This window comes from Pagrus pagrus (assembly GCF_965226575.1).
Source record: "Pagrus pagrus genome assembly, chromosome: 4".
Lineage (NCBI taxonomy): Eukaryota > Metazoa > Chordata > Actinopteri > Spariformes > Sparidae > Pagrus > Pagrus pagrus.
Window position 1 is genome coordinate 1,379,750 of NC_140188.1, and position 72,089 is coordinate 1,451,838.

Here is a 72,089-nt window from a genome sequence, read left to right on the forward strand (position 1 = left end):
ATAAAATTCTGCTTTGGGGTGTTTCAGAGTTGAAGGCAGAGATCTGAGTGTGGTCCGGATTACAGGTGTTAAAAGATCAGCTGCTGGTGGTGAAGAAGCAGTGTTGATGATCTGATGGACTGCAGGTGAGCAGCTTGGACCAGGTGTGTCTGATGAAGAGCTGTCAGAGGACCGACAGACATGCAGACCGAAGCTTTGTTCAGATTCACAGGTGATCAGATCAGGAAGAATAGTTTACATGGTTAGATGTTGGATGACAGGATGAAATCACTGATCTCAGAATATAATATTATCAGCACCTCGCAGACGAGACAGAAATAAACCCACCAGAGCCAAAGATAGAGAGAATGGAAAGATGGAGGACGAGTGATGGAGAGATGAGAGGAGGTCTGCAGTGTTTTCTATAAAGAGCCTGAGAAATATTAAACTGCTGAGATGGAAAATACTTCAGACTGTGTGTGTGTGTGTGTGTGTGTGTGTGGTGAGTACCAGTCGTCTGACCTCTGCCCGTCTGACTAAACCACAGAGAAAACAACAGTCACATATCTGATGTTCAGTCCGAGCCGACCAATGAGAAACAGGAAGTGGGTCGAGCTGCAGAGTGAGTGAAGTGGGAGGAGTCACTCACCTGGATGACGTGACGCAGGTGAGCTCTGAGGAGAAGAAGTAGAAGAAGAAGAAGGAAGAGAAGAAGAAGAAAGAGAAGAAGAAAAAGAAGTAGACTTGATTGTTTCTTCTTCTGTGAGGTTTATTGTTGGTGATCTGGTTTTGTTTGCAGGTGGCGACCTCTACTTTTTATAATCTGTCTTTACTTATAACTGGATGGTGTTTTATGGAGACAGACTCTGATGTCCTCCAGCTGCTCGGCCTCTGCTCTGGACAGGTAGCTTCACTTGTTGCTAAAGTCACCGCTAACTGCTGCTAAATGTAGCAGCTATCTGCTGAAACCTGGAGAGAAACCCCCTCGGTACTGAACCCTGAGGCCTCAGAGGACTGTTGTTCACCAGACTCAGTAAATATATACAGTTAGTGTGAATTATGACAACACAGCACGCTGCTGTCTGCTGTTAGCTTTGTGATCATACAACATGACAGACACACACACACACACACACACACACACACACACAGTCACGTCACCTGCTCTGTAATCTGTCATATGTGATTAGAAGCTGCGGGACGAAACGTTTAACCCGTCTGATCCTCTCAGCCAATCAGCTCTCGGTTCACCTGGCTGTCAGGGCGACGACTGGCCCTGTCATTACTGTCTCAGCGGTCGCCATAGTAACCAGGTACCTGTCTGTTTTATAAGGTGTTAACTGGAGACACACACACACACACACACACACACACACACACAGAGAAAGGCTTCATGAAGACCTCCCAGGTCGTGATGTCAGCGCTGGCGGTTCCTCGTCACATTTAATGGATCAGGAAGTTCTTCAAGATGGCGGAAGAACGAAAGTGGAAAAAGTCACCAGACTCCCTTAAAAAAACGCTCAATTTTGAGACTTGTTGCATGAAGAGACGCTGTATAGACTCTGTAAGATGCTGTAAACAACATCTCCTTCAGTGTTTAGGTCTTCTCGTTCATTCGGCAAATGTTACTCATGAAGATATTTCTTTCTTTATGTATAAATATTTGCATGTACAGCCGGGGGGTGAGATGCAGTCAGACACTGCTGGTGATGATGCTGATGATGAAGATGACTCCTCTGAGACAGACTGATGAAACGATGAAGCTGGTGAATTAAAAACTAAACACAAACACAAAGAAAACTGTTTGAACACACAAACATTTTCACCAAACAACGTTTAGAAATGTGTTTTATTTCCTGTGTTTTTCCTGTTTTGGTCCATTTCTTTGTATTCTGACAGAATTTATTCACACGATCATTTTTCAAAATGTTGAAAAAGCTCAGACGTCTGAATAAATGCTGAAGCTTTGAGTCCTTCAGCTTCCCACAGTCACAACGAGTCTCCATCGTGTTGAATCACTTGTGGTTACAGATGACTGGCACTGCTGCAGGGGTCAGACTGTGTGTGTGTGTGTGTGTGTGATGGCTGCACAATGTGTGGGCGTATTAACGTGTGTGTGTGTGTGTGTTAATGTGTGTGTTGCCTCGAGGCTGAAACAGTAGACATGAATAAAGACAAGGTGAACACACACACACACACACACACTGGATGATCATAAAATCTGTCTGTGTGACTGTCTTTGACTTTTTCTCAGACACACACACACACACACACAAACACACACACACACCTCACAAGGGGCTGACTCAACAAAAAGGACTTAATCCATGGAGTCAGTTTTCCTCATCAAACACACACACACGCACAGTTAACATGTGTGTGTTATAAGATCGCTGCCAGGAAGCTGAAGTCGTGCTGACATGTCTGTAAGGAATGTGAGCTCACACACACACACACACACACACACACACACACACACACACACACACACACACATATTGATCTATTAGCAGGTAATTACAGGATTATCTCAGGTGAGTGCTTCATGAGCTCATGATGGTTTAGTTCAGTCTGTTTATCAGACATGTAAACTGATGTCAGCTGCATCATCACTGAGTCACAGCTCCTCACAGCTCAGAGGGTCTGACTGCAACAACACGTGATGACCTGCAGCCACGTGTGTGACACGCTGGCTGCAGGACGTGTGTGACACGCCACGCTGCAGGACGTGTGTGACACGCTGGCTGCAGGACGTGTGTGACACGCCACGCTGCAGGACGTGTGTGACACGCCACGCTGCAGGACGTGTGTGACACGCCACGCTGCAGGACGTGTGTGACACGCCACGCTGCAGGACGTGTGTGACACGCTGGCTGCAGGACGTGTGTGACACGCCACGCTGCAGGACGTGTGTGACACGCCACGCTGCAGGACGTGTGTGACACGCCACGCTGCAGGACGTGTGTGACACGCTGGCTGCAGGACGTGTGTGACACGCCACGCTGCAGGACGTGTGTGACACGCTGGCTGCAGGACGTGTGTGACACGCCACGCTGCAGGACGTGTGTGACACGCCACGCTGCAGGACGTGTGTGACACGCTGGCTGCAGGACGTGTGTGACACGCCACGCTGCAGGACGAGTGTTACAGCCCAAACACAAGAGACAACAGGATGTTACGTAGGATGAAGCAGGTGAATCTGAGTAAAGACACTCAGCATCGATTGTACAAGGTGAGAAAGGACGTGCAGGCCAGAGACAGCTGAGGCCTCGTTTATGAACCTGTATAGATACTAAATAAGACCAGTTATGATTGTGTGATCAGCTGTTCCTTTAAAGTGGTCCTGAGCTGTGACTTGAATCTCCTCCTGACCTCTCAGTGTGTCAGACGCCTTTAATGTAAAGTTAGGATTCAAATACAAAACACAAAGCGTTGCATTTATATGACTGTTGATTCAGTTTGATTCATTTCAAGTTCAGACATTTTTACAAACGAATGAGCAGAATGACACAAAATGAAGCACATCAGAGAACACAGATTCCTGTGAAATACAGAATATAACTGCAGAGCGTGTCTTCGCCTCTGACAGCTCTGTTCTCTCTTAGTGTCTCATGTTAACAGTTGTTATTGTGATGAAGTCGGTCTTACTGTAAAACCAGAGTTGTTTTGACACTTTAAAGGAAGCTGACAGCGTCACGTCTCTCAGCCTCGCGGGTCAGGGTCACTTCCTGTCGTCTTCCTGGTCATCGACACATCAGAGCGGAGGTCGGAGGTCAGGGGTAGACGCCCTGAGTGCCGAGAACCAAGATGGAGGAAAGACGGGATGAAGAAGAGAGACAGAAGGACGAGTGACGAGAAGAAGGAGGCATTCACAAAATGTCTGTGCTAATAAAGTGCTGGCTGATCAGTTTGTCTTTAATTCTACTAATAAAAGTTTAGTTATTTAGTTTATAGTTCAGTATAATGAGTCCGACACTCACTGCCAGAAACCACACTGATCATCTTTCTCATATTTTGTTTCTTCTCCTCCAAACCGTCCTCCTTCTCTCCATCTTCATTTTCTTTTGTCCAACAACACAAATATATAAAAGAGGCTTCGTGTGGAGGACAGAGAGACGAAGAGGACCGACTGTTCACATTCACTGTCAACTGTGAATCATCGGAAAAACGTATATCGACCCAGAAAGTTCACGAGCAACAACTCAGAAAGTCAGATGAGACTTTGGTGCTTGTGACGTCATGACGCTGAAACACGATGTTGATGGTAACATGGCTGACACGATCGTTTCCTTCGCTCCTCCTCGTCACTCAAATACCACAAACAGTCGACTACACGTTGGACAAAGAGCTTCGTTCTGGCGTCCATGTTGCTCTCAACGAAATCAGAAGAATGAATCAGAACCATCCGAGGAGCACCTGAACGCAGCATGACAGATATAAGCTCGTCTGCCCTCCTGTGCTGCTCTACAGGTGGTGGGCAGGTCGTCAAGGTAACTGGCTGCACCTGAGAGGTGGGAGGAGCCAAACGGATACTTCTCTCCCGGCCCTCATTAGCCTCGCAGCTAGTTAACGCTCCATGCACATATAAAACAGAGAAAATGAGCTTCTCAACATAACGGACACGAAACATTTGCCCAGGAACACACCTGACATCTGAGCAGGTGGAGGCGGCGCAGTGCGCAGGAGAGTCTGCTTTACATTAAAGTCTTCACGTGTCTCCTTTAAAGTGCTGGTTTTAAATCAGCTGCTGTAGTTTAAAGTTCGGAGACCTGCCAGACAAACATCAGTTTGCTGCGGGGGTCCATGTTGCGTCCCTGCGCTGCCGCTGACCCGGCGGACCGGACTCAGAAACATCAGCACCCGAAAGCAACAGATTCCAGCATGAAGCCTCGAGCGTCTCTGACCACACCCACATCTTCCCTGTGGTGTCGAAGCTCGATGGTCCTGCCGAGGTCCAGAGACCACACCGCAACCAACATCTAGGTCACACACACACACACACACACACACACACACACACACACACACACACACACACACACACAACATACCACAGCTGTAAGTGCTTCTTGGCAAAGATGTATATAGAGATTAGAACAAACTGGATCAGCCAAACCCGCACACACACACACACACACACACACACACACACACTCTCTCTCACACACACTCTCTCTCACACACACACACACACACACACACACACACACACACACACACACACACACACACACACACTCTCACACACACACACTCTCTCACACTGAGTCTGTAATCAGCAGCAGGGTTGGAAAGCCTCTCGTCTCTTCTGCTAATTAAAGGCCATAAAACGATCTGAGCAGAATTCAGATTTAATGAACAAAATCTGCTGAGAGGAGACGAGAACCTGGAGTTCATCAGAGGCTGCAGGGAGAAACATCTGGCTGTCGACGATCCGACATCTGCAGCGAGCGACAGGTGAGCTCGATCTGCAGCAGGTGGTGATGAGTTAAACTATCAACTCTCACCTGAACCTTCTCCTCACACGTCTTCTCCAAGGAGCTTCTTCTCTATGCAAACAGACATGTTAGCGTAGCCGACGCAAAAGCTGCTTTATTTTCATTTGAACCTCAACGTTCACACCAACAAGACGTATTTCATTTGAGAGAAAAGGACGAAAAACATCCTCAGCAGGACTCAGGACCAGATGGAGGCCGCTCAGTGGTGTTGTGGTTCACAACAAGCACAGATCTTCATCCAAAGATCTGCACGGAAATGTCTTAAAACTGATTTCATGGGTCCGTATTAACATGCACACAGATGTCAGTGGTTCGACCAGTGAAATCCTTTGTTTCAGCTGATGTCCAGCTCAAACCTGCAGCTGACTGCTGTGACTTCTACAGGCGCCTCAACGGTTTTATAACAAGTGATTGAAAAGATGAACGAAGCTGGAATCCACCGAACTACTGACCAAATCCAGAAGAAGTTTGAAGGCGGCGTGCAAACAGATGGTTCTGACCCAGACAGGCTGTTGATCAGAAGTGAGAGCGACTGATCAGCGAACATGACCTGCCACAGTGTGGACGAGGGTTTAACAGTGACTCGTCTGAGGCTCCTGCTTCTACTCAAGAGGATCATTACTGGTACATTCAATCTGAGCAATATTATATAATAATTATCTTTATTTTTTATAGCACCTTTAAAAACAGAGTTTACAAAGCGCTTCGACAATCAAGCAAAAAGCAGGAAACTCAGAAGGAGACAGTACTTACAGAGTAAACAGTGAACAGTCGAGACAAACACGAGGACGTCTGGTCTGAAGTTACAACAAGAAGGACAGAAAATCATAAAAGTCCAAATGAGTTATTACAAGTACAAAGAATAAAAGTGATAAAACAGGCAAGATCACAGAAAAGGAAGAGAGAAGAAAGAAAAGTTAAAGATATTAAATAAAAATAGATGATTCATTTGAAATAGTAAATGCAAAAATAGAAATAAAACAATAAAACAATAAAGGACGATGAGATGACGACATCACATCAGAGGAGTGAAGAACAGATAAACAGATTATGAGCAGTAAAAGGAATAAAGGACAATAAACAGACGAGGAGAAGAAAATAAAAGCAGGAAAGGACTTTAAGAAGACGAAGATATCACAAGAGCAGGAAAAGAAAATGGAAAGAGGAAAATTCAGCTAAAAAAGGACGACTTCACATAAAAGAAAGTCTGTAAAAGTGGGTTTTAAACTGATGCCAATGTCAGATTATCCAACATTAGCTCAATAAACATGAACAGTGTCCTGACAGACGCCACAAATTAATGAATGAACTGAACGTTCTGAACGCAGCCGGAAAAAAAACAGTTTCTTCTGTGATATTTCCTACAGATGAGAAGCTTCACAGCGGGCTGAAACAGAGATATATAGTGATTCAATGCTCGGCGGATGTAAACACGTCTTCATCACATTACAGTGTCTTACCCCTAAATTCCACCCGGTCCGTGTTCGGTCCGTCTCTGATCCACCCGGCAGCTTTACGTTGCGTATTTACTCCGGTGCAGATCATTTCTTACAAACACAATATAAACTGTTGATGTGAAAAACTTCTCCTCACACCAGCTGTACGGACCTGAGCGTCACGATTATACTTCAGTCAGACGTTTGTGTCTTCAGAGGATCTAATGACGCTCACCTGGTTTCACTTTGACTGATTAAACAGACTGTTTGGACGGGAAAATAAAAAGCAGGCCCACAGTTACTGACTCATCACAGACTCAACCTGAGCTGACTGTGTGTGTTTCTATAAAATAACTTGTGAAACGTTCATGTTTAAAATCAGAGTCGCTCAGATATAACTGCTCTTCAGAGTATTTACTGTACTCGTCACGTCTGCCTTTTAAAAGCCACCTGCAGCCTTTAACACTTTGTCTTCTTCCTGCTTTAAAACACACATGTTCCTCCAGCTGATGACCTCTGACCTCCCACAATGTGTCTGTGCACACATGCACACTAACACACACACACACACACACACACTGACACACACACACACACAGGTCTGGAGGTTTGGGCGCGTCGTGCCGCCTCGCCGCCGTCAGTTTCTCAGATAGCCTGTAATGAGACGGCAGACAGAGCCAAGATGGCGGCCGCTGTGTCATTAGCAGTGGAAATGTGGTGGGTTATTAGAGATGGAATATCAGCCGGAGCTGCGGTGACTTCATGGAGCTGCGAGCTGATCCAGCACTCAGGAAGCAGCCGAGACGTGAAACCCAGAGACGGTTCACTCTGAACACAGAGGAAAAAGTCCTGACGGGGTGAAGCTGATGTTGAAGTCAGCACCGCTACCAGCTGTTTGTACTGATGTGGACGCTGCAGGCGAACGCTGTCCCGGTCGCCTGATATCACGTCTCTGGTTCAGATCAAGCGTCTCGTCCTCGTCTGTCTCTGTTTACAGCTCGTTGACACAGAGGAGCAGCTGTGAGTCTGCATCATCTAAAGTCAGAGACTCTGACACTTTAAGACTAAGTGATGCTGCATTCACGTGCTCCTCAGATGGTCCGTGTTTACATTTTGGTCGCCATGTTTCAGCGTCATCATGCTGACAACTCGTGTACCAACTTTTTCTCCAACTTTCCGATTTGTTGGTCCGATTCGAGAGGGCGTTCATGATCAGAACCATGTTCCTCACTGTATTTACAACCCGGACAGCAACCATGTTTGAAGGCTTATGTTTCAGTGGGTTTACATCAGGGTTGGGTTTCATTCACATCTACACCGGTACCTGTCAGGTTATCAGGTCTGTTCAACTCCAGCCCAACTTGAAAATGGCTCGGTACTGAAAGGACACACAGGACAAGTCAATCCAAATTCTTTCTGTTTGTCAGCAGTTTATCATCAGGTTGAAAACCTTCAAAGAGTAAAGAGGTGGAGCATCATGGGAACTGTAGTTTGTTTTCAGTTTCCTCTGTTTGTTCACCTCAACAGTCGACGACTAACACCAGACTGTACTGTGTAGTTTGTTTCAGGACAACACGAGACTTTTTCAGGACATTCTGCTGTTTCTGCACGACTGGAAAACTGCTCAACTGTTTTCCAGGTTTTCCAGGACGCATGGGAAGCCTGCACTTTTGTCATTATTGATCGTACAGAGGGCAAATTGATCGTACAAATACGATAATTATGTGTCATTGCTGATGGATACGTACGTCTCTTCAAAGCTACAAAACAACGAGTGAATAAAACATCGCGCTGCGTCCTCCCTCCGGTCACACTGAAGCCATTTTTGGGGGATTTTTTCCCTCGACTGTTTTTCTGTTAAATGGTGACAGAAAGTTTTAAGCTTATTGTTTGAGTCCTGACACACACACACACACACACACACACACACACACTCAGAGTTCGGAGGGTAATTGTCGAGAGGAAAGTGAGTTGAGGAATGTCTGAGTTTGGAATAACTCTGTCAGGACCAGAGCCAGCTCACCACCACTGTTTACCCTCCGTGTGTGTGCGTGTGTGTGTGTGTGTGTGTGTGTGTGTGTCTATATTTTTTAGTGTTCACACTTGCTTACATCTGCTTCTGTTTGTGTATGCATTCCTTCACTGTGTGTGTGTGTGTGTGTGTGTGTGTGTGTTTACCTCACGTTGTGTTTGTCCAGTTTAAAGCTCTGCCTGGTCCAGACTGGTAAACTGGTTGCTCGGAAGGAACAGATGTGGTCAAGAATGTGTGTGTGTGTGTGTGTGTGTGTGTGTGTGTGTGTGTGTGTGTGTGTAAATACACGAGGTTGTGTTTGATCACTTTAAAATGATTTGAGTGTAAAATTGTGTTGTATTAAAACTTTAACGTTACTCACTGAAGACACACCTGAGCATCCTGGATGTTCCCGGCTGCTCCCGGCTGCTCCTGGATGTTCCCGGCTGCTCCTGGATGTTCCCGGCTGCTCCCCGGCTGCTCCCGGCTGCTCCCGGCTGCTCCTGGATGTTCCCGGCTGCTCCCGGCTGCTCCCGGCTGCTCTGTGTACGAAGCCGTGTCCTTTGAGTCCGACCTGTGGCGGTTTGCTCCAGGTCACCTCCTCCTCCCTCTCATCCTGTTTCCCGTCTCTCTGCAGCTACACTCTCTAATAAAGTCATGAAAAGTAGTTTTAACGAGTCCCGACTGCAACATTTCATTCTGTTAACAGTGGTGGGAAAAGTATCCAGACGTCGTACTCGAGTAAAGTAAAGATATGGTGTTAAAATATTACTTTGGTTAAGGTGAAAGTCTCCCGTATGAAGAGTACTCGAGTACAAGTTTAATATTAAATGTACTCAAAAGCATCGATGGAATGTAACTAAGTACATTTACTCAAGTGCTGTACATAATTACAATATCGAGGTAAATATTCTACTTTTTACTCCAACAACTTTAGTTACTAGTTACTTTACAGATTACATGCTGCATCAGAGCCAAGAAGCACATTTTTACAGTTTATACAAACATGTAAATATATGTATAATGTACTTCTACTTGTACTTTTGGTACTTAAGTACATTTATTTCCAGAAAAGTACTTTAATCAGTGCTGTAAAAAGTCGTACTCGAGTAAAAGAGTTAAATATCATTAATATTTAATGAGACTGTTGTTGTGCTCCCGCGTCATTCAGGATCTTAATGAAACTGAAGCTGAATCGAGGTGAGCTGCCTGGAAATTTCTACCTGCGGTTGCCATGACGACCGCGTGTGTTGTTGTGTGTGCGTGTCATCCAGCAGCAGGTGTGTAGTGACCGTCTGCTGACACGTCCGTCAGTCACACATGAACACACAACAAGACACACGTCAGATCAGCAGGAACATTTAGAGCCCTGCTGACTGTATTAACACACTGAGAGTCGCTGATCTCATCAGTTACAGCACAAAGAAGACAAAGAAGAAAAAAACCAGGACGATGAAAATGTGTTGCACAATTCAGAAATTCACAAGACCGTTTAAAAATAATGGGATGTCGGGTCAGTCCGTGTACGTGACGGATCCCTTGTTGGCTGATATGACGCAGTGAGACCACGCAGCAGTTTGCATCTGTAGCGAGTGTGTCGACTGTAAACGCCAAGAAATCATTTGCCTACAACTCTGACTTTAATGGTGCGTTCAGACCAAACGCGAAGATAATATGCGCCTGGCGTTTCTCCACCCGGCTGGGCGAGTTTCAGCGTCTGGATGACGGCAGCCTCCAGCTCTACCTGAGGCCGACCGGTGTCCAGGTCTCAGCTGCAGAGCGTCTGTCCATCTGTCTCCGCTGAGGCAGCTTCTTACCAGGTGCGTTAAAATCAATGACCAGTAACTGTGACCAGCAGGTAGACGTGACCGAATGAATCGGTCCTGAAGCCAAAACAAAGAGATTTCTCTGTGATCTGAACTCATGTTTCATCAGGTGTGTCGGCCAGACGACAAGCTAACAACTTTTAAAATGTTTGTTCCCTGAATGGAGTTCGGATCGATCGGAGCTGTGCTGAGACATATTTCCATGACTTACCAGGTAGTCCGACTTCCTCACTCACTTTCCTTCACGCCAGCTCTTTTTTGTCTTACAGGTGGACGTGTTATCCTACATTGTTGATCGTGAATGTCCAGACATCAGCGTCGTTAACGAGGCTTTAACGACTCAGCTTCACGCGACATTTTCAACTCGCACGACTGGCGCAAGTTTTCGCGTGTTCACGTCATAAATGAGAATTTGCATCTATTCATTAACTTTCCTTCTTCTTTAATTACACCAGGTAAATGTAAAGCCTCACACTTTCAGGTTTTTCTTTTATGTTGAGTCAATGTGAATTAATCAAATAACTCGGGGACAAACAAAATGTATTGTATATCCTCCGTGTTGTGCGGCCCGTAGAGCATGAGCACTACAGACTTCCTCTGACCGAGCCGGCTAACTTCCTGTTTAGCGCCCGGCTAACTTGAATGAGGATAAAATAAATGTAATCGTGCGACTCTTTAATCTGCGACTTTCCAAATGTCACTGAGCCCGATGGCTCCAGTTATGACAGTTAAACGAGTCATGTCTCGGGGGTCATTTTTGTGGCCGCAGTGCATCATGGGACGATGTAGTTACACAGTTCGGCCACTATGAAAACTGGCTTCACACCCCGACCCACTTCCTGGGTCATTCCTCACAGGTTGCACCTTTAAATCACAGTGTCCATCAGATCTCACCTGTGCTCCTCCTGCGGACAGGTGTGTCCACTCGTTCAGCACCTCCAGGACTTTCTATCTGCAGGATTACAGGAAACATTCCTGTAGTTCTGACCCGTTCTTAGAAAGTGTTTGTTCTCTGTCAACAGCTGGACGGCTGACAGGAGTCTCAGTGTGTCTCTGCCTCTGATGGGTTGGACCTCCCTCTCCCCCTCCTCTCTCCTCCTCCCCCTCTCTCCCCCCTCCTCTCTCCTCCTCCCCCCTCCTCCCCCTCTCCCCTCTCTCCTCCTCCCCCTCTCTCCTCCCCTCCTCCCCCTCCCTCTCTCTCCCCCCTCCTCCCCTCCTCCCCCTCTCTCCTTCCCTCTCCCCTCTCTCCTCCTCCCCCTCTCTCCCCCCTCCTCCCCCCCCTCCTCCCCCTCTCTCCCTCTCCCCCACCTCCTCCCCTCCTCCCCCTCTCTCCTCCCTCCTCCTGCAGCAGCAGACGGGTCGCTGACTCTCCGCCGCTCGGAGCTCATCTCCAACCCGCCGGATCAGATCATCTCTCAGCGGCTGCTCGGCTCTCGGAACACCGTGTGAAACTTCTGCTCTTCTGTTCTGGACTTGTGGGTTCGTCTGGACGCGGATGCAGAGATTACGTGAAGGTTTCAGCGGACAGATGTTGGATGGATTCTCTCTCTTTTTCTTTTGCTTTTTGCTTTTTGGTGCGTAAAACTTTGCCGGAGTGAAGTTTCTGGAAAGAAAGTGAAAAGTTGTGAATCCAATGCGTCCGGAGCGGCCGGTCACAGAGCAGCGACACCGGGGAGAGGACACGATCACCGGCTGCTGGACGTACATGTCTCCGCTCCCCACCGGCACCGAGGTACGGACACTTTTCACTCATTTTAACCGGCTGACCTCCTTCAGTCTGGAGGACCGTCTCTTCTTCTTCTTCTTCTTCTTCTTCTTCTTCTTCTTTTCTTTTTACATTTCTACAAACAGCTCGAGGGCGGATATCACACATGCCCCTCCAAATTAAGACAGAAATGATTTTAAAGACATTAAAAACATAAAAATACCATAAATTCAATCAGAGCTGTCATACAAAGAGAAAAACACACGAAGAAGAAAAATAATTCTTTTCACAATAAAAGCCCCAGTGTCAGTGTTAAAAGATTTTCTCTCATTAAAGTTTTATTTTTTTAAAGCCATGCAGCTGCGTGCGCGTGCACGCGTCCTGTCCAAGTTTAGAGACACAGTGCGCGTGTACGTCCTGCTCCTGGAAGTGTGTAAATGAGTGTGTGTGTGTGTGTGTGTGTGCGAGCGCATCCTCACACATTTTTCATCATCACCATCATTTTGTCACTTGATGATTCTTCTGATTGTATTAATGACGTCATTAACAGCTGATGACGTCAGCGTGTCAGTCTGTGCCAACATCAAAAATAAATACATGAGATTAAAATCATTTTTTTATCATTTTTGGTAGAATTTTGATTCATTTATGTTTTATTCCTGCGGTGTCGGTCCTCCGTCCTGTCCGACCTCCTGACCTCCTCAGTTTAAACATGTCAGAATGTAAAGTGCATCACATGTGCTGGTCCGGTCCTGCTCCTCAGAGGGTGAACCCTTGATTTGATCAGACATGTTGAGTCTCGTCACTTCTGGCGGCTGCAGTGGACATTGCAGCCTGTAGGGGGCAGCAGCAGGAGTCTGAAACTGTTGTAACTGTGTTCACAGACTGTTAGTACGGTCCGTCCTGTCTCAGTCTGTCATGTTACATGTTGTTATTGTCAGAGTAAGTTGAATCATCACTGTGCGTCTGCAGCTGCTCTCTGAAGGCAGATCAACACTGATCTTCCTCTGCAGAGGGAGATAACATGAACCTGATCCTCTCGTCCTGTTTGCTCTGTGTCACTTTCTCTCTCTCCGTCTCATCTTTCAGCTGCTTTTAAAAACAAACTGACCGCACAGAAAAATGTGGAATGTCATGAAGGCACAGTGAGGAAGTGATTACAACAGAGTCAGTGAAGGCACCACCAGAGGCCCTGTTCAGACCTGGTACCAACATCTGTCCAGAGCGATCCGATAACCTGCTGATGTTAGCAGCAGATGTTTTGAACCAGTCACAACATCACCAGACTCCCTTAACAAATGTGGTGATTTAAGAGTTGTTGAGTTAAAACAAACTCTCTAACGTAGTGAAACTCTGTCTCTGACAGACTCTGAATCATTGTCTCCTTGTTGTAAATTCAGCATTAAATGAAAACAGTGAGTTGTGTGTTTCCTTGTACAAAGTGTCAGTTTGTGGCAGCATGGCTGTACCAGCCTGTCTGCTTCTGTGTCTAAAGTGCTAAAGTCTCACCTGCCAACATTTAGCAGCTGTTTGAACACACTGTTTACACTGATTTCACCATTTACACTCAATTTATGAAAGAAGAAACATTTTATTGATCTAAACATGTCACATTTTACAAACACACTAACCAGTAACCAGTATAGGCGACTTCTTTGTCCCCAGACTCCCTTAACAAATGTGTCAGTTTAGTGAGTTGTTGAGTTGGAGACACTTTATAAACTGTGTGAAACTCTGTCTCTGACTGATTCTGACTGATTTGTTCCTTCTTGTTAATTCAGCAAATGTTCTACATGAACTTCTTTCTGTCTTTGAGCAGAAACATGGAGTCTGTTTGTCTCGGTGATGGACGGGTTTATTTAGTCACTTGAACACAGCAGCTGTTCATACATTATTAAAAATGTGGCGGTGTGTTCAGGTTCTTTGGGAAGACTGGGACGTTTCTGTTTTCTGCAGAAAGTCCGGAGTCTTGAGAGAAAATCTTTTCTCATTGGCCGGTTCCCAGACATGCAGTGACTAATCACACGCCACTTCACTGGAGGGTGTGTGTGTGTGTGAGTCTTGGCATCAAGTGTGAGTGTGTGTGTGTGTGTGTGAGTGTGTGTGAAGGTTGACTCATTGGGAATTGCATCTCTGCGTGTCAGCCAATAAGACCCTTCGATTACTGCCTCAGAAAAACACTAATGGAATTATAATTGCGTGTGTGTGTATGTATGTGTGTGTGTGTGTGTGTGTGTGTGTGTGTGTTGGCAGGCAGATGACAGCTGAGTCCTTCTGAGCATCGATCTCACTAATAACACACTTCGTCGAGAGCAAACACACACGTCACTGTATAAACTGGGTCAAACTGGCTTCTGATTGATGCTGTGTGTGTGTGTGTGTGTGTGTGTGTGTGTGGTTGTAACTGGCCCTGTGCTGCCTTCAGGCGTCTGCAGATCGACAGGATCATTTTTTCGTTGTTTGTAAGAGAATAAGTCGATGATGATGTCATATCGAGTCAGCTTTTCTTTTGCCCAAATTTGGAGGAAACAGCTGTCGTGTCCCATAATCCTTTGCTAGCTGTAGCAACAGTGTGTGTGTGTGTGTGTGTGTGTGTGATCATCCTGGCATTCGTGGAATTTGAGCCTGTGATGTGTGGAAAGATGTTTCAGCATATTTCTGATGTTTCCGCTCCGACATGAAACGATTCATCTTTAATCTGACGCTGGTGTCGTCTTCACTCGTGAGATGAAGCTTCACAGCTTCTTCCTCTCCGCCATCGCGCCGCGTCTCCAGCCGCTCGGTTGAGTTGACGTCATTGTTTTGCGGATGTGCAACTGTCAGAAAACTGTTGATAAAATGCTCGGAGGGGAGCTCCAGTAGCTCTGTCCTGGCTGCAGAGGCCCAGAGTTCAGGCTGACCTGCGGCCCCTCGCTCACATCCACATTTCTGTAAGCCGTCCTGTAAGTAAAGGACAAAACATGCATTCAAAATAAAATGCTTAGAGAAAAGGAAATGGTGAGCTACATCTGTGCTTTCTGTGGCAAACAGTTTGCATCTTTTTTTGTGGCATGTTTATTTGTTTGTTGGAACCAAAACTGGGATGAAACCACAGAACGACCCAGTAAGTGGGGATGTCTCTTATTCTCTGTGGCCCGGCGGAGGGATTTAATGGAAGCAGAAGAATCTTTGGATCGTGGAGACGAATCAAAAGCAGAGTCGAGAAACTTTATACAGCACCGCTTTGTTTGAAACAGAGATGAAGTGCAGAAGAAGAAGAAGAAGAAGAAGAGCGCTGAGCTCAGACTGCAGAGGGTCGAACTGGACTGAGAGGAGAGGAAGGAGGGATGAAGGAGGGATGAAGGACTCAGAGAAAGTTTGTCAGAATAATAAACAAGCAGCAGGATTTTCAACATGGCCTCAGTTTGTTTGGAGACATGAAGCCTCCTCCTCCTCCTCCTCTTCTTCTTCTTCTTCTTTCTGTGTCATCCCTCCTTCTCCTTCACACCTCCTCTCCTCCGTCAGTCCACACAAACTCTCCTTTAACGTCTTCAAAACACTTTTATTCCTGTTCCTGCTGTTCCCTCCTCGTCTCTGTTATAAACTCCAGCGTGGTGACTGAAGTGATTCAGTGTTGAGGCGACGCAGCAGTTTAAACAGCACCGCTCAGAACCTGTGAGACGAGTCTGAGGTCAACAGAACCCTTCATGACACCAGCTGACCCATGAGGCTCTGTGGCGCAATGGATAGCGCATTGGACTTCTAGTCAAACACTGGAGGAGTGATTCAAAGGTTGTGGGTTCGAGTCCCACCAGAGTTGACCTTTATACCTCCATGTTTCCTCTGCTGTCTCACACAGGAAAGTAGTTCCTCTCAAGTTGTTTTCTGAAGTCAGTCCCTGAACATTTTGCACAGTTTCATCCTGTTTGGGCCAAATTCTACATAATGCTGCTTTAATTAATGTCTTCATGCTTTTCGGCCCCGTTGTGACTTCAGGAAGTGAAGCACACGAGTGTTCAATGATCCAGATCAGGATCTTCTGATGTGTTCACAGAGCCTCTGTGGTGCAATGAACGGCGCATTGGGCTTCTAGTCAAACACAGGAGAAGTGATTCAAAGGTTGTGGGTTCAAGTCCCAGCAGAGTTGATATTTAGAAATAGTCCACATTGATGTAAAAACGCTTTAAACTGCAGAGGAGAAATCAGCCACATCAATAAATACAGAACTACGGACGTTGGTTTAAATCCCCCATGAAGCTGAACTCTGTCCTGATAGAGTATAAAGTCTGACTGATGACAGAGTGTCTCTGTGATGCAGGAAACTTGTGAAGAAGGATTTGAAAGGTTGTGGGTTCAAGTCCCAGCAGAGTCAACCTTCAGATAAAGAGCAAAGGAAGCAGTCACACTGCTTAAATTAATTAATCTGCTCTTGTGCACTTTTAATGTCTGTTAACATGTTTTCGAGCATGAAATACAATACATATTTATTGAAAATAAATAAATGTATGACTGTAAGAAGCCACGTGTACTAATGTCAAACGATCCAGACAAGAATCCAGTAGGATTTTATGGTGCAACAGGCAGAAATGTGAAGGTTGCTGGTTTAAATCCCCTACAAGTTCAGCTTTAGATACTACATAGGTCCAAGTCTGATGGACACTAGCAGTGTGAGGCTCTGTGGCGCAATGGACAGCGCGTTGGACTTCTAGGTGAACATAGAAGAAGGTATTCAAAGGTTGTGGGTTCAAGTCCCACCAGAGTCGACCACTTGGAAATGCACTTATTAATACAAGGCAGCAAATGCTCATCTCTGTCATAGTTCAGTTGATGAGTGTTAATTTTGTGGAGTGGCGCATAGGTGATTCAGAGGTTGTGAGTTTGAGTCCCACCAATTAAAGACGATGAGCCTTCAGAGAAGCAGCCTCGGCCCTCTCAGTTCAGTATACACGTTTTCTTTGCATAGTTGTCTCTTTTATTTATTAGTCTTCAGGAAGTGACGTAGACAAATAATGTCATTAGAGGGAAAATCAGAGGCTCTGTGGCGCAATGGACAGCGCGTTGGACTTCTAGAAAAGCAAAGGAGAAGTGATTCAAAGGTTGTGGGTTCGAGTCCCACCAGAGTCAAGTTGAGAGTTTAAGTTGTAACACAACGTAAATGACTGAAGACGACAGAAAATGTTCCCTCAATGCTAAAATATCAAATTACAAGCGCTTCTGTGGCGCAATTCTAGGCAGTTAGAGGTGGAGGTTGTGTGTTCGAGTCCCACTGCAGTCAAACATAACCATTAACTTAAACTGAAGCTGCTGATGTGGTGACTGTGTGCTGGACTTCTAGTTTTATACACTTACTTTATACACACTTCTACTGTTCAGGTTTGCTGTCATTTCTATGCTACGTTAGCCAAACAGAGCTAATGACAGCTGAGTTAAATGTTAAGTAAAACTGGCTCTGTGGCACAATGGACAGCGTGTTTGTCTCCTAGGTAACCACAGGAGGAGGTATTCAAAGGTTGTGGGTTCGAGTCCCACCAGCGTTGTGCTTTAGAGAAAGTCGTGTTTGATGGAGGCATCAGTGACGCTCTGCCCGGCCTCGGTCACGTCCTTCCTCCGCACCAACATACAGAGTGTTTGTTGAACGAACACAAGCAGCCATTGATTTCACAGGAGGCAGAAATCAAACGCACCCCAACCATCTCCAGTATGTGGAGCAGTTTTAATATCCAGCCAACGCAGTGTAATTATGGGATGTGGCAGGATGGTTTCCCCGGCGACCACTGTTTGTCGTTTATAATAATTAGTCCGACAATTTAGTGAAGTCTGAGGTCGGACAGAGGCTTCACTGTGAGGTGCAGTGTGTGTGTGTGTGTGTGTGTGTGTGTGTGTGTGTGTGTGTGTGTGTGTGTGTGTGTGTGTCTGGCGACAGATGTATACCGCAGTGTTTCTAACCTCAGAGCAACGCAGTAAACAACATAAACAACACACACACACACACAAATACATACAGTAAATATATATGATTATTACACACACACACACACACACACACACACACACACACACACACACGACTGACAGTGAGATTCAGTGTGTGTGTTCCTGCAGACATGCGGCTCTGTGGCGCAATGGATAGCGCGTTGGACTTCTAGTATGATGCAGTAGGAGGTATTCAAAGGTTGTGGGTTCGAGTCCCACCAGAGTCGAGCTTTAAACGCAGTGACTGAAGGTTTCAGATCTGAACTTGCATGATGGGACTCATAAACTCTTGTTCTCAGATTTTACAAGTTTAATTTCAGGTTCCTCTGGAGGTTTGATGGAAACCTGCTGAACTGTGACACTCGGATGAGGCTCTCATGTTCTGAGGAGGAGGAGAGCGTGGAGCCGCTGGTGTTCAGGGAAAAGAAACATGGAGCTAGCAGTAGTTAGCTAAACAAGCTCGCTTTGCTTTTTTAGTCCAATAAATGCATAAATAAACAACTCTGTTAAATCCACAATCATGAGCGTGCCACAGCGATCCGTACTGCTGCAGGTGTGTGCTCTGTGCTAACGTTAGCTGCTGAACGACCAGAGACTGGGAACTGTGTCCAACTCCCTCACATATGAGAAAACACCTCAGATTATCATAATGAACATAAACAACGAACGTGGCTATTGTAAGTACTTACCGCTGTCGAGCTAGCATGTTAGCATTGGGGCACTGTGGCTGCACTTTCTCTGCCATTCTTGGGTGACTAGCTCGCTAACAGCTTTAGCAAAACATCCGCCGAGTTACAGGCTGGCGACTGCTGCAGGGACCTCGTTCCTTTCCTGTCAGAGATATTGATCGCTGTCGGGACTTTAAAAGATTTACTGCAAATATAACCAAGCTTTAGCTTTAACTGAACATGGAGAAAGGTTGTGTTCTCACCGTCTTTATTGAAATAAACAGTTATAATTAAAAACAATAAGTCTTGATCTTTACAGACTTTGGATTTATAGACAGAAGGCTGGAGTAGATGTACAGTTTGATCTCCTGTGAACACCATGAAGTTTGTTTATGAATGAATATGAAACTTGATCCCTCTGTACCTGATGAAGCTCTGATATCATGTTGAGAAGTCTGTTTTTCTAAATGTGATAAAATATGAATTTAACAGGAGTCTTCGTTCCTCCTGAGGAATCAGAAACAGTCAGCTGTTCGCCCTCTATTGTAACATGGACCTCCTGATTTCTGGGCCCGGCGGTCGGTACTCGAGTCTCCGACCGAGCTCTGGGACCTGAAGGATCATAGTGTTGAAGTATTTACAGTAAACTCAGTTGCAGTCTGAGTTTATGTTAATATTTGAGTCAGGAGTAGATTCCTGGTCAGAAGCAGCGGCTTCAGTGTCGACATCAGTAGAAACACGACTGTGATGTGTTCAATGTGTTTATGGTTTAAACCAGGTGTGTGCAGCCGGAGTGACTGTAGGTGTGTGTGTGTGTGAGTGTGTGTGTGTGTGTGTGTGTGTGTGTGTGCGCTGTACATTCCCATCATGAATCACTGCCCCCCCGTCCTCTCTATCATTCCAGTCTTCCCATAAAAACTCTGGTCGTCTGTCATTTTGTTTCTTTCCACTAATTTAAAACACACACACACACACACACACACACACACACACACACACACACACACACACACACACTTTGCTGAGTGCTATTAGTGTTATAACCATAAATACATAAAGAGGGAATTTCCACACAGTCACAGCAGCTGATGACACATTTAAAGTCTTCATCTGTCCGCTGAGAGGACTCCACTTCCCACAATACAACACAGGACAATAGAGCAGAAAATAGAGTCAAAGGCTCCGTCTGTATTGAGCCTTCCCTCTGAAGACCTGTGTAAAGGTGTGTCTGAGTCGTTCTCTGGTGTTTTAGTTCAGAAGTTGAGTTTTGAGCCGCGTCAGCTGCTCAGCTGTGAGGACCATAATGTCGTACAGTACAGAAATAAACTTGTGTTAGCAACAGATCTTTCACTGGTTCTGTCGCCACACAGCTGGAAACGTCCCAACATCTTTTCAGGAAATATTCTGTTTCGTGCATGAAAAACGAAAATCTCATCAGAAAAATCTGGTTTTTCGAGCGAGAAAACGTCAGAAATGGCTGAAAACATCCTGATGTCCTGTCTGGTTTTGTTGCCACCAACATCACGCCAAATACATCCAGTTTTGACACAGCAAACATCGCTAACGTGTTTGAAAATATTCAACTCAGTTGGCACAAAGAGGGCTGGAAACGTCCCGAAGTGTTGTCAAGATGTTTGGGTTTGTCCCACATCGTGTCAAAAATATTTAGTTTTGCAGAACAAACATAAAAATGTCCTGAAATCTGGTTGGACATAATTGGTTTTGGCGGCACGAACACAGCTGGACGTCCCAACTTCTCATCAGAGATGTTCAGTTTTAATGCAACAAACACGGTTTTAAATGTCCTGATGTCTCATCAGTCATATCTGGTTGATTTGCTACGACGGTTGAAAGTTTCTTTCCAAAAACGTTCTCCTTGTAAAAAACGATCTTTGTCCTGTTTTCACCTCTGGACCAGAACCGAGGAGGAACAAACTGTAATGAAAACAGAACCAGAGGAGAGGCGTCGGTGTGAGCGAACAGACTCAGACTTCATGTTTCCCTGCGGACCAGTTTCACAACAAACACTATTTTTACATCATTCTTCTTCTCTTACATAAACTCTGATCGTATCTGCCGTCCTCAGAGTCTGACCTGTTTCATCCGGTGCTGCTCGATCGGACCTTCAGTCTCGTTATTCGTCTGATGAGTAAAAAAACAAAAGCTGACAGCTTCGAGTTCAACTCTCGACTCTGACATCGAGATTTAAAGTTATTAAACCTTAAATAACTTTAAATGAACTAACGTGGACGTATGTATCTGTGTGTGTGTGTGTGTGTGTGTGTGTGCGTGTGTGTGTGTGTGTGTGTGTGTGTGTGTGTGTGAAGCTGCTCGACGCCATGAGCACAATGGAAGCAGCAGGACGACAGAGGGGAGCTATTGTGTGTGTGTGTGTGTGTTTGAAAACACACACACACACACACACACACACAAACACACACACACACACACACACACACACACACACACACAGTGAGACCACACACAGTGTAACTGTCCTACATACTGAATTATAGGAAGAATTTATGACTCTGTAATCTCTAATCTGAACACACACACACACACTGGGAGCTTCTCCCTGATCCACCGGTACCGGTGTCGGTACCAGAACAGGAGGATCCGGCTCTCTGTGTTCTCCGAGCGACAGGAACTCTTTATGGAGTTTCAGTACATCGTACCTGTGAGCAGCAGGTGGACTGAGTGAATCTGTCTCACCATGTCTGTATGAACCCAAACAAAGGTTTCTCTGAGATCTGACGGCGATGAATGGATCAGAAGACGCTGAAACAACTTGTAAAGACCCTGACTTTTAAAACTTTAAAAACTTTTAAAAGTTAAATTTTGACTGAAAGTGACGACTAAAACTATGAAAGATAAAATAACTAAGACTGATGAACATTTACATTTAAAGACTGAGACTCAGCTGCTACTGAACACTGTCAGATACGGAGATATTTAACACTGACAGCAGCTTTAATAGTAAAATGCTTTCATTTATTAAACAACTGTTGATGTTAAAGTTACAACTGATGTTGATCATTCTGGGCCTGAGAGACAATCACTAAATTAAACCAGCCAATGAGCTCACAGCTGACTGTGTCCTCCTCTGGACCAGAGTCTGTCCAGGTTTCTCTAGTTCACAGCAAAGCCGGAGAAGATTTTATCTGTCGCTGAGACAGTTGAGTTGATGTTTGTCACAGGTTTATGAATACAGACGGTTGTTTGGAAGATTAACAGCAACTATAAGAGTCGACTCTGGTGGGACTCGAACCCACAACCTTTGAATCACTTCTCCTGTGCCATACTAGAAGTCCAATGCGCTATCCATTGCGCCACAGAGCCTCTGAGCCTGGCTTTATGAATACGAAATCAGATCTGAGCCTGTTAATCTTTAATCTGTGATTAAACTGCTAATCTTTGTTTTAAATGAGTTTAAATAGCAAACGTTGTGTTTCCTCTTTGGACTGAAGGACAAAAAGTTAAAGTCACACAAACACAGAACCAGATGTCTTTATTGTATTTCTGTAAATAATCTGTGTTTAATCTCACTGCGTCACTTTAAAGACCTTAAAGACACATGTTGGTGTCAGACTGATGACTGAAGCACGATGTGTGATCAGGGAGGTTTGTTGTGAGGCGGCGCCGACGGTCCAAACAAAGGAGGCTTCTGTCAGCGACCCAGTGATGTCATGTCAACATGAACCCATCACACACAGGCACACACACACACACAGACACAGACACACACACACACACACACACACACACAAAGTGTACCGTGGTGTCTGGCTCATTAAAGGAGCAGTGTGACTAATAATTTTGCTCAATAAAATGTATAATTAGTGTCATTAATCTGTTTAATCTGTCTCACTGTGATGACCTCACTGGTTTCACTGATGTCAGGGTGCGTTGGTGTTTTCTGGTCCTTTAACATCACATGGAGCAACACTGAGTCGATGTAGGAACAACACCTGCTGCTGCTTTAAATCTTTACTCACTGAACTGTTATAGTTTCATTATCCCGTCAGTAATTATGCTGCGTTCACTTGCAATCAGAAGTTTGTATTTCCGAGTCTCTAATTCCTGACTTGCACTCTAAAAGTGTCCCAGTGCGTCTGCTCAGTACAACATCTGTGAAGTTTCTCTTTATTTTTTAAGATCGTTCAGTCGTCTTCTTCATTTAAGAAGTCCAGGAACAACATGGCCGCTCGCTGCAGACACAGGTTTAAAGGGCAAGTCTGCAAAATTCACAAGCAACAATTTAACTGCAGCTTTTCTGTGTCGGAGGTTGTTCTTCTCCGAGGTCTCAGGCACTTCTGATGTCTGTGTTGTGTTCATGCAGGTGCGCTTGTGACGTGCTACAAGTTTTGACTGTGGTGGGACTCGAACCCACAACCTTTGCATAATGTCTTTAAGGGTTAAGGAGGGTTAGTTCAGCAGGCTTTCGTCACACCTTCAGACCGTCGTTTGATTCATGTTGTAGAGTGAGAAGAAGAGTTTTTGGGTCACATCTTGCACAAGACTCAAGAAACGTCTAAGCTACAATCTGAAACCCAGAAAGCTTCACTCGCTGTCATTAAAGCTCAACTCTGGTGGGACTCGAACCCACAACCTTTGTATCACTTCCCCTGTCTTGTTCTAACGTGCTATCCATTGCACCACAGAGCCTCACATTTGCTCTATTTATGCTGAGAAATCACAGAAGAAAGATGTTTTTGTCTCACTGCAGAACTCCCCTGAGAAACATCATGTTTTTACGTTCCCTTCAGTATCACAGTGGTCCAGTGGCAGCTGTCTGTACGTCAATGAGCTCACTGCAAACAGGAAGTGCTGACAGATCGTTCGGCTCACGTTTAATGGAGACTGTTTGAATAAACGTTCACAGATACCGGCTCAGAAAAGTTGTGTCACAGCTGACACACAGACTCTTTGTACTTCCTGTTTACGTCCCCTAAATTGGGGCTATAGGAGAGAGTTGGTGTTCAGCTGTAGAACCAGAACAAACAGGACCAGAGGCTGTGACCTCTGACCTCTGACCTCTGACCCTCCCACTGTGATGTTTGTCCTCTGACTGGACGTGAATCTGTCGGGTCAGAAGGGTTCAAGTGAGTCCGACGTCGCTGTTCAGATTAACAAAGCCAATGTCTGTCTGCAGGCCGCCCGGTCGCCGTGGCAACGAGATAGGCTATCAACAACACAGACACACACACACACACCGACGCCACTGTTGTGATGTAAGTGAGAGTGTTGGTCGGCTGCCACCGTCCGACACAGAGGTGTGTGTGTGTGTGTGTGTGTGTGTGTGTGAAGCGGATGCACCTGGAAATGGTGTGTGTGCAATCAGTAGGTGATGATGAGGCTGGCCAAGTCACACACACACACACACACACACACACACACACACACAGACACACGTGTGTGTGTGTGTGTGTGTGTGTGTGTGTCTTCACTCTCGCTGTTCTTCTTCTGCTTCCTCCAACAAGAACAGAATAAAACTCTGGAGCTGCGTGTCATTGGCCGATCTAACGCTGCGTTCACTTGCTCCTCGGATGGGAAGTGTTTTCCGGCGTCGGTGTGTTGTTGTCGGGGAACAACATGGACGCCCTAAAGAAGCCGTGTTCCTCCTCGTTTGATCACTCAGAGTGTTTGAACAACACGTCGACGGCTGTTTCTGGTATTTTAGAAACAAGGAAGCACGAAGGAAACGATGATTACACGACTTTGGTAAAAGTTTCTCAACATGAAGTCAACGTTTACTGTCGTTTAAGTTTTTCCTAACTTCACTCTAATCAAGGGTCTGAGGACAGAGGACAGACTGTGAAGCCCACTGAGGAGATGTCACCACCAGTCAGCCATGAGATTAAAACCTCTGACAGGTGGAGTGAATAACACGGATGATGTCGTCACTGTGCCACCTGTGACAGGTGGGAAACATAAGCAGCTGGTGAACAGTCAGGTCTTCATGTTGATGTCAGTGGATGCAGGAAGGAGGTAAAAACACCTTTGCCGGTCCCGTCGGGTCCGATTAGCTCCAGCTCTTTACATGCACACAATATCCTGCCGGGGTCCAGACTGCGGTGCTGCTGCTCCTGTAGCCTCGTTTCATCGGCCGGTCTGAGAACAGGAAGAGGCCGAGGCTTGTGTTTCCAGGCAGCGCTCCAGAAACCAGCACAACACGGTCGTCTGCGTCACAATCTGAAAATCATTACTACATGAGCATTCAAACGCAGCCAACGAGCTCCAGGTTTGTTGCTTCTTTGAGACAGTTGCGAGTTAAAGTCTGACTCTGGTGGGACTCGAACCCACAACCTTTGAATCACTCCTCTTCTCAGCTAGAAGTCCAATGCGCTGTCCATTGCGCCACAGAGCCACACGAGGGTCCTGACAGGTTGTGTTTCATCAGCTCTCTGACTTCCTGTCCGGCTCAATCCGCTCTGTGGCGTCAGACTCTCTTCTTCTGTGACGCTGCAGAAACGTGCCGTGGTGCGGCCCGTGGAGAAGAACCGCCACGATCAGCGCCGGCGACTGTGACGTGGCCGAGACCAGTTTTCAAGGTCAATCTGTTCTTCTCTGGGTCTGTTTGGACTTTCAGCTTGTTTCATGAGATGATCAACAGATTCCTTCCTTCACATGCAAAACCAGAACCGGATCCCCTTTTCTGAGTACAGCCAGTGAAGCTGGTTCTGATTCTGAAAAACACACAGAATGTTCCTTTAAAGCTGTAAAACCACTAATGGAGGAGAATCTGCAGGTGTTTCCACAAACGGGTCCGGGACTTCAACCTGCAACCTGCAACCTGCAACCTCCAGACCTCCGGACCTCCAGACCTCCAGACCTTCTGGCTTGTTTTACAGACACCCCAGACCCCCATACACCCCCTCCTCACCCCCTCCTCACCCTCTCCTCCCCCTCTCCTCCCCTCTCCTCCCCCTCCTCCCCCCTCCTCACCCCTCCTCCCCCTCCCCCCCCCTCCACATCTCTCTGACGTTCAGCAGCTGCAGAAACACTCCGAACGTACAAAAGACTAAATGGGTCAAACTGTGCGACTGTATCAATGAGTTTGTAGGAGGCCGTTGTCCACACACACACACACACACACACACACACACACACTCACACACACACACACACACACACACACACACACACACACACACACACACACACACACACACACAGTTAAGAGGCCACATTCTTGTCTCTCAGCCAAACATTACACATGTCCTCACTCTTTAACACCAGAAAAGAAAGAATTCTTTACTTGGACCTCCTCCTCCTCCTGCTCCTGCTCCTGCTCCTCCTCCTCCTCCTCCTGCTCCTGCTCCTCCACCTCCTCCTCCTCCTCCTCCTCATCCTCCTCCTCCCCCTCCTCCTCCTCCTGCTCCTCGTCCTCCTCCTCCTCCTGCTCCTCGTCCTCGTCCTCCTGCTCCTGCTCCTCCTTTTTCTTCTGTTAAACAAGTTTAAAGGTTTCTACCTCCTGCCATTGTGTGTGTGTGTGTGTGTGTGTGTGTGCCACTGCTGAGCCTTTATGTTGTGACTCTGAGAAAGAAAGAGGAGAAGAAGGAGGAGAAGGAGGAGAAGGAGAGGGAGAGGGAGAAGGATAGGGAGAGGGAGAAGGAGAAGAAGGAGAAGAAGGAGGAGGAGGAGGAGAGGGAGAGGGAGAAGGAGAAGAAGGAGAAGGAGGAGGAGAAGGAGAAGAAGGAGAAGGAGAAGGAGAAGGAGAGGGAGAGGGAGAAGGAGGAGAAGGAGAAGGAGAAGAAGGAGAAGCAGAGGGAGAGGGAGAAGGAGAAGAAGGAGAAGCAGAGGGAGAGGGAGAAGGAGAGGGAGAAGGAGAGCGAGAAGGAGAAGGAGGAGGAGAAGGAGAGGGAGAAGGAGAGGGAGAAGGAGAGGGAGAAGGAGAGCGAGAAGGAGAAGGAGGAGGAGAAGGAGAGGGAGAAGGAGAGGGAGAAGGAGAGCGAGAAGGAGAAGGAGAAGAAGGAGAAGCAGAGGGAGAGGGAGAAGGAGAGGGAGAAGGAGAGCGAGAAGGAGGAGGAGAGGGAGGAGGTGAGGGAGGAGGAGAGAGGCAGCTCTGGGATGTTGAAGGTTGAAGCTAACAATCATCGTTTTCTTCTTCAGGTTTCTACTTCCTGTGACATCATCGCACCATGCCTGAGGGGTCACGGCGCGGCAGCCAGAGATCGCCTAGCAACACAGGTAAGGGGCGGGGCTCTTTAAACTGTTTTCAGTGACGTCTGTGTGACGTTCAGCAGCCGTCTGATCAGATTTGAGCTCCTTTGTTATCTGGAGAGTCTCCAGATGTTTCTCTGTTCATGTGGCTCCGTGTTGAAACACAGACGTACAGAATTATTGTCACTATTCCTTTTCATACTCTGTGGTGCAATGGATCGAGCATTGGACTTCTAGTTAAATACCGGAGGGGTGATTCAAAGGTTGTGGGTTCGAGTCCCACCAGAGTCGAGCTTTGTACCGCGACGTGTCCTCTGCTGCGTGTTCTCTTCAGCGAGCTAAAAGCGTTTGGCAAGATGTCATCCTGTTTGAGATGAACCTGCAGGGGGCGCCAAAATGCCAAATTCTACATAATGCTGCTTTAATTAATCTCTTCATGCTTTGTGACTTCAGGCAGTGAAGCACACAGATGTTACATGATCCAGATCAGGATCCTAGTTCAACATCAACATCCTACTTTTCAAACTTTTGAATTTGTTAGCATGCTAACCAGCTAGCGAGTAAACATCAACACTCCCAAGGTAGCTCCACAGCTAACTGAGCTAACGAGCTAACAGAAGCTACAGTCATGGATGTATAAACAGAACGCAGTTAGCAGCAGCCCGTTTGCTGAATTTATCACGTACTGCACCTTTTAATTAGAGCAGCTTTGAATAATTAATGATTAATACTTAATAATTAATGAGCCTCAGTTTGAGTCAGAGAAGAAACTTCTTGTTTGTTCTTGTTCCTGGTGAAGCTGCAGCTCGCTGAGAGTCGCTGCAACCAGATTTATCTCAGGGCTCAACTTTCTCTGAGCTGTGACTTCCTGTCCCACACACACACACACACACACACACACACACACACACACACACACACACACACAGAGGCTCAGTAATGATGTGTAATTACACACGGCCACCATGCTGTTTAGTTGCTCGGCTGTTATATTGGCTTCCATAGTTAGCATTCACACACGCACACACAGACACAGACACACACACACACACACACACTCCTACAAAATCTGTGCACGCAGCTCTGATTGTTGTATTCATGCAGACTTGGCGTGTAAGTGGACACACACACACACACACACACACAAACACCAATATACTCTGTGTGCAGGAAGTTGTATGGTTTGTGGCGATAAAGTGCAGCACTGAACAATGTTTCTGACACACACACACACACAGACACACAGACACACACACACACACACACACACACACACACACACACACACAGACACACACACACACACACACACACACATGCAATAAAATGCCACAGCAGATCTGTTGATTATAACCATAGAAAAGAACGAGGCAGAAAATAGAGAGAACGCCCAAGATAAGACTGCAAGAAGATGAAGGATAGAATAGAAACAGAGGAAGAGGAGGTGGAGGAGGAAGAGGAGGTGGAGGAGGAAGAGGAGGAGGAGGAGGTGGAGGAGGAAGAGGAGGAGGAGGAGGAGGAGGAGGTGGAGGAGGAAGAGGAGGAGGAGGAGGAAGAGGAGGAGGAGGAGGAGGAGGTGGAGGAGGAAGAGGAGGAGGAGGAGGTGAAGGAGGAAGAGGAGGAGGAGGTGGATGAAGAGGAGGAGGAGGAGGATGAAGGAGGAGGAGGTGGAGGAGGAAGAGGAGGAGGAGGTGGATGAAGAGGAGGAGGAGGAGGATGAAGGAGGTGTAGCGTGTGATGAGCAGACGGAGTACAGAACGAGAAACGAGGATTATTTTGAGCTCTGGTCGTGTTCTCGTCTGTGATTGGCTGGTTGGTGAAGCCTCCCCGCTGTCACGACCATGATAACGAACATATACAACATAACGACATAATGAGGAACAGGCAGCAGACCAGCCGGGGCGGTTTGGGTTTTTGAGCAGAGGGAACAAACTGGAAAATTGAATCAGCAGTTTGCAGGTTCAGATCTTCAGACCATTTAAATCTGAGGATCTCTGAACGGTCACGTGAGTCGATCACGACACGAGTCAGACTATTAATCACCTGTCAGCTGAGGCTGGACGGAGGTTTGATGTGAAGGATGAAGGTGTGTCCAGTTTCTCCTCATAGTATCATTATCGTTATCACGTGTTTGTCACATGCAGATACACTTTATTCAACAACATTTAAGATTTATGACTGAATCGATACAACAAGAAGCAATCAGATAACTTCAGAACTTCACCAGACTTCTACTTTAAAAACACTCACTTTAGTTTCAGTGTAATCAGTGAGTGGTTTGTAGATGATCAGCAGGAAGAAGTGAGATGTAAAATTAGCAGATTGTTTAAGGGAGTTCACTGTGAGAGGACGAGCGAGTGTAAGCATGAGGAAACTGTGTGTGTGTGTGTGTGTGTGTGTGTGTGTTGGCACAGGGCTGTGAAGAGGTCAAAGGTCAAACGGGCGGGTCGTAACATCAGTCGTCTGATGGTGTCGGACAACTCAACTTCCTGTCTCTGTCTCCAACAACATGTCACCTTATCTCACACACACACACATGCACGCACGCACGCACGCACACACACACACACACACACACACACACACACACACACACAGATCAGTTTTATTTCTGTGTCTGATTTCAGCTGATTTGGTCGGTCGTGCGTTACATTTTAAGGGAAATTGAATTATTCTGATTTTGTGATAAGATGAGATGAAGTTTTCTCTCCGAGCTCCATCAGAACATGTTGAGCCTCAGGGTTCTGAGGAGCTGACCCGACCTCTCCGGTCCAACAGGACGGGGTCGTCCTCGACTGTCGAGTCTCTAATGAAGACAGAAAATCACCAAAATGTGGACGTGTGCTCTCCAGGAGGTCTCTCTCTCTGTGGCGGCGTCTCCTCAGGACGTCCTCGTGTTCGACAGGCTGTGATTTGTTCTTTTCTAAGAAACGTTGGTGCCGACGCTCCGACATGTTGCATCACTGTGAACACATAATGACAGCGGGGAGCCGCTCTCTTATTACTGTAATCACACGCTGGAATCCCACAAACCTCATAGTTTCACAGCATGTGTTTACAGCAGACGTCCACCTGAACGACGCCGTCACGGCTGACGACCTTCAGACAGGAGGAGCAAAGAGACACATTCAGATTAATGTGCTTTAATATTCTGTAATCAGAGACTTTAATCGTCTTTACTGTAAATAAAGATAAATAAGATAAACGATATATCACAGACAGTCGGAGGTCAGACTGTTTAAACACTTTCAGTCCTTTAAAACTAAAAGGCAGAAATAAAACACATCCTCAGTGTTGCAGGAGCTGGAGGTGACTGAACGACCTGTTACCTTCACATCCTTTAAACCTCTGTGTGTGACCTGAGCTCTGTGTGGATTGTGTTGTTGGATTGTGTTGTTGAGGTGGATGTCAGAGCGTCAGCCTCACAAACAGTTACATAACAGAGACAAACACGATGTGCAGTTAAAGGTTCACGTCACATTTTACGACCACTGGAACATGAAAATGAGGCGGCGGCGTCGTGTTTGAAGAGACGACACGTGTCAGAGGACGGACGGAGGAGGACGACACGAGGACACCTGAAGCTGACCAAAGCTCACAGCAGGGTGACACAATCACAAATTACCCAGAATGCTTTGTATTCAAACAGACGCATTTCTTTTTTCGTACTCAACAGGAGCAGAAACGATCCTGTAATCTTCTCTTGACGGTCGTGAGGTCGACAGTAGAAACACGGTTACACAATGATGTACCAGGAACATGCGCTCGCTCGTGTTTGATTGGCCGACGCTGCGGCTCGTCAGAACACGAGTCTGATTCAAGTCTGGTGCCGGATGACCGAGCGAGAGAGAGAGAGCGAGAGAGAGAGAGAGAGAGAGAGAGGGAACCAGAATGAAACGTGCCAAACCACATCCTGTATATTAACACACACACACACACACACACACACACACACACACACACACACACACACACACACACACACAGAAACCAGACGAGCTGTAAGTACGTGTACGTCCGTCTCTGATCAGTCTGGTTTAGCTTGATTTCATGTTCTTGTTGATTCTGCAGGAGGATTTAAAAACGTAACGTGAGACTGAATCTGTTCATGATTTCAGAAACAGTTTCTTTAAAGATGTTTTTTTTCTGCAGTCAGATTTCTGTTGTCTGCAGGAAGTGATGTCGTTCATCATATTTACATCAAACTTCTGCCGTCTGTACGATCAGCTGATATAGAGATGCATCAGCGTGAAGACTTCTGTGATGTTGCACATTAACGCCTGTTTGTTCTCTCGTTTATCATCATTTTCTCCATAAAATGATGATTTTAAGCGTCAGTGACAACAGTTTCCATTCAGCAGCTCATGAACCGTTCAGACGTGTGACAGTGTCAGATTCAGCCCCGAGCGCTGAGGCCGGCTGACTTATGTTTGTTCACAGACGTAGAAATACGTTAAATAAGACTTTAAACATAAGAAAGTGTTGAAGGAGGCAGGTTGAAGGTTACAGCTTCATTTGAAAATGTTGCATCAGACTTTCAGTTTGCTTCCTGTCTGACTTCAACCTCTTACAGTTTAATGGTCGAGTCTTTATGAACACTCAGTACGTTTACATGATGTGAGTCCGACTGAAACTGGACTTTTAAAGTCCATGTAAACATGTAAGTCTGATTTCTCACAGTCGGACAAACACACCCAGATAATGTGGCTGGAAGTGGATTTGCTCTTTCATGTAATCGTCTCAGTCGGACCTGAACCGGCCTCTGTGTTCTGCACATGCACCACACTCCCCGCGCCGGGCGCTGACCCGGAGGTCATCCATGCCATAAATCTGTAGCAGGAAGACGACGAAGGCATCAACATGGCGAGTGCTCGAGCAAGAAGTACTCATTGTTGGACGACGAGGAGACGGTTCTGTCTCCTCAGCTGAAGGATGAAACATCGATGGAAGGAAAACACGTAACGGCGATAAACTTGTTTGGTTTGTGACGGAGAAGGTCGACCGGATGAAGGTCCAGTAGCAACTAGCTGAAACTGTGCATATCTACCGCGGCGGAGTCGGACACGCTGCCGTCAGTAGCTGGACTCTCCCCTGGTGCTTGTGTTCTGGGACGACAGTGTGCAAGGACCCGCGTTTCTGTCTCAGCTGATGATTATAATGATTCACTTCTTTTTAAAAACCTGCTATAAAGTGAATACAACACGCTGAAGGCAGCGAAAGCAGAACACACATCAGAGAGTCAAACACAAGAATGAAGCAGATTCATCTCCACCTTTGGACCAACAAGAAAAGAGAGAAGAAGGAACACAGAGCAGTAAAAGTTCTGTTGAACAGCTTGGATCCAGGCCTCTCAGGGTTCTGGAGGTAATCAATAAACTCTTAAAGTCGGTGCTGAAAGACGTCTGGACCGCTGTGATGTGGCAGCAGAGTTTGAGATGAGCTGGAGGCAGGAGAGGGATTTTTTACTGATGTCATGACGATGATGAGGTGATGAGGTCAGCAGTGTTAATACCACGAGGATGATGTCAGGCTGGGTTTTTGTCTCGGATCAGAGCCGGACTGATAAGAGGAGAAGAAGAAGCAGGAGGCTCGAGGACGGATCCTGCAGCTCGTTACGTAAACGCTTCAGCATGTTGGTCTCAGAGTGTCGTCCTCATATGATCGTTCTGCTGACTCGGGTCTGTGGTTCTGATCCACGTGTTCTGGGACAGTCTGGTTGAAAACAGACGTGTTTCAAGTGGAGCTGAGTTCATGTTTCCTGTTTCTGAAGTCGTCCACGTCTCTCCTGAACATCAGCTCAGATTTCTGTAGAGAGAGAGAGAGAGAGAGAGACAGGATGTATGAATGAACACACGCACACACACACACACACACACACACACACACACACACACACACATCCGACTGACTCACCCATTTTCTGTCGACTGAGCTGAAGCATGTGTGTGAATGCCATGGCTAAATAAGGCTGTAACTGCTGCTGCTCAGTGTGTGTGTGTGTGTGTGTGTGTGTGTGTGTTATGCTGGTTTATACACACACACACACACACACATACACACCACACACACACTAGAACATGGAGACCAGACCCAAAACTGTCAGGACCTGGGTTCAGGTCGGGTTCGGGCAGGAGTGTAACTGTGGATCTAAAATGTTTTGTTTATTATATTTATTTTATGTGTGTGTGTGTGTTGAACGAGCTGTAACCATGGTAACAGCCGCCCGAGTCGGGTTTGGATGTAAAGAATGGAGGTCAGGTCTGGTCGGGCTTGGTTGGGACCGTGGCCACATGTCAGCCAAGAGTGAACCGAATAAACCAGAACCTGCCTGAATCTGGGCCACACGTCATTTTGTTCTGGTGGGCTGGATCTGGCCTAGATCTGGGTTTTGTTTTCAGTTCATGTGGCCGTGCTGGGGCCGCCCAGGTGCCATCGCTCAGCACCGTATGTGGGCCGGATGAACGCGTCTGGTACAGTTCTGCTACAGTTTGAACAGAAGCAGAAATGTGAAAGTGCTGGACGTGATGTTAGTCGTCAGGTTGTTACGTTGGTGAAGAGATTCTCCATCCACATGTGTCAGTGTATCTGAGGTCCAAACAGACCAGCACCGTCCACAGCTGCCTCCACCTCCACCTCCACCTCCGAACAGGTCCATGTCACGACCTGCTCCACGTCCTCCATATCTGGCATCATCGTCGTGTTAAGACTGGAAACAATATTTGCACCGATCAGCGTTTGTTCAGAGATCCAGTTCACACTAAATAAAATAAGCGTCACAGGTTCTGAGTTCTGATCCGACACGTTTCACCAGATATGTTGGTGGTTTTCTAAACCCAACGTCGCCTCTTCATGTGGAACAAAGAACAACAGGTCTGTAAACCACACGCTGCCTGTGAACGCACCACGTGCACTTTACAGCTGCTGGACCGATTCCTGCAGCTGAAACATCAGCGACAGGAGGAGGAACCGGCCTCACGGCTGCTTTTAGGAAAATGTTCTCATTTACACTCGGCTCGGAAACATTCCTGCTGCCGGGCCGTCTGGGGCCCGAACACTGATGAAGCTTAAAGAGCCAGACGCAGGTGTGCTGCTGTCTGCAGACTGAAACCATCTGATCACGTTTTTAAATATGAGTCAAAGAAAATATGAACCAACCCAGGAAACGCTCAATAAAACTCTTATTATGGGCTGTGAAGAGGTTGCCAGGTTTGGTACCTTCATGCCTGAGTAGAGAAGAAAACTCAGCGGTGTGTGTTCGTCGTTGTGTTGACTTGTTGTTTGACTGTTTGAATGAAAAAAGGAAGAGGTGTGTGTGTGTGTGTCTGTGTGGTGATCTGATGCTTCACTCCGCTGCACACACACTTCCTGTTGACTCTGATAAAGACAGCTGCAGGTCGTTGCGCCTTTAATTTGATTCAACGATTAGAAGATCATTTGACAGACCGGGCCGGGCCGGCACATGTTCTGGTGTCAGACACGGAGCTGATCGGCAGGTAGGAGTCCCGTCGAGCTGGTTTAGAGGTTCTTGAGTTTGTGAGTTTGTGTTAGCCGGCAGAAACAGTTTAACGGCGCAGGTGTCTGGATGGAAACACACTTTCACACATGTTGTGTGTGTGTGTGTGTGTGTGTGTGTGTGTGTGAGCCAGCTGTGTAAACTTGTTGTGAGTCTGTCTCCATCTGTCTTTTATTTAAAGGTGCAACACAATGAAGCTGGATGAGTAAACATGTTGAAGCAGCCTGCAGCAGCTGTCAGGAGCAGCTCTGTCAGACAGGCTTCAGTTAGCATGTTAGCATGTTAGCATGTTAGCCAGAAGACAGGATGACAGTCACTTCTTGTTTCTGTCCTCTTGTGGTCTCAGTTCAGCTGCTTCACCTCTGGATGACAACAGAAGCATTATTTCATTGTGACTTCGGGTCAGAACTTCCTCTTTTTGTTTCCTAATTGTGTTTCTGTGACGAGAAGCTCTTCAGACAGCAGAGCGTCTCTCCTCTCCTCACGTTTCTCTGTGTTTGTGCCTTGTAGCACGCAGGAACAGATAAATGCAGTATGAGCTGTGCGGCCTCACCACGCTGCGCTGGCCAAAGCTCCCAGTTTTCTCAGCAGATCCACGTTTTGTCGCTGCTCTCTCTTGATCTCCTCCCTGAGGTTTCACAGGTTCTTACAGTACGTACAGTGTAATGAGCCCACAGCTCTGACAGTCTGCTGTTTCCTGACATTCATGCTCGTCCTCAGAGTGACAGCAGGAGTGAGACATCAGGACGAGACACAGATATTACATTTGAGACGTCCTGGACAGAAGAAGTTCTGTTAAAGGACATTTGGATCATCGTCACGATCCCTGAAGAGAAACAGAGATTATTGTTGCAGGTTATTATTTATGCTATTGTCCAGAGTTCAGGAACCGAAGTCTCTGAAACTCAGCTCTGGTTTTGAAATCGCTCCGTCTGAGGCCATGTAAAGACCTGACATGATGATAAATGCTAACATTGTTGTATTTTGGTGACTAAAATTGGAATATTTTAGGTTTTAAGAACCAGAACCAGTATTTTTATGCTTGTGTTGTACCGATGTGTTTAGTTATATCAACTTTAATTACATGTGCATGTCTGACCGTCTGTAATCTGTTAGCAGCTCAGTGTTTGTTGTTGTCAGCATGATTCAGAGCAGGTTTCACCATGAAGCACCTCGTTTGTTTCATTTTGTTTATTTCATATTTTGTGTTTGTGTCTGAGTTTCATGTTGGACTGAATCCGTCTCCAGCTGCAGATTCATGTGTTCATTCAGAGGTCAATAAGTAGATGAGTCCAGTTTGTTAAGAACCAGAGCGACACCTTCAGTTCTCCGTGTGTTTAGTGATGAACGCCGCGTTAATTTAACCTCTGATGCGTCCCGTCCTGATTGTTTTCTCTCTGCTAGATTAAAGCGGAACGATGCGACGGATGTTTTTTCTTTTCCTTTAAGTTTTCTTAAATGAATTTCTTTGTTGTCTTTAAAGGATGAAAACAGCTGATGAACTAAATCATTTCCTGTCTGTGTCTCTGCAGCCGCCAAGCGTCCCTCCTCAGTGTCGTCTCTGAGTGGGATTGTGGGTAGGATGATGTCGTCTGGCGAGCGAGGAGCCTCGTCCTCCTCCTGCACCTCCGTCAACACCGTCTGCTCGGATGGCGAGCGTCCCGCCTCCCTCTCCCTCTCCTCCTCCGCCTCCTCCGTCTCCCTGCAGGACACTTCCCACTCCTCCTCCTCCTCTTCCTCCTCCTCCTCTTCCTCTCTGCCGTACGGCGCCGTGCCGACGTACAACGCCTGTTCATCATCGTCATCGTCCTCCACGCCCAAGAGGAACGGCTCGGACATCAGCCTGGACCTCACTCCCCTCGTCACGCCAGGAGGAAGAGGAGGAGGCGGAGTCTGTGTTACCAGAGTGGCAGGTGGAGGTTTACCCACTAATGGACATGCAGCCAATCAGGCGGCGGCAGCAGTGGCCACGCCCAGACAGCTGTCACGGCTGGAGCGAGTCATGCTGGAGATCGTGGAGACGGAGCAGGCGTACGTCAGAGATCTGAAGAGCATCGTGGAGGTAAGACACTTAGCTTCAGCAGGCTAACATCAGTGTTAGCTTCAACAACAGGCTAACATCTGGTGGGTGCTGGTGGCTGATTGGTTGCCACGGTAACCAAACCATGGCTTTATATACTGAGGTGACGTGCCCTCGTTAAACAAACCTCTCAGCCAATCAGAATGCTGCTGCGGTTCTGATGTACAAATAAATAGAAACAGGAAGGAGAGGCCGCAGTACAGTACACAGCTGTGAGTGTGTGTGTGTGTGTGTGTGTGTGTGTGTGTGTGTGTGTGTGTGGAGGCCAGCTGCAGGTAAACTGGCCCAGAGGCATTCACACCTGGCCAGTAAATCTGGGCTACAGCAGACTCCTCCCTAACACACACACACACGCACACACACACACACACACACACACACACCTCCGCCCACAGTTGAACCACAGATGAGACGTTCAGGTTTCAGAGAGTTTGCACTGGTTTCTTTACTTTGCTTTAACAACTGTAAACGACTGAAACACTAAACTGAGACGTTGAAGGTGGTAAATGTTAGCGTGTTAGCGTGTTAGCCTCACAGAGCTGCTAGCATGTCTGCACACTCTTATGCTTGCTGATATAAGACTTACAGTTGGATGATGACGTGTATGTATTGATTTATTAATAAAGTGCAGCTGAGCTCTGTGAGGAGCTGCTGGAGACGACGTGTAGAAAACACGTAATGAATCATTAATAACCGACAGTTTCACCGACTGCACCGTCGTCAGTATTTCACTTTTATTCGAGGAATGTGTCGGACACACTTTTTGATGCAAGTTTAAAGTGGGTGAAAAATGATCTTTTTCAAAGGGAGTTCTGAATGAGAAAATAGTTCAGTAAGAATCTGCTGACTTGGTTGTTTGATTGTGTGTGTGTGTGTGTGTGTGTGTGGTTCATCCATCATTGGTCCAGGTGCACCAAGAGTCAGCCTGGCTGTGTGTGTGTGTGTGTGTGTGTGTGTGTGTGTGTGTGTGTGTGTGTGTGTGTGTGTGTGTGTGTGTGTGTGTGTGTGCCTGTGCCTCCATCTGTCTGACTGGAGTGTGAAACATCCTTTTGAAGTAAAAGAGAGAATTTACTGCTGCTTTCATCCTCTGCCATGACACACACACACACACACACACACACACACACACACACACACACACACACACACACACACACACACACACACACACACACACACACTGGCTGTCATCAGGTCTATCAGCTGTCTGTCAGTTTCTTCTCTCTGACCTTCACGGAGGACGACCCTCCACCTCTCCGTCTCTCTCTGTCATCACCACGTGTTTCTTCTTCGTTGGTGTCGCTTAATCCCTCCTGACTCTCGGCTCTGTTTCCAGCAGCACTCAGAGGTCACGGACAAACTACCCGACTCAGAATCGCCCTGCCGTCGTCGCTAAAAAGGTTCATTAGTGAATTATTTAAAAAAATCAGTTTTAATTTAAAAAAAACCTTCAGTGAACACGGTGAACTCTCAGCTACAATCCCAGAATTCCTCTCTCCTGATGAGGTCTGATAGATTGTGTGTGTGTGTGTGTGTGTGTGTGTGTGTGTGTGTGTGTGTGTGTGTGTGTGTGTGTGTGTGTGTGTGTGTGTGTGTAATGTAAGCCTCGGTTCCTGCTGCTCTCTGTATTTGAGGTTTTGCTGCAGTCTGGTTTTGATTGAGGCTACATGATGTCACGCTCACTGGGAATCTGAACCGACGACCATAATAGGCCTGCGTGTGTGTGTGTGTGTGCGTGTGTGTGTGTCTGTGTGTGTGTGTGTGTGCGTGTGTGTGTGTCTGTGTCTGTGTGTGTGTGTGTGTGTGAAAACAATAACAACTCACACACACAGAAAGAGGAGTGAAACCAGCTCCTCTCCAACACTTTTATAAACTCATTTATTAAGAATAACTTCTCGTAAAGTGCCGACAGTTTCTTTTCTTTTCTTTTCTTTTCTTGTCTTTTCTTTTCTTTTCTTTTCTTGTCTTTTCTTTTCTGTTCTGCTGAAGCTGCAGACTTCAGGCGCTCTGAGTCAGATAAAGTGCCATCATTCGCTCTGGTCGTGAGATCTGGTTGCAGTTTTGTGAGCGAGTGTTGGAGCTGAACATGAGACGTTGGTGCAGCGGAGATCCTGATGTTGACCTGCAGCCAAGTGGGACAGGAAACTGAGGGGGAGGAGGAGGGGGGAGAAACAGATGACGGGGGGGAGAAGAGAAAACCCGAGCAGAGGAGAAGAAGAGGAGGAGGAGGAGGAGGTGGAGGAGCAGGAGGAGGTGGAGGAGGAGGTGGAGGAGGAGGAGGTGGAGGAGGAGGAGGTGGGGATCAATCTGGGGGACGAGAGGGGGAAAGTAGAAAAACAGAAGAAGGGAGGAGAGGAAAGAAGAGGACGAGGTGACAGAAGACGGAGGGAACAGAAAGTTCTGGATGACGTTCAGTCCGAACACGAGTAGCTTACAGAACTCAGCTGCAGTCACACGGACAACGTTTCTTTAATCCAACGAAACTGTTATCAGCTTCTTGATCACGTGGCAGCCTGGCGTTTCCCATCATGCCCCTGGGTCGAGCTGCGGCGCCTGGCTGTGTGCATGGCGTCAGACCAGTGATGGAATCTACTGTAACTAAGTACATTTACTCGATTACTGTACGACGTCAGAGCCGAAGTAGAAGACTTCTAATTGATTTTATCGACCAGGTGTTTCAGTTACTTTTGATACTTCAGTACCAGAGGTGATTAATCCATTACTCCGTGTGTGTCGGGGCAGGTTGGGATTGCTGATTGATTCTGTTCAGGCCCGGTTCGGCTCAGAGGAGCCCACTGATGAAGGCAGGATGGAGATGAAGGTTCTGTTCATGTCAGTGAGTCAGCAACGAGAACAATCCCATTTGAACCCTTTTTGATGCGGCTGTAAAATCTCTCACGGCGCAGCATCTGTCTGTTTAGTCACTTGCTATGCACACAGCCGTGCAATGCATTCTGGGAGCACTGCGTGGCGTTTGGAGAGACGAGACGTTCAGTTCGCAGCTACTTCATGCAGAACGAGGACGTTCTGCTACACAGATTCTGACTCATTTCTCGACTCAAATGTTTTCAGATTTCTCTAACTATTCGTAAAAATCAGAGAAAGCGTCCAGGTACCAGCCGCCATGTTGGTCCAGTTTGAAACCCGGCAGCAGAACGACCCGTGTGTGGAGTGTGAAGTGGTGTTTTCTTGTTGGTAAAGCGGTCGATGTGAATCGTCCTGTGGATGAACCGTGAGGGATAAATGATGTCGTGGTGGATTTGGTTCTGGTTTTGATAAGGACCAGCATCTTCCTCTCGGGCCTGAACCAGAACCAGCCGTCAGCTTCATGTAGATCATGTAGAAGGACTCACGACACATTCTTGATTTTGTTTCCACAGATTTCTCACTTGTCATCTCCTCACTTAAGATTTTAATTCTTCAACTTCTGAACTTTCTCGTCTCTGTGACCCAGTTTCAAACAAAGACGTGACTCTCTTCCTCCTCCTGTTCCTCCTCCTGTTCCTCCTCCTGTTCCTCCTCCTGTTCCTCCTCCTGCTCCTCCTGCTCCTCCTCCTCCTCCTCCTGCTCCTCCTCCTGTTCCCCCTCCTCCTGCTCCTCCTCCTTCTCCTCCTGCTGCTCTTTCTTTCTTTCTCTCTTTCTTTCTTTCTTTCTTCTCTGATCCATTGTTTTTTCTCTCTTCTTGGCTTCTCTCCTTCGTTCTTGGTGTTTGTTTTAGCCGAACCTTTTCCCCGATCGTCTCTCTATCTCTTCCTCATTCCTCCTGTCTTCTTCTCCTCCTCCTCCTCGTCTTCCTCGTTGTCCTCCTCCTCCTCTTCCTCATTCCTCCTGTCTTCTTCTCCTCCTCGTCTTCCTGTTCAGCTCGCTCATTTCTCACTCATCTCTCTCTCTTTCTGTCTTCACCCCATTACTCTCTCTCTCAGTGTGTGAGTGTGTTTCCTGTTGCCTTTAAAAGGTGATGAATGTGGCCGAGGCCTCTCATTATATGCCTCATTATACACACACACACACACACACACACACACACACACACACACACACACACACACACACAGAGCTTGTTTTTGTGTCCAATTTTGGAAAAAAACAGAAGCGACAGAAGAAGAAGAAGATTATTTTTACTTGCAGTCGAACTTAAAACCTTTCTCTGTAGATTTTACCAGTTTGGTTTCTCTGCACGTTTTCTGACCAATCAGAAAGCTGCTTCGTGTCGAGGGCAGAGCGAGTCGAGCTGCTTGCGTCCGTCAGCTCTTTAAGTTTTAATATTCAGGATTTCTGCGTTGAAATGTCTGAAGAACAAGCAGACTTTAGTTCTGTGTGCAGCTCAGTTGTGTGCTCGAGGGAGTGTGGACATGCTGAACGTTAGCTGTAAACTGGCTCACGTTTGAATTCAGGTCAACTCTGAGTGAAGTCAGCACTCAGCAGAGACTCTGGTCCTGGTTCTGGTTCTCTGTCTCCTCTCTGTAACATTACGCTCATGAAGTAAAGTCCATTTCCCCTCCAGCTCCAGTCAGCAGTCGACATTACAGAACAGAACCACCCGACAGTCATCACCTCCGGATCACTGCTGCAGTCAGGCTGATCAACAGGAGTGAAGATAAATCCACTCTTTAATCTCTGAGCTCTCCTCCCGTCGGATCAGAGCAGAATCTGTCGTGAGCCCGGGTGTTTGTCCCTCCAGGAGGATCTGGATCTCTTGTTGGAGTTTGGCCTGATTGGTCGACAGACTGGCACCAAACATCTGAGCCAATCAGGACGACCACGTTTAAATTGTTTGCATAAACTTCTGAAGAGTTTCATCTTGAAGCAGCAAACAGAGAAAAGACGCTGACCAGATGTTAATCCACTGATTTGATGTTGGACTGTGACCAGAACCAGAATCTTTAACTGTCGCAGAGGAACTCTTTAAACAGTGTATTAGATTATAGTAAATCAGATTATGTTCTCGTTGGTGAGCCTGTAGAGACACGTCATTTGGACTGAAGCTGGCGGGCTGACCTCAGATTCTGCTCTCTTTTTCCTCTTTGGACGAGATTCTGTCACTTTGAGTCCAAATGTTCTGATGTCCTCTGGCAGCGTCTCCGTCAGGTCCTCTGTCAGTCTGAGTGTTGGAGCTTCAGCTTCTGTTTGCTTCAGTCTGAAAACTTCTGCCGTGATGTGAAACCTGTTTGTGGTTCTGGACTGATTATCTCTCCGGGCCCCCGTGTCTCTCGCCCTCCTGACTCCTCTCCACTGTAATCTAATTACTAGTTACTACAGGAAATGACCTCACGCGGCCTCTGACAGGATTGGATGATGGATCTTAGTTTGTTAAAGTTTCCATTACAACACGACCGACTGACCTCAGACAGAACACAGTGTTTGTACAGAGATTAATGTTGGAGAGCAGCAGCAGCCGGACCGGTTCTGTTCGCTGACGGCTTCAGAGTTCCAGTAACGATCGTTTAACAGACTCGTGTCACTTCTCTGCTCCTGCTTGAGCCTTTCAAAGCAGTTTAATGAGCTTCAGGACAGTTAAAGCTGAAGCATGATGCTGAACTCTCGTGTCAGGACTTCACTTCATATAAAGACGAGCGACGCGTCTCCACTTCCTCCCACTGTACAAACATGAAGCCAGAATTTCCCAGAAACGAGGCCTCCATCTTGCGATCATGACGTCAAGGCTGCAGTATCGAGTGTCCGTCCACTCGTCCTCCTGCTGTCCATCAGGACGTCTCACCTCCTTATCAGAAGAATGAACACTGAGCCGTCACGTCGTCCGTCTTTAGATAAAGTCGGTGGTTTATAGAGCACAGATTTATTCTCGGGTCAGAACCAAGTTTCATGTTTCTGTTTCATCTCATTCATCTGTGATCTGGTTAGTTTTGGGTTCACACTGCAGTTATGACTCATGCGAGTGGACTTTACTCGACACGACCCACATCCTGTCGTCTCAGCGGCTTAAAGGCCCAAAAATGTCCGCTGGGAAACAAAAACCAGACCAGATTATTGACAAAGTTTGTGTAGAAAACAATGAGGACTATTTCTGAAAACCAGTTCCCATCGCTCCTGTTCCTCCACTGTTCATATGATTCACATTGTTCCTCTCTGTCCTTTAATAACATTAAGAACGGACGGTTGAAGCCTCGAGCTTCATTACGACAAAACCAACGTGTGATCGTCCTCAGGAGGTCTGTTCCTGTCGGACCCTCAGTGTTCAGCTGTAGCTCGTCATCAGAACCAGAGTTTAACCAAAGACAAGTAAAGATTATGACAAGATGGAGTCCACAAACAAATGTTGGCATCGATCGTCTCTGTAAACCACAGAGACGATGAAACTGGAGTTTTATAATGTTTCAGTTTTTCAGTTTATGTTCAAACACTCGACCCGACAAACATCATGATTTGGATTAAAACACCGGTTCAGTTCCCACGAACACAGATGGACATTTTCCCGACGTCTTATCAAAAATGTTTGTCGGTTGGAGATGAATCATATAAAATGCACAAGCTGTTGGTTCTGAGTTTGTCTTTAAGGTTTTAATGGACCTGCGGCTCTGAACACTTTCCTCCGTCAGTCATCGAGACTCGGATCATCAGCAGCACTTTCTCGGCTCCTTTATTAACTTCCTGTTTTTCATCTCTGTTGTTTCCTGTTTGACTTCCTGTCTGATGCCAGCGCCTCTCTGGCAGCTCAGGTGGTTTCCTGTTCACACTCCTCAGCTTCGCTCTGACAGGTTCGGTGTGAGAGACGAGCTGCGAGGTGAGAAGCAGCAGAGAGTTACAGTTTGTCTCCTCGCTCTGTGGATATTTTACTTAAACACACACATTAACAGGAGCTCTCTGGTCTTGATCCGGCCTCCGTCTGGTCCCCAAACCAAGGTTCTTATGGACCGAGCTACCTGAGCCCAGGTGTGTTAGAAGGGTTTCATGGTACATCACAGCCGGCAGTGAATAATAAAGTTATAAAACCTTCATCAAACCGGAGAATCAAACATTTACTGAAAACATTTCCAGCTCCAGTTTCACTCACACACACACACACACACACACACACACACACACACACACACACACACACACACACACACACACACTGATTAGTGAAACACCAAACACCTGAGTGAGGAGGTGTGTTGACTCAACAGTTGATCAGTTCATGATATCCTTCAATGATTTACATCCGTTTCCTGTAAAACTGAGTCACTTATTATCAATATATTTTATCTGTGATGACTGACATCCTGTGTGTGTGTGTGTGTGTGTGTGTGTGTGTGTGTGTGTGTGTGTGTGTGTGTGTGTGTGTGTGTGTGTGTGTGTGCGTGCAGGATTATCTCGGCTGCATCATCGACTGCGGCGCTCTGCCTCTGAAGCCGGAGCAGGTCAGCACGCTGTTCTGCAACATCGAGGACATCTACGAGTTCAACAGGTAACTCACCTGCTGCTCTCCACACACACACGCACACACACACACACACACACACACACACACAGACACACACAGACACACACACACACACACACACACACACACACACACACACACACACACACAGAGTAGACTGGTCGCTGGTCACAGGAGGTTCAGAGACTGTCCGAGGCTGTTTCAACATGTGTGATCGTGACGTGTCAGCTGCTTTGTGGCACGATGTCTTACTGACCCACTGACCAACTGGTTTCTGTTGAAGTTGAAAAACGTAAAGTTTGCAGAACCATCATCAACATTTGTTCTGTTCTGGTCCTGGTGGTTTGACCGCTGCCTCCTCCTGATCACATGTTCTGGGGTCCAAGATGAATCTCTGCAGTTTGCATGGTGGAGGAAGTTCTTCTTCTCTGTCCCTTCATCATGACGATGAGGAGGACAACAGTGTAACGTTAGCTCGCTGGTTGTCTAAGGAGACATCAGAGGACCAGTAGTGAATATCTCATGGTTGTTATAAAGAAAAGCATCATGATACATTAAAACTGAGTTAATAACCTTCAGTTTGAGACACCTCTGTCTGGAGGAACATGAAGCCCGACACCTCGATGTGAACGCACAAAGTGTCGGGTCGAGCTGAGTGGTGGTTAGTTTGGTGTCGGTGTCACGACTTGATTCAGAATCGACTCTCTATCCAATATGTTTCCAGGCTCTTGTTCGTGTGCTGACTGGTCTCGTCTGGTCTCGTCTGACAGAACAAATGTGCAGCTTTTATATTTGATCAATTCAACTGAAGTTAAAGCTCCACGCTGCAGAACCAGGAAATCCATCGTTATCCCCTGACGGGCTCTGAGATGAAACAGACTGATCGGAGCTGACTGGTTGTGTTGTTGGTCGTCAGCAGTTCAGTTGTGTGTTTCCCTCGCGGCTACATGGACGTGGAAAACATAATGTGGGTGTTTATGTAGCTCACAGAACAATGAAGGTGCAGAAACGCCTCCAACATGGACCTCCAGAGTCCACAGAGCGAGTCTGGGTCTGAGGCAGAGCCGTGGTGCTCGGTGTGAACAGGAAGTGCACGTTTGGACACGCAGCATTAGCTCACGTTTCATTTAATTGTGAAAAACTCCAGTTCCAGCGCTGAAAGGAGAAAATCCTGCAGAGGACTTTAACGGATTTGAGTCTGGAAACTATCTTGTGGGCGACACGTTGGACTCAGACGGGGAGATAAGCTGCTGCTCGTGGAAACATTCAGAGGCAGAAATGAACTGAGCAAGGCACCGGCGCTGCCAGAGCCGCGGGTTTGATTCCCGACGGGACGACCGAAAGTGCTCTGGTGGATTTTTTGGGGGATTGAAAGCGTGCAGCAGCTGTTGAGCTCATATGACCGAACCAGATTCTTCGGGTTTTGCAGAGCAGGAATGCTGAGTGCTGTTCCACCCTGCCTCGCACGCTCAGAGAGAGAGAGTGCCTGTTTCTGTGTCACGCTAGTTTGAGCGAGCAGCCGTCCATCCTGGTATGTTCACATGCAGCCAAACAGCTCTGCCGCAGGGCATTATGGGTATTTTTACAGAGGCGAGAGAGCTGGAAGTGTCGTCCGTCAGCGAGGGATGTACCTGTGGAGGACATGTTGAGTGATCTCACCACCTCGCTCTGTAGACTAATAACCATCACCGAGACAAACAGACTCCATGTTTCTGCTCAAAGACAGAAAGAAGTTCATGCAGAACATTTGCTGAATTTACAAGAAGGAACAAATCAGTCAGAATCAGTCAGAGACAGAGTTTCACACAGTTTATAAAGTGTCTCCAACTCAACAACTCACTAAACTGACACATTTGTTAAGGGAGTCTGGGGACAAAGAAGTCGCCTATACTGGTTACTGTTTAGTGTGTTTGTAAAATGTGACATGTTTAGATCAATAAAATGTTTCTTCTTTCATAAATTGAGTGTAAATGGTGAAATCAGTGTAAACAGTGTGTTCAAACAGCTGCTAAATGTTGGCAGGTCAGACTTTAGCACTTTAGACACAGAAGCAGACAGGCTGGTACAGCCATGCTGCCACAAACTGACACTTTTTACAAGGAAACACACAACTTACTGTTTTCATTTAATGCTGAAGTTACAAGAAGGAGACAATGATTCAGAGCTTCTCTCACTCTTCACCAGAGCTGTTTGCTGGATGAGGCTGAAAAAGTTTTTCTTAAAGTAGAACAAGAAGCCAGAAGCATGGAAGTGAATCAGCCAATCAATAATCAATATCAATAATCAATCAGGTCTGTAACAGCCAATCAGAGGTGGACCCCACCCAGCCGAGACTGGAGACTGAAGAAATGAAGCGCACCCGTTTGATTTAAAAATCACATTCGAGGAAAAGACAAAGAGAGAGAGAGAGAGGAAGTGTGTGTGTGTGTGTGTGTGTGTGTGTGTGTGACATATTTAAACAGCTTCCTTCCCAGGCTCTCAATACAGCCCTACACACACACACACACACACACACACACACACACACACATAATATAACCCTCCACCCTGCTGAGAGTCCTGTTTTCACACTTCACTTTCTTTGTGTTTGTTCCAACACACACACACACACACACACACACACACACACACACACAGTCACACACACACACACACACACACACACACACACACACACACACACACACACACACACGCACACACAGACTGAGGAACAATGTCACGAACACACACACTAAGAGTCGAGCACAGTTTTCATTCCATCAGGCTTCCTGCCCCAAGTTCTCATGGGAAATATTATCAGAGCGAGCGAGCGAGAGAGAAGGAGAGAGAGAGAGAGAGAGAGTACGGAGCTCTCTCTCTCTCTCTCTCTCTCTCTCTTTCTCTCTGCAGTCAGTTAATTCGATTTTAGTTAATGAAGTTAATTAGTTCTTAACGAGGTAATTACAGCTCACCTCCCCCCCCCCCCACCTCTCCCCCCCCCCCCTCTGGGTCGTGCAGAGGTGGACTCAAACATCTGACCTGGTTTCTGTCTCTTTCTTTCTTTCTTTGTCCGAGAAAGAGAAAATAAGAAAACCCCCTTCCCTCTTCCTGGGTCTCACACACACACACACACACACACACACACACACACACACACACACACACACACATATAACGGTGTTGTCATGTTGGAGCTATGCTGGATGATGTAGCCACTCTGCTCTTGTTATGTCTACCCATCTGGTATTGAGTGTGTGTGTGTGTGTGTGTGTGTGTGTGTGTGTGTGTGTGTGTGTGTGTGTGTGTGTGACTGTGTGTGTGTGTGTGTGTGTGTGTGTGTTACAGTAGGGAGTCGAGCCATGTTTCGTTGTGGAAGCTTAATAACGACTAAACTGAGCGTGCTCAGTAACGACTGATTTAATTGGTGTGATGTCTGAACGTTATGAAGACGGACGGGAAGTTTAAACCTGAACTCACCGGTTTAAAGTGACGACGAGGAACTTTAAGTGTTTATTACTTATAAAGTTATTAAAGTTATTTTATACAGCTGTCTAACACTTCCTTAAAGACCAGAGCACGCCTGTGACATGACGTGAAAACACGCCGACTGATGAAGACGATCCGGGTTAGAGACGATAATTTAACTGATTTAAAAATGTCTTAATCGATAATCACATGAGGATTTAAAATCAATAATTTATCTTTAAAAACTCTAAAACCACCACATCTGGAGATACGTGGTTTTCACTGGACGGGAGAGGAGACGCTGTCATCTGAAAAGTAATGTGTAACTAAAGCTGTCAGATGAATGTAATGGAGTAGAGCTCATTCAGACGGTCTCCTGGGATTAAACACATCATCATCAGTGCTGCTTTCCCATGATGCACTGGGCCAAGACTGAGTCAGACTGATTGATGAGCTGTGATCGGTGATGTCACAGTGTAACGTGCTGATGGGAGGAGCTTCTTCTTCTCTTCTCTCTGATCCCTCCTTCACTGTGATTTAGCATTCGACCTTTAGCCCCTCGAGCTAACCAGAGGTCGACGCACACCGCATGATGTCACACAAACACAGACACACTGACATCCTCGATGACATCACACATTCCTCGGCCTCTCACCTTCACCTGAACCTGAGTCTGACCTTCAGCCTGAGAGCAGCCGGAGATAATCTGTACGTCTCCCTTTCTACAGATATACAAGACCACACACACACACACACACACACACAGGAGGAATGTGTGTGTGTGTGTGTGTGCGCGCCTCTCATATTATCTCATATCTGTGTTTTACATAATGAAGTGAGTCATGAGCCTGAATCTATCAGACGTCTCCCAGCAGCTGTTTATAGAAGGAGGACTCAAACCAGACTGGAGATTTATGAAGCTGCAGCGCTGACCTTCAGCAGGAGGAGGTCGACTCCTTCAGAGTGGAAACTATGAGGTTGTGTTGGAGTTTCACTGACCGTCGTGAGTTAGTGTTAGACACGAGAAGATCAAGACCAATACCACGTTACAAATCTCTGTCACGAGCAAAAGTCCCGAAGACGTCTGAGTTAAAACGTCTGGAAACGACTCGACCTTTGTTCCACATGTTGTTGAGTTTCCTCGAGGTGACGCTGCGTTTCGTCTGTCGCTGTAACTTCAGGAGTCTGAGAGCGAGGAGGGAAGTCTGAGAGCGAGGAGGGAAGTCAGAGAGCGAGGAGGGAAGTCTGAGAGCGAGGAGGGAAGTCAGAGAGCGAGACCAAACGTAACGTGAAGAAAACTGTAAAACGTTACCTCGTCTGTAAACGTAGCAAATGTTTGAATTCAGGTCAACTCTGACTGAAGTCAGCACTCAGCAGAGACTCTGGTTCTGGTTCTGGTTCTCTGTCTCCTCTCTGGAAGGTTACGTTCATGAAGTAAAGTCCATTTCCCCTCCAGCTCCAGTCAGCAGTCCATAGTACAGAACCTGGAGGTCACCTCTGGATCACTGCTGCAGTCAGGCTGATCAACAGGAGTGAAGATAAATCACCTTTCTAATCCCACAAGTTCAAAAGTATCTCAGAGCTCTCCTCCCGTCGGATCAGAGCAGAATCTGATGAGACTCAGGTGTTTATTCCTCCAGAAGTTCTGGATCTGAGCCCGACTCTCTGGTAAATGTCTTATGTCTTGTTTTGAGAAGCCTCCGGCAGCAGAAAGGTGACGCTATCACGAGCCAACATGGCCGCCAAGCGAAGGACTGCAGTTAAAGTCCTCGGGGACGTTTGAGTCGTTTCAGTCGGACCATTTCCGGCCATTTTTTGTGGCGACCGAATCGGGTATTTTAACCCGTCTGTCTCGAGGCTGAGATAAAATAAATTCTGTTGAGGAGACGACTGGTTCTGTCTTCAGGGTCGATCCGAGGCTGCAGCTCTCTCACGTGAAACACTGATACTCAGACGATTGCAGCACTTTCACAGCCATAAATCAAACCTGGTGTGAGGACTGTTACACTTCTGCTCTCAGGTGTGTTATTATAGCTCGATACCCACCATGAATTACACAGGCAGCCGCTACGAGTCAGAAACAGTAAACACTGTGTGATTTAGAGACGCGAGGCTGCAGGGAGGTCCGCTGCTCCAGGAAACCTTCTCATGTCAACGTATCTCAACACTTTCATTTCTATAAACTGTGGTTACAGGTTAGATTTCATGTTTCATCACGAAGCTCTGAAGCAGATTGAGACATAAATCCTGGAGGGCTAAAACTGCCAACAAATTAAAGATATATATCTATTTTATCTTCTGTGTTTTATTCCTTAAAAACCCAACCAGGGACCGGGACTGCAAAATCTGTCCTACATACATTTTATTCAGATGTAACGATGTCTACATGTGTCGTCCCTGTCGTCAGGTAAATCAATGAAAGGTAAAGAAAGAACTAAAAAAACTAAATCTAAAAGTTATCGTGACACATTTCAGACGACTCGTTTGCACAAAGAAGCAGAAAAGCTGAAATAAAAAAAGTTCAGGGAAACAAAAGAAATACAGAAATAAATACGATTAAATGGTGAAAGTGAATGAAAAGGAAATTTAAACAAAGAAATAAAAACAAAAGCAAATAAAAACCACATTAATTTCGCTTTTGTATGTCTTGCTGCATTAATAAACAACATATTAAGTTATTTATTCTTTTATTTATTCTTTTAATCCTTTATTTGTATTTGACGTATCGTCGATGTAGACTTCATCGCCACCTGCTGGCCGAGCATGTGAGCTTCGGCGTTTGTAATCTTCGCTGGTGGACGAAAAAAAAAATGTCTGCTTAGAAAAATATCTGTGTTCGTGTGTACGAGACTTTTGAAATGGGAGATTTTAACTTTGACTTTCCTCGAGTCTCCCCGACGTTAAAGACGCTGACGTTCACCTTCATCGGCTGAAACACTCGATCCACCGTTGACCACGAACGTGAGCGTGTTCAGTGAACGTGATCTCAACCCGGTCAGGATGAGACCGTCTCAGACAGACTGAAGCTGTGAAGTTGAATTTCTCTCCTCGTGTGAGTTTTGGAGATAAAACAGTCGATTCAGCGCCGTGATGTGACGTTGAGGCTGAAGCAACTAAATCTTAATAAAACGATATCTCCAGATTTGAATGTGGAGTTAACGGGTTAAAGTGATCTGTTATAACGCTGGCGCACTGCTGCTCCGGTCCGATCCTCAGTCTGCAATAAGTGATGTTATTCCAGTAGCAGGTCTCAGTGAAACAGATCCAGCTTTAAACATCTCAGCTGCTGAGTTATTCTGACTCTTCACTGATAGTGAGGTTAAATCACATTATAGTTGTGTAAGTGGATAACTGCCCTCTGACTGCCTCCACTCAGACTGAGGAGACGGAGACAACCTGTCCTCAGCCCGCAGGCTGTTTGTGTTGGGTCAGTCCAGAGACTCGCTCGTATCCAGAGTTTCACCTCTGACGGGACGGAAGTCAGAACCACCTGAGGCGGGTCGGTGCCGGCGCTGCTGCTGACACTGATTACAGGTTCGTCCTCCGGAGGGAAAGAAAACTGAGGAGGAACAATGTTGGACCTCAGACAGCATGCACCAGAGTAACACAGTACTTTTACTCAAGTACTGGGCCTAAGTACAGCTCTGATGTACTGAGTTAGACTTTATACTTCTTTGTTGTACTTTTACTTCACTACATTTATTTAACAGTTACAGTAATTAGTTCGTCCTCCTCCTCGTCCTCTTCCTCATCCTCCTCATCCTCCTCTTCCTCCTCCTCCCCCTCCTCCCCCTCCTCGTCCTCCCCCTCCTCATCCTCCTCCCCCTCCTCCCCCTCCTCCTCCTCCTCGTCCTCCTCCTCCTCCCCCTCCTCCTCATCCTCCTCCTCTTCCTCGTCTTCCTCCTCCCCCTCCTCATCCTCTTCCTCGTCCTCCTCGTCCTCCTCGTCCTCGTCCTCCTCCCCCTCGTCCTCCTCCTCCTCCTCGTCCTCCTCCTCCCCCTCCTCGTCCTCCTCCTCTTCCTCGTCTTCCTCCTCCCCCTCCTCATCCTCTTCCTCGTCCTCCTCGTCCTCCTCGTCCTCCTCCTCCTCCCCCTCGTCCTCCTCCCCCTCCTCGTCCTCCTCGTCCTCGTCCTCCTCCTCCCCCTCCTCGTCCTCCCCCTCCTCGTCCTCCTCCTCCTCCTCATCCTCCTCCTCCTCCTCCTCCTCTTCCTCCTCCTCCTCCTCCTCGTCCTCCTCCTCCCCCTCCTCGTCCTCCTCCCCCTCCTCGTCCTCGTCCTCCTCCTCTTCCTCCTCCTCCTCCCCGCCCTCCCCCTCCTCCTCCTCGTCCTCCTCGTCCTCCTCCTCCTCCTCCCCCTCCTCCCCCTCCCCCCCCTGCTCCCCCTCCTCGTCCTCCTCCCCCTCCTCTTCCTCCTCCTCCTACTCCACCTCCTCTTCCTCCTCCTCCTCCTCTTCCTCCTCCACCTCCTCCTCCTCCTCCTCCTCCTCCCCCTCCTCCCCCTCCCCCTCCTCGTCCTCGTCCTCGTCCTCCTCCTCCTCTTCCTCCTCCTCCTCCTCGTCCTCCTCGTCCTCCTCCTCCCCCTCCTCCCCCTTCTCCTCCCCCTCTTCCTCCTCCTCATCCTCCTCCCCCTCCTCCTCCTCATCCTCCTCATCCTCCTCTTCCTCCTCTTCCTCCTCCCCCTCCTCCTCCTCCTCCTCCTCGTCCTCCTCCTCCTCCTCCTCCTCCCCCTCTTCCTCCTCCTCCTCCTCCTCCTCCTCCTCCTCCCCCTCCTCCCCCTCCTCCTCCTCCTCCTCCTCCTCCTCCTCCTCGGTGTAGTTGAGCAGCATATCTCAGATGCCTCCCTGTCAGCTGCTCTTCATCACTGTGTTAAAGAGCCACTCGCTCCGTGACGATGGAAACCAGACATCGGCCCCGTGCTGTTTGCTTTGGCCCCGGCCTGCGGAGGAGGAGGGCCCGGGTGTTCAGGGGTCGGGGGTCGCGGGGTCACCTGGGGTCAGGGTTAGGTCTGTTTATTTAGCAGCTTAAGCCCCTGAGAAAAGAAGTGAGAGGATAAAATATGTCGAGCGGCTCGGGCGTGAAGGATCGAGGAGGGGGAGGTGTCTGAGCTGAGCTACGACAGAAAGCTGAATATCACATCAAAGAAAAGAAAGAAACATCTGATCTGATTTGTGTTGAGTGAAGATAGAGACGTGAGAAACACATGAGGGCGGGAGAAATCCTGACAGGAAGTCAGACAGCGGATGGCGTCCTCTAGATCTTCAAATAAACACACTTAAAACAGACAGATGATGAGTGAAAGCACAAAATGGAGGAGAAATGATGAAATAAACACAATCTGAGCAGGTCGACATCAGGCGTGACCGGTGGAGTCGAAGCGTTAATAAAATAAGACAGCGTTTCCTTTTTCACTCTTTTCACTGACATTGCGGCCTCGTGTGATGAGTGTGTAACTGCTCTGATTTAATCTATATGATGAATCGACCTGCAGGGATGAAAAGCATCACTGAAAGCTCTGAACTGTCTCTGTTTTCCTGCGTTAAAGAAATAATCTTCATACGACTCTGAGCAGTTTGTCGTCATGGTTTGAGTTACTTCCTGTTTTATTTTGAAGTTCTGTCCTCGTGTCATGTTTTGCCTCCTGTTCGCTCCTCACCAGTGTATTCAGTCATCACTCAGGATCAGTTCTTCTGTTCCTGTTCTGACAACGCAAGTTATACTGTTTAAATTTGTCTATATGTGGCGGACCCTGCCACCTTTCTAGCTTCAAACAGTGTTCTGGGACCTTATTTTCCTCTGAGCGCATCTTGTTTATTCATCTCATTAATATTGTAAATATTAAAATTCTGAGTTTGAATTTTTTCTATAAATCTACACACTGCTCCTTTAACAGCATCCTTCAAATTAAAAGCACGTTTTATTTTTTTAAAAGTAACCTCGTGTCACTCGATCCGGTGAGCACGCTGGTTTTCACGTCTCCCTGCAGGTCGATTTCTGTCGTCTCTTTGGCGAGACGGATCAGAACTGATGATTTTAAAGCTGCTTTACTTTAAATTGATCGTTCACAGATTACTGATGATTTTTCGTTTGGCTCGTAAAACTCAACTTGATGGGATCAAGAATATGGATTGATTCTGTAAAATTCATCTCTTCTTGTTTTATCTGAACACATCCCTCCGTTCTCTCCCTCTGAATGTTTATGACTTTATTCCAGATGTTTTCCAGATGTTTCTGATTATCACCTGTGATTGTTTCTCTCTCAGTTTACTGATGTCTCCTCTCTGACCCTCCGTCCTCCGTCCTCCGTCTGTCCGTCCGTCTGTCTGTCTGTCTGTCTTCTGCATAGAAACTCTCTCTCTCTCTCTCTCTCTCTCTGTCATTGTCTCTCGACCAGAGCAGCCTCCCCCTCCTCCCCCTCCTCCCCCTCCTCCCCTCTGTGGTCACTCCATAAAAACATAAAGAAAAACACCCAGAATTCCCTCTTCCTCTCCCACAATCCCCCACTAATGATGTCCGCCGGCCACAAAATGAGGCCTGACGCCAGAGAGAGAGTGAAGGACGAGAGAGAGAGAGAGAGAGAGAGTGTGTGTGTGTGTGTGTGTGTGTGTGTGTGTGTGTGAGATAATGAGAGACTTGATTTCAGCTTGTTAACTAAGAATGCAGTGAGAGTTCAGTGGTGTAACCTCGTGTGTGTGGTGTGTGTGTGTGTGTGTGTGTGTGTGTGTGTGTGTGTGGTGTGTGTGTGTGTGTGTGTGTGTGTGTGTGTGTGTGTGGTGTGTGTGTGTGTGTGTGTGTGTGTGTTGGCGAGGAGTCAAACCTCACATTTCTCTAATTTAATCTTCATTCATTCATTTATGATTAACACTCATTCACACTGTAAACTTTAACACTTGAAGCCACTTCAAGATCCACTCGGAGAATTTGAGTAATTTTTTAAACGTTGTCACTCGAAAACAAGAATTTCTTTCAGGTTCTGATCCACCTTCAGGAGCTCAGGTTCTGATCCACCTTCAGGAGCTCAGGTTCTGATCCACCTTCAGTCACAGAGCAGCTCCAGTGTGAATGTGTCCTCTGCTGTAAGCAGCGGCTCTGGACTGATGAAGCTGTTGGAGGAGGTGATGTCTGGTTTTTGGGAGAGATGTAAGGACGAGTTCTGCAGAGTGTCAGACGGTCATGTGGGCCGAGTTTCCATCACTGTCCATCTGTGCAGCAGCAGCAGCAGCAGCAGAGGAGCAGGAGGGAGCAAACATCCTGCAGAACTGGTCCAAAGTGTCAAAGACGAGCCTGTTTGCTGTAACTGTGATGGTTAGCAGACCATCAGCCGTGTCCGGCAGTTTGGGTGGTCGGCGTGTTGAAGCCAAGTCGGACGACTGGTGACATCAGCCCAGCACAGCAGGGACTTACGTTCCCATGGAAACAGGGTTACCTGGCCTGACTGTGTCGTTAACTGATGATGTGCTCGTCTTAGGGCCTGGTGAAGGGAGCGGGTGTACACTTTTTTATTATTTGTCAGTCAGTTGGTCGGTGTTTTGATTGGTTGGTTGGTTGGTTGGTTGGATGATTTGTTGATTGGTTGGTTGGTTGGTAAGTTGGTTGGTTGATTTGTTGGTTGGTTGGTTGGTTGGTAAGTTGGTTGGTTGGTTGATTTGTTGATTGGTCGGTTGGTTGATTTGTTGATTGGTTGGTTGGTTGGTAAGTTGGTTGGTTGGTTGATTTGTTGATTGGTTGGTTGGTTGGTAAGTTGGTTGGTTGGTTGGTTGATTTGTTGATTGGCTGGTTGGTTGATTTGTTGATTGGTTGGTTGGTTGGTAAGTTGGTTGGTTGGTTGGTTGGTTGGTAAGTTGGTTGGTTGGTTGGTTGGTTGGTTGGTTGATTTGTTGATTGGTTGGTTGGTTGGTAAGTTGGTTGGTTGGTTGGTTGGTTGATTTGTTGATTGGTTAGTAAGTTGGTTGGTTGGTTGGTTGGTAAGTTGGTTGGTTGGTTGGTTGGTTGGTAAGTTGGTTGGTTGGTTGGTTGATTTGTTGATTGGTTGGTTGGTAAGTTGGTTGGTTGGTTGGTTGGTTGGTTGATTTGTTGGTAAGTTGGTTGGTTGGTTGGTTTGTTGATGATTTGTTTGTCAGTTGGTTGGTCTCCTCTCGTCTCCTCTCCTCTCCTCTCCTTGTCTCCTCTCGTCTCCTCTCCTCTCCTCTCCTCGTTTCCTCTCCTCTCCTTGCTTCCTCTCCTCTCCTCTCCTCTCCTCTCCTCTCCTCTCCTCTCCTCGTTTCCTCTCCTCTGTAAACCCTCGTCCTCCCTCTCAGGCTCATCATACAGACGTATCGCTTCATTTTTACGGCCGTCTGCTGTAACATTAAATATATTTAGCAGTAAAGTCAGCGAGGCTCCAGTGTTTCCTGATATATTGTTCAGTTGGCTCCAGTTTCTGCCTAGCAACAAAAATCAGCTCCAGGAAGTAAAAGCAGAGCGTGTCAGAGTCGGGTCCAGAAGTTGTTTTACTGCTCGAGCTCTGCAAAGCTCGCTGTGTTATCTTTAAACTGTTTCAGCTGCACGGTCCTCAACACCAGCAGGGAAATATTCAATGTTCATCATAAATATGAAGAAATGTTAAATAGCTGCTGAGTCAAAGTGTGTTTCACTCTGCATGGTTTAATCTTACAAGTAAAAGATAAACTAAATGTTCACGACGTCGATAAATCTGCAATTTTTTACTTCAGAGTTTTGGTTTCTGTAACGTCTGCCTGCCTCAGTTCTGAACGTAACGGTTAGTTGGTTGGTTTGTTTGTTTGTCAGTTGGTTGGTTGGTTTGTTTGTTTGTTTGTCTGTTTGTTGGTTGGTTGGTTTTTCAGTTGGTTTGTTTGTTTGTCTGTCTGTCGGTTGGTTGGAAAATAAAGTCCTTGCTCTGCTCGATGTCACAGATTTCCATTGGGTATATGTGTGAGAGATGACAGCATAAATGCAGTATTAGCATATATAAACATATATACACATATAAAACATGTATAAACATGTATAAACATAAACAAACTGAATGTCGAGCTTCTATAACTGCTTTGTCCTTGTGTCAGAAATGAGACGTGAACATGACTCAGAGACTCGGAGGTGAAGAAAGTCTCTCCACATGACTGAGAAATGAAAACCAGAAATGAAACTCTCGTCCGAGCTCGAGCCAAACTGTTTAATGAACGTGTATTTTCTCCCGGACGGCTCGGTGACGGTGAGCAGACCCGACTGCTGCATCACTCACTTTAATTCCCCTTTTCAAACCGCTGCTCATTGAAGAGGCAGCCGCTCTCACTCTGAACATAAACCACCGTGAAGACTTTATCATCAGCCGTCAACAAGACAAACACCAGAGCTCACTTCATTCATGTGCATTTATTTCATGAGAGCAGTGATGCAGAAACACTGAACTGCTGCCAGGCTGAAGAGGAGAGGATGTGGTGTGATCTGTAAGGGTTGGCGGTTCAATTCCTGGTGTTCCTGACCCACACAGATCCCTGCGGCTGTGGCACTTTCCTGCTACAATAAACAGGGTTTGTTCCTCCTGAGGCTTCAAAGTGGGTCCGCCTGTTGTGTTTCTGTACTTCAGCGCCTCACGAGGCTGCTTTCTTTCTTTCTTTCTTTCTTTCTTTCTTTCCTTTTTTCTTTCTTTAACTTACGCAAACAGAAAAAGTTTGCCTTTTAATTTGGTGCCAAAAACAAAGAGTTTGGCTTCGGCCTCAGAACCAGCGAGGGATAAAACATCAAACGGAGTCGGACCGGTTTCTAAAGTGCTTTTTGAAAAGTGGTAATTCTGCCTCTGAGCTGACGCTGACACAGAAACACGTGGAGCTGTTCGGATCACAGAGACACTCAGAACACACCTGGCAGGTGATTGGACGACCTCCCTCCAATCACCTGACAATTTCATTTAAATTCATTATTTACATTTTAACTTTGAAATGCAATATTTAATTTGATCTTTAACGTTATTGTTGTCGCTTGTTTTTATCTTGTATTATTTAAACTATTCATTTAATTGTAGTTGGTGTGCGTCAGCCTCTAAACACGTTTTTATTTTCTTCATAGCCCAAATTTTTCCCAAGAAAGGTGCTGTATAAATAACGTTTGATTGATTGATTGATTGATCTGTTTATGACGGGCTAGCGTCAACCAATCAGATCAACAGTGGGTAAATCAAACTCTCCCGCTCTGAATGAACTGATGCTATAGCGGCTACGCTAACCTCTGGAGGAGCTGCCGCCAGCTGTTTTCAGATGAACAGTCTCTTCTCTCGCTGCTCGTCACCTCTCAATCACACCTGTAGCTGACAGTCGTTCCTCGCAGGACTCTGACTGGTTCAACCTCTGTGTGTTCGGACCTGATCTTGTGAATCCAGCTGCCTGGCGAGGTGAGCCGTTCTGAATCGAACATGTGATTGGAGCGGACAAATTGAATTGAAGCTGAATTGATGTTCGTGTATAAAAAGACGCAGGACGTCAACACGTATCTAAAATTACAGCTCATCTCACTCACACATGTTAAACAGCCCTGAGTGTGACGCTGTAGTCGCCTCTGTTGCTCGGTGGTATAAAGAGAGAGAGAGGTCACACAGGCAGCGGTCTGGGTTTGTGGATGCGTCATACGCTGGACTTTCCCTCCTGAGACCAGACTCGAGGCTGACTTGTTGTGTCACGTCAGAGAGTAAACCTACGAGAGTTCTGGTGTCTAAACTAAACAAACATCGAGCGTGTCACCAGGTTCAGTTACAAAGTCACGATATTTGAACGTTTGCCAGCGAGCTTTATTTTGAAAGTCATAACCACATCCCTCCAACGGGAACATTTCTTTTCAGCAGCCGTGTTTCCATCGATGATTCAGTGACTCTGTAAACGGGTTGTTTGGATTAAGAAGCTGGAGAATGGCCTCGGCTCAGTTTAAACGCCCTCCTCGCTGCCTCCCTGGTGATGTGGTGTATCTGTGTTTAAAACGGGCCGGACTCAGAACTAAACAGAACAAGATCAAACGGGCTTGACGAGCTGGTTTGTTTGAGGCCTTGACGTCTCTCGTCTCCTCTGCAGGTCCAGTCAGAGTCAGAGGTGGTTTTCTGTTCTCATCTGGTCTCCAGCTCTGCACTGGACCTGTGTGCTGGTCTGATGGATGTGTTTAATGTCCTCATTAATCAGAGAACGAGCAGATGTTACTGTGATGAAGCTAAAGAGCTGGTCAGAGGTCAGAGGTCGTTTCAGAGGGAAATGATGCTAACAGTGGACTTGGTGAAGGTTTTGCGAGGACGCCGATGCTGCTACAGGTTATTGTTACACATGTCTGTATTTAAAAAGCCATCCTGCCTCTCCTGTGGACCTGGGACTGTGTGCTGCTGTAATCTTGGCTGAACTGATGGATGATGGATACAGGAGAATGAAGATGTGTGTGTGTGTGTGTGTGTGTGTGTGTAGCTGTTGTGTTTGGGACTTGGCAGGACGGAGGATGACGATGAGGATGAATTGTGGGAACGGACGGAGAGTTTTCAGGATGATCGGCTGCCAGCTGTAACAGTCTGGAGTCAGTTTAGTGTCACACTAACCTCCGTCGACTCGTCCAGACTGCTTCACTCTCACTGAACTTTATACGATCGTTTCTGATTATAGTTTCTAAATGTTTTCCACGAACTGGCTGTGAACCAGAGTTTTACTTAAACTCTGCGGCAGAAATACGGCTGTTAACTCTGTGGAGCTGGAGCGCAGCGTCAGGATCCTGGAGGTCCTTCAAGACCCAACATAAACTCTGTAAACCTCTGTGTGTTGTTCAGGCACGAAAAACTGAAACTGACTCTCTGAATTTTATATGAACTGTGAAGTTAATGTGGATCAGTCTCAGTTTCTGATACTTGACCCAGTTTATAATGTCGGTAATGTCCGTGCAGCAGCAGCAGGTGGTCGGCATCATCATCAGCCTCCGTCCAGAGGAGGAAAACATTCAGCTCTCGTTCCTGCTAACAATCAAAAACCGTTCACGTTCATTTCATTTCATTGTTCTTTGTTCTTTGGTGAATTTGATAAAAAGGAGCTTTGACTCCTGGCAGGTTTTCCAGAACTTTCTTTTCATTTGTGTTTTCAGGTTTAAAAACACGAGGACAGAAAAATGAATACATTTTTCCATAATTTCATATATTAATCAATCCACTTGTCCTTTGACGGCGGGTTTGCTGCAGCCACTCACGTGTGACGACTTTCTTGCTTCCAACCAAAAGAACTTTATTGTTACGTTGTGCAAAACATTGAAGACACTCAGGAGGCGGGATGAGGACAAACGAGGAGAGCTTTATTTAACAAAAGCTGAATAATCCAAAAAACCAAGAAGTGCAAAAATACCACAAAACAAAGTACAACCAACAGTTCACATCAGGAAAACCAGGAACAACAAACAGGCTCAAACAGGAACAGAAGGAACGAGGGGATGAGGTGCAGGTGGAGTGATGTGGAGAAACACCTGGAGCAGGTGAAGCAGACGGTGAGCAGCACCGACATGTATGAAAGTAATCTGCCGTTGATTTCCCACAATGCCTCAAACTTTTCTCCTGACGCCCTGAAACCTGCTGGAGAAAGTTCAACTTTAGAGTCACAAGGAAACGTGTCATCTTACACTCGTCCCTGCTGGACCGAGGCTGCATGTGAGATACTGACGTGATATAGGTGCATGTGGACCTCCTGGTCTAACGGCTAATGAAAATAAATACCCCACTAATGATCCTGGGTACATGAGCCAGCGCAGCCTCCCTGTTTCACTCCTCAGCGTGGTGTCGTCTGTGAACGTCCACAAACTGTTCAAGTCCTTAAAAAACGCTTCAAACTGTTTGTGTTTCTGTTCCCTCGAGGAATTAAAGTGGGCGAGAGGTCAAAACACATCAGCACATCCCACGTGTCTTCACTGGAAAACACTACAGTCACATTCAGAAGGTCCAACATGGAGTCCAGAGTTCTGCCATCCACAGAACAATGGTTAACAAATGATGCGTCTGTGTCTCCTCAGTGACCTGCTGGAGGATTTAGAGAGGTGTCCTCACGCTGCCGCCATCGCTGAGTGCTTCGTGGAGAGGGTGAGTACAGTACTGTGTGTGTGTGTGTGTGTGTGTGTGTGTGTGTGTGTGTTAGTGTGTGGGGCTGTTAGTTGACAGGAACCACGACCCAGTGAACACCCAGTAAAGCAGCAGCAGGACTGGACCCTCCATTCAGTCCAACAACCACCGCTGCTGCTCATTACACCAACACCCAATGAATACACTGTGTGTGTGTGTGTGTGTGTGTGTGTGTGTGTGTGTGTGTGTGTGTGTGCTGAAACAACACACACACACACACACACACACACACAGCTGCAGGCCTCAGGGTCACTGTGGCGTCTCAACATCTCCTGATCAGATCCACGTTAAGTTCACTGTTCACGGTCCCCAGAGGACGAATCTTAACTATCTCAGTCACATCCTGACCTCCTCCTCGTCCTGCAGCGCCACCGTCAGGTCAAAGTTTAAAGCTGTTGGCAGAAAAAAGACTGAAAATCAAAGGTGTAGATTGAGGCGTCTGTTCATCGTCAGTATATTTGGCCGTCACCTCCACGTTTCCGTCTTGTTTTCTTGCTGCCGTCGTTGTTTCCGTCTTGTTTCACCTCTTCACTAATGAAATAAAATAAATAAAAATAATAACTGTACAGGAGCAGACGATCTTCTCTTGATCGTCTGGTTGCTGATGTGGCTCCAGTATCAAACCAAACTGTTTCATGAGCAGTTCCTTCTCTACAAATCAACTACATCAACACCTGAATGTTTTCATTATTTCATCGTTTACGCTGCTGGTTTTAACTTTATTCTGCCACGTGAAGCTCGTCTCCACGTCTTAATGCAGCTTTAAATGAAGTCATATCAGACGTGTTTCTGTGTCGTTGTCTTCAGGAGGTTTGGTGTTCAGACTGAACTTCCTGTCTGTTTGGACATTAGATTAAACTGTTAGTTATTTTCAGACCTGTGCGTACGTATAGAGTCGAACACAGAGCGGTCTGTATCTCTGAGCTGCCGACGACAGGAAGTGACGGTTAAACACGATTAAAGGTCTGAGAGGGAGAGTGAAGGACGGCCGGAGACACAGCTGGTCTCACATCCTTCTGACTCAGTTGTCATATTGTGTTTTAATCCCTGATACTTAAATGAAATCATTGTCAGCTGCGAGGCGTCACGTAGACGTTCACAGAGACGAGAGTTTATCTGCGAGTCACATCTGACTTCTCTCTGTTGTAAGTGTTGGAGGATGTTTGTGTGTGAGGCGTTGGACGAGCAGGAGGAGGTGCTGATAATCCGTCTGTCAGCTGGTTTAACACACATCACATTCAGTGTAAGTCTGAGCACAACAGTGTTACCACAGAAGATCCTGCACAGCGCAGTTTATATAAATCCTCCTGATGAGTCTGAGATGATTTTTCAACGTCAGTGGTTTTTAATTTTACTTAACAGAGACGTTGCAGTTTACCTGCTGCACAGAGAGTGTACGGCTGTCGGCTTTTACATGGAAGACATAAAACAAACAGCTTTCAATATAAAACATAAATGTAGTCAACTGGACGTGTTTCAGTTTGTTGGAGATGTTTCACCTCTCATCCAAGAGGCTTCTTCACCTCTAACTAAGTGGAGGAGCTGCAGGGTTTTAAGCTCGGTGTGGGAGTGTCCTCACAGAGTCGTTAGGGCCCCGACGTGGACGTGTCAAACTGGAACGGCCATCTTTGAACAGAGGAGGCGGCCTACGACATAACGTATAACCCACCTACAATGTCACACATGTCCCTAACCACTCTGTGAGGACACTCCCACACAGAGCTTAAACCCTGCAGCTCCTCCAGTTAGTTAGAGGTGAAGACGCCTCTTGGATGAGACGTGACACGTCTCCAACAAACTGAAACACGTCCAGTTGCGTACGACTCAGCACCTACAGGTACCAGGACCTGGATGACTTTCAGGGATCTCCCTGCAGCTCTTCATCTCTCCATGAGGAGACGAGTGTGGGACTGATGACCTGTGTCTGTCTCGTCCTCTCTAACATCAGCTCTGTTCTCTGTCCCTTTGTTTCTTTTAGAGTGAAGCGTTTGACATCTACACCCTGTACTGCATGAACTACCCAAAGTAAGTACCGTCGTGTTCAGGACCACCAGGACTGTGGCTGTGACTGTTGAACTCATCCTGTGTATGATATGAAGGAGGAGACGCTGACCTGTGTAACTGGAGCACTTCCTGTTTGAGCTACTTTTCACTTTCGCTCTTATTGGCGACTTTGCAGCAGCTGAGTTTGTTGAACTGCTGAGAGAAACCCCTCTGATTGGCTGCTCAGTACTTCTTCCTCCTTGTTGCTCTACAAGTCAAGTCCTGTAGATTCAAACTCACCGTCTTGTTCGACGTTATTATCTTTACGACTCTTTTATATCCTGACTGATGCGTCGACTTTCTGCTGCAAAGCTTCGACACAAAATGTGATTTTTCTTCTTCTTCAGTCTGTTGCTGATAAAAACTGTCTGACTCTCGAGCTCAGTCCAGCACGAAGACGTGTGAAGCGTCTGTTTTACGAGCAGAGTAAATGTGTTTTAGTAGAAACATAAAGTGGATTAAAATAGAAGCAGAGAGGAGCTGCAGTACAGCTGTGTGTGTGTGTGTGTGTGTGTGTGTGTGTGTGTGTGTGTGTGTGTGCGCGTGTTTGTCTCAGAACCAGAACCATTGTGCTTTTGATTCTGACAGACATAAATTCAGACTCTGGCTGCTTCGTGAGTCTTCAAATAAAAACTGTCACGTCAGATTTTTTGCTCTTCAGCACATTCAGATTCAAACACGACACGAACGCTGTGAAGAGAAACACGAGTGAAGATAACTTCTGAAGTGAAAACAGAAACTTTCTAAATGAAAAGTTGCTGCTCATGTTAAAACATCTGACCTGTGGCTCACCTGACGTTTGTAACATGTCGTCTGGTTTCTGCTGTCGGACGTATCGCTGCTGCTGGATGTTAGAGAGTTAGGACTCAGTCAGGATTCAATGTACTAACAGCATTAATTCTCAGGAGTGAGTAAGTCTGAGACAGTGAGACTCTGGTTTATTCAGAAAGAAGAAGACGTGGGTTTGTGCAGGGATATGATGGCGTTTAAGATAAAAAAATATACACAGAGCAAAACGTTAGCACACCTGTGGATCGACAGGAGAAGACCAGGTGTTGTTAACGTCACTAAATACGTCACGTTGTTATTAAAATTAATATTTGATTCAAAGTGAGGTGAGCCGGAGCTTTTGTTGAGGTCAGAAACTAAATGAAAGAGCCGGGGGACGGTAACGTTAAAATATTTTCCACTGGTCACTTATCTTACTTAATGCTCAAACCCGCTAACATCAGGCTGTTGTGTTCAGCAGCACAGACGTCCCGACGTACAGATGTTGTTTACAGATGTCAATTCATTAATGAACATTAACATTCATCTTAAATCTGTCAAGTATTCTCAATATATATATATTTACTTCACCATGCAGTCGACTTTAAAAGTATTGTCAGTCCAGATGTGCAGCAGTTGTGTGTCTGTTCCTCTCTTCTTCTCTCGTTCCGTTTGTCTTTTATTCTCTGCTAATCACACACTCATCTCCTCCGTCAGTCTGACAGACAGATGTTCAGCCTGACTGGACCTGGCCCAGCTGTGTGTGTGTGTGTGTGTGTGTGTGTGCATGTATCTGCATGTGAATACATTTAAATCACTGTGTATCTACACAGTAAAAGGCTTCGTGGACATCCGTACACGCCTCAGTGTGTGTTTCCACTGGCGGTGTGCGTGTCGACCCCTCCTTCACCTCGCTCCTCGCGCTGCTCTCCGCCTGTCGCCTCCTTAAAGCTCCATTAAACTCCAATAAAAAGAAGTAGGTCAAACGCTGTCAGACCACCAGACTGAGAACGTCTCCAGCTCTCAGCTCGCAGCGCTGCTTCTTCTGCAGGACCCGTTCAGGCCCCGCAGACCCAAACTCATTCTGCACGTCGGTACATGTCAGCACGTCAGAAACACGTGAATCTTTATTTAAACCCGACGGACCGTGCAAAGATAAGAACCATGTAACCAAACCACAGCCAGTAAAATTAATGCAAAGCAAATAATCAGCCTCAAACAGCTCATGAACAAGTGCAACACAGTCGCCAGGAAAAATGTTGGCAGCGACGTTTCTGCAAACCACAGATGTGTTCAAATGTTTTTTGAGGTTCAATTTTCAATTTTATGTCGTGACAACACTGCTCATATGTTCTGGTTCGGTTTAGGCTCAAAACCCACTCGGTTAGGGTTCGGAAAACATCATGTTTTGTTGCCCAAAACTAGACTGAGAAATGTGCCGACATCTCAGGTAAATACCTGGTTTTGTTGCCACAAACACGTCCTGGTATGTCCCGACGTTTCATAATGAAACAGTCGATTTTCTCGACAAAGACACAGCTGGACGTGTCTCGACGACTTGTTAAAAACACCTGGTTTTATGTCCACAAACACAGCTAGAAATGTCCCAAGGTCTCGTCGAAACACATCCGGTATTGTCCCTAAAACACGGCTGGAAAATCTCCTAAGGTCTTGCTAAAAACACCTGGGTTTGTCGCTATGAACACAGCTGGAAACGTCCTGACGCCTCATCAAAAACACCCACTTCTGTTGCAACCTACATGGCTGGAAATCTCCTCATGTCTCGTCAAAAACACCTGGTAATGTCGCTAAAATCACAGCTGGAAGTGTCCTGATGTCTCATCTAAAGCAGCTGGTCTCGTCACCAAGAAGACAAGTGGAAATTCCAAACATGTAAAGAAAAACAGACGGACGGAAATGTCCTGATGTCTCGACAAAAACAGCCTGAAACGTCCCAACGTCTCGTAAATCAAACGGTTGGTTTTGGTCTGGAAATATCCTGGCAATTTGTTAAAAACACACAGTTCTGTCGTGGCTCTAAATGTCCCAGTGTCTCGTCGAAAATATACTGTTTCGACACCACACACATAGCTGGAAATGTCCAGACATCTCGTCTCCAGCCGTGTTTTTGCCACAAACACGGCTGGAGACGAGACGTCCTGATGTCTGCTTAAAAACATCCAGATGTTTCACACCCAGCAGTCTCCAACCCTCTGCAGCTTCTGGCTCAGGTGTAACGTCAGCTCTGTTCATGTGATGTGAGCGTGAGACGTGTTGTAGAAACGTCGATATGTTGCATGTTATTCTGCTGACCGAGCTGAGACTGTGTTGCTTGAACCGGGTCCACAGTAATGTGATCAGCAGTCGCTCTGTCGGCCTCCTGCCCTACATTTTTTCCGCTCTGATCCGCAGGGTCACATTTGGAGGGAAATCTGCCGGGTTGCAGGTTTGTGAACTCGCTCGTCGCTCCGTCGGGAAACACGAGATGAGACTCTGCGTTCGGTTAGATTTTCTGCGTCAGAAGAGAAATAAGAAGGAATGCAGCTGAAGATCTTTGTCTTGACGCTCAGACTGTGTTTCAGCGCTCTGTATCATGAAACCGGCTGCAGTTAAAATGACATTAACAGACGTGGATGTAATGTCAGTCTGCAGATCCAGAGGGAGGTCGGAGACAGATGCTGACTTAATTTATGCTGCTAACCTCCTCTTGGATGTGAGCGCTGCTTGTAATGCTGTGAATTGATGAGCTGTGGAGCCGGAGGGGGAGGTCGCGGCTTTAAAGCCAAGTTTTAACGGAGCGGGGAAGTCTTCCAGTTTATCTCGGCCTGCAGGTTACTGGGTTTATAATAGATCTTTTATTGGGGACGTTTGGACGTGTTCACTGCCGTCTTGGGTCGAGACACTCGAGCCGTTTTTGGCCGAGTGACTGGATTCTTCTAATTCTGATTCTCGAGCCCTCGTTCTTCCAACTGCATCTCTAGAAATCTCCATCTTACTGACAGAACTGGACCGAACCAACCCAAAACAAAATGGAGGACAGGCTTTGAATAATTGTGGAGACCAAAGTATGAGGCCGGGTTTGTGAAGCCGGTTCTCATGATTAGTGTGAATGTCAAGTATTTCTGTGATGATGAGCAGCAGAGCGCCCTGAAATTAAACATCTGGAATGAATGAGGATGTGTTTTTATAAAAAGGATAATCATCGTTATCATCACTAGAATAAATCATAATTAAAATTTCCATTGTGGGAAGAATGGATGAGACAAAGGGTTAGTCTGTGTGGACGAGAGTAGAGATGCAAAACTTCAGCCTCACTTAGCTTTCTCGTCTTTCATGAGTTTATTTCAGGTCATTTTTAACGACGCTCAGAAGCTCAACTGTTGGAAAAAGAGACGACCCTGATTTGTAAATAGTCCGAGAAAGCCAGGACGATGACAGAGACACGTTCATGTGCCTAAACAGAAGCAAAAACACCAGAAACTTGTCCAGATACAGAACAAAAAATGGAAAAACAACCAAAAAAATAAAAAAAATACTCTCAGCTGTTAGCACTTCCTGTTTGCAGTGAACCTGTGGATGTACAGACAAGATCACTGGATCGCTGTGATACTGAAGAAAACTTAAAAACATAAAGTTTCTCAGGCAAGTTCTGCACATGCTTTTTTAGGGATTTCTAAGCGGTTTTATGGACTATGCACTTCCTGGATCAACATTTGTTGTTCCTGTTCACGTCCTGATTACGTTATTTACACCCCGACGTGCAAATCAAGCTCAAACACCCACTAAACACAGGGTGCACGCTAACACTTCCAGTTGGTTGATGGCTGAGCCTGACTTTATATCATCAGGAGGAGACGATGGCTGAGCCTGACTTTATATCATCAGGAGGAGACGATGGCTGAGCCTGACTTTATATCATCAGGAGGAGATGATGACTGAGCCTGACTTTATATCATCAGGAGGAGATGATGGCTGAGCCTGACTTTATATCATCAGGAGGAGATGATGACTGAGCCTGACTTTATATCATCAGGAGGAGATGATGGCTGAGCCTGACTTTATATCATCAGGAGGAGATGACTGAGCCTGACTTTATATCATCAGGAGGAGATGATGACTGAGCCTGACTTTATATCATCAGGAGGAGACGATGACTGAGCCTGACTTTATATCATCAGGAGGAGACGATGACTGAGCCTGACTTTATGACTTTTAATGGTGACTAAATCAAAGAAGCAGATATTTAGTGACACAGTTGTTTCTCTGTCGGGAACATGAAGTCACTGATGTGTTGAAACTGAACAACACACCTGTCGAACACACCTGAGTGACTCTGAGTGAATCAGAAATATGTGCGATGATCTCGTTTATGTTCCCTGGAAACAGGTTGAGACACTTCTACTGTAATGGCGCAGAGGACACGTTTGGACGAACACTAGGACGGACATGTTGTAGTGTTCATGTCCCTCTGGTCCGTGGCGGAGCAGAATACAGATGTTGGCTCTGTGACTTCAGCTAAGTGTTCGTTCTCGTCCAAACAGATGTTTCACTGCTGCTCGTTGGCAGGAGGTTCGTGAAAGTTAGACGAGCAGCAGAGATCATGACAGAACATTAAACTGGACAGGATTTACTGTTAGCAGAGAAATTCTTCTTCTGATGATTTAATCTCAAGTCTTTGTAGCTCGGTGCTCGGAGGGCAGATCCAGCTGTGTTCAAACACCGAATCATCGGCCGCACGTATCTCTGACTTGTTCATTGACTCTAACAGGTCCATGTTGAGCTCACTGGCAGCAGACTGAGGACCTCGTCCTGTGACAAATGGTGACGGATGTGCAGGAGATGTTTGCAGGTTGTTGTCAGTCGATGTACAGGAATAACTTTCAGTTTTCATTGAAGTTGAACCGCTCTGAACAACCTCTACTGTAGTGACCTTACTGTCATACCTGCAGCCGAACATTTGAGTTATTTGCCACAAGGTTCAGCGTGAATGTTGCATCAACGCTGACGTCCTGTCCCTCGCCAAAAGATGGCAGCGTTGATTTCAGGTCAACTCTGACTGAACTCAGCACTCAGCAGAGACTCCGGTTCTGGTTCTGGTTCTCTGTCTCCTCTCTGCAACGTTCATGAAGTAAAGTCCATTTCCCCTCCGGCTCCAGTCAGCAGTCAACAGTACAGAACCTGGAGGTCACCTCCAGATCACTGCTGCAGTCAGGCTGATAAACAGGACTGAAGATAAATCCACTCTTTAATCCCACAAGTTCAAACTTAATCTCTGAGCTCTGGATGTTTCAAAACTTTTATTTTGGGGCTATTGTTGCACCTTCAGGCGACGTCCTGATTGGACGTTCACACAGCTTGTTGTACATCGTCTCAATAAGTGTTGGAAGAAGCAGATGTGCGGCGTTTATTTGATACTGACGTTCAGTGAGAAGTCTCTGCCGACTCAACATCAAGCAGAAGACAGCAGACAGTGGAGGAGTTAGCTGTGCTGTGATTGGCTGCTGGCTGCAGGCTGGTGTTGTGTTTCCTCTGACTGGTGCAGATGATTTCAGGCAGCTGTAATTATCTTCAGCCTGAGATGAAAACTGGCTTCAGCTTGTCCTGTAATGAGGCCTAACAGAGGCCAGCGGTGTGTAACACACATCGTCTGTTCAGAGAATGAACACAACATGAAGGTGAAACACAATAAATGAAGAGATGAAGCTGCTGCTGAAGAAGAGACTCCACAGAGGTGAGATTCATCTGCAGGAAGTCTCGTTTGTCTAGGAAACATTTCTCATATCGACCACATGCTTTAAATTCTTTGTCTGAGGCTGAAGTGGGTTTTTCTCCTTCAGTCTGGTTCTGTCTGAGATCCCAGATCACAGCTTTCAGCTGACTGTGACTCTGTGGCTTCTTCTGTCCGTGACACTTTTATGACGGCGAATGTTTTGTTCCTCTGGCCTGAAATCTTCTGTTCTTCGGTCCCTGCTGGCTTCGTCTCAACAAACAAACTGATGAGTCTCACATGAGAGTAAAAGTCTTTAAGATCTGAAGGGTTCGTCCTCTGGGAGCAGGATCGAGACGAGACTGGTTTAGATTAAATACAGTTCACAGAGAGGCTTCATCCTCCAGAGAGCAGGAAAACAAACAGCAAGTTTCACAGAAATCCTTTTGTTTGTTTCCAAATGTATTCAGAGCAAACCTGAGGCGACCGTCAGACGCAGGTGTGAAATTTTAATTCATGTGTGAAAACGTCCAGTTCACATGTGAAACCAGCCAATCACAGTTCAAGAAGACATTTTATTTTATTCTCACACATAAGATATAAAATCAGATGATTAGAATAACGTTAATGCAGCGTATGTTTGGAAAATACAACAAAAACTAATAAATCAATCGACTGTGATCCAATAAAAACATAGAAATACACAAGAAAACAATATATTCACATGTACCAGAACAAAACGTGTGTAAAGTAAAGAGTTCACCTGTGACATTATCTGCTTTTATTTGAAGTTATTGTGATTTCCACATGTGAAAAGTTAAACAGAGGAGACGGATCACGACATGTTCATCGTGTCGTGTCCAAACCAACCAGATGAAGTTTGGTGTGAGTGTTTTGCAGCTGTGTTCATTGTGTTTGAATGTAACTTCCAGCCGAGGATTTTTATTCATCTAACGTTTCAGGAACATTTAAAATCTGCACATGAACTTTAGATTCAGAGTTTGAAGCTTCAGACGTCCTGCTGAACACATCAGTGATGAGTCTGCAGAAGATATTACTGCTGCTCTGGATTCCTCCTGTGATTAACGTCTATCTGGAGGAAAAGAGCCTCCTCCCTTCCTCCATCATTACCTTGACCTCCTCCTCCGTCTTCATCCCTTCCTTTTTTGAGAATTCCCCTTTTCCCTTCTCTCGTCCTGCTGTCCAACATTGTTTGGCTTCCTGCTGTGATGAATGTTTGTCAGTGTCGACTCAGCAGCTGAGGACTCTCCTCCGTCCTCCATCTTGTCTTACTCTTTCTTTGTCTCCTGTTTGATTCGTCCCCCTCCTCCTCCTCCTGCATTGTCTCCTCGTCTCACCACCTCCACCATCTGGACAACTTTTCTGTCTTCCTTCTCAGATGAGCTTCTTTCTGTCTTTGTCTCCTCTTTGTTTCGTCCGTCTCCTCCTCCTCTCTCTTTAGTTCCTCTCCTTCTTCCCTAAACTTGTAATGGATGTTTGTCAAAACTCCAGACAGCTGTGGACTCCTTCTCCTCCTCCATCGTCCCTCCATAATCTCCTCCATCTGTCTTTTTGTCCCTCCTCCATCTCCATCATTTCTTCACCTCCTCTTCCATCCCTCGTCCTGGATGGAGTTCAGATGCTCGTCAGAGGATTTCCTCCTCCAACATCTTCTGGACCTCCTCTGCTCCTCTTCCTCTCGAGGAGTCGACAGCTGAACTCTCTCGCTGTGTTTGTGCTTCATGATCTCAGAGATCCATCAGCCTTTCTTGCGGGTTGTTGGATTGAGGTTCTGGTTCTGTTTATCCAGTTCTTATTAAACCCTGAATCACATTTTTTTCATTTTGTTTGAGAGAGAAAATAAACCAACAGACTGAAGAGAGTTATGAAGCATTTCCATGTTTTCTGCTCGTGTTCCTTGAGTTGTTGGACGACGTGGAGGACATTAATCCCTGATGATGGACGTGTTGGGCGTTATCTTGCTCACACCATGGTCACCTTCAAAAGACAAAGAAATAACATCATTCATTTATATTTTCATGCATTTTGCAATCAATTAATGTCTCTCTGTCTCTGTCTGTCTCTCTGTCTCTGCCTGTCTCTGTCTGTCTCCACAGTTCGGTGGCCGTCCTGAGGGAGTGTATGAAAAACAAGAGTCTGGTCCGGTTCTTCCAGGAGAGACAGACGACTCTGAACCACTCGTTACCTCTGGAGACGTACCTGCTCAAACCGGTGCAGAGGATCCTCAAGTACCACCTGCTACTACAGGTGATACTGCAAATACTGCATTAATACTTCAAATACCACCTGCTACTTCATTTAATACATCAAACACTACATATAAAACCCTGACTGATTACAGCGTCACCTTCAGTACCGCATGAAATACTTTGAATACTTCCTCACAGCTCACATTAGAAGATGTTCACCTCGGCTTCAACGCGCCTCGGGGCTGAAGCGGCTCCTCTGCATCTCTATAAACTGTTTGTTTCCAGGCAACACGTCTGTTTCCTGTCAGTGAACACAGATCCTGGCTGAACTCACGCTGCAGTAAAACTTCTCCACTCGGAGAAAAACCTCCAGAGGAGACGGAGGACAGCTGAGGACAGCTGAGGACAGCTGAGGACAGCTGAGGACACGGACCTCTCAGTGTGTCACCTCTTTGATTTGAAAGATAAACGTCCCACATGTGGGTTCTGTCGTAAGTCATCGTCAGAACACGTCTGCTGGGTTTACTGTCATCAGAGCCGATGATCTTAAAGAACCGTAAACGCAGCCTGGACCTTCTGTCTGACGT

At 46.5% G+C, this 72,089-nt stretch overlaps 1 protein-coding gene across 2 annotated transcripts; it reads left to right on the forward strand.

Annotated features, from left to right (window-relative positions):
• Positions 1-12,117: 12,117 nt before the first annotated feature.
• Positions 12,118-48,580, forward strand: plekhg2 (pleckstrin homology domain containing, family G (with RhoGef domain) member 2). 2 transcript variants are annotated; one of them, XM_084350216.1, is made up of 5 exons: positions 12,118-12,482; positions 27,191-27,268; positions 36,287-36,816; positions 44,142-44,242; positions 48,502-48,580. In XM_084350216.1, the coding sequence occupies exons 2-5, from the start codon at positions 27,220-27,222 to the stop codon at positions 48,509-48,511; spliced, it is 690 nt and encodes a 229-aa protein (XP_084206342.1). In that variant the 5' UTR covers positions 12,118-12,482; positions 27,191-27,219; the 3' UTR covers positions 48,512-48,580. The 2 variants fall into 2 exon arrangements, with proteins under 2 accessions (XP_084206342.1, XP_084206341.1); XM_084350215.1 differs by lacking the exon at positions 48,502-48,580 and adding an exon at positions 47,546-47,691.
• The last annotated feature ends 23,509 nt before the right edge of the window (positions 48,581-72,089 follow it).

Bases quoted from the DNA above. Each gene is read 5' to 3' on its own strand.
- plekhg2 (XM_084350215.1), top strand. From the start codon at position 27,220: ATGCCTGAGGGGTCACGGCGCGGCAGCCAGAGATCGCCTAGCAACACA. The intron at 27,269-36,286 runs GTAAGGGGCGGG...GTGTCTCTGCAG, and splicing joins GAGATCGCCTAGCAACACAG to CCGCCAAGCGTCCCTCCTCA. The intron at 36,817-44,141 runs GTAAGACACTTA...GTGTGCGTGCAG, and splicing joins ATCTGAAGAGCATCGTGGAG to GATTATCTCGGCTGCATCAT.